Below are 70158 nucleotides of genomic sequence, written 5' to 3' on the forward strand. Positions count from 1 at the left end.
TAGGTGGGTCTGTCGGGTTGGACCGGGTCAAGCTGGACCTGAGTGGGCCGCTGAAGCAGCAGTCAAGGGCGCGGCGAAGTGATTGGAGCTCGATCTCCGCAGCAGGCAGTTGTAACCTGGCTTTCCCAACCTGTCTGGGCTCTTATTGCCCAGCCTCCCCTCCCCCACCCTGGGGCTTTGGCAGGATTCTCCACCAGGTTTTTTGAAAAGTGATGTGGTCCTAAAATAGCATAAAGTCAGGCTCTCTTTCTCTTTCTCTGTCTGTCTGTCTGTCTGTCTCTCTCTGTCTCTCTCTCTGTGTCTCTGTCTCTCTCTCCCCCCACAGAATAAAGATCAGAAAAAGGGAAAGTGGGGAGTAGAGAGGACTCCAGGATTGGGGGGGGAGCTAAGAACAATGATAAAGAAAACAGGAAATAGCTTGTGTCTGCATGTATGTCAACGTGACAAGGTCAATCACCTTGCTGGGTATCTAAGTGGGTAGCTGGGATCATGACACACCAGAGTCTGGCTAGGGGAACGTTGCTTTCCTTCCTGGGTTATGAGCTAAAAGCCACTCATTCCCAGGACCTAGGCCAAGGCCTGACTAACAGATTTTCAATATGTCCTCAAGGATAAAGAAATGATAGCCTATACATGGATTACTAGCATACAAAATGGCAGCGATAAAGCCAATGGCTTCAAATAGCAAAACTGATAACAAGCGCTGTCATAAAGCTGGAAGAGTCTATCAGCCAAAGAGAACCAAATGATGAAAAAGAAGAGAAAATGACTGCTGCCCGGGCCAGGTTAGGAGTGACCTGGAGAAGACAGAGAAACACACAAAGGAGGGGAGCTTCCTGGAGGAGCCAGTCTAGAGCTGGTGTGCTTGCTGGGTCAGAGGCTTCAAGGACAAAGACGTTTAAACGAGGACATAGGTGGAAATCTCAGAGGACCTCCCCAGGGGACACTGCCAGATCTCAGGGACCTGAGGACACAGGGTTGGACACCACCTGACTGGAGGGTGAGGTTGAAGAGGGGTGCATACACACCCATGAGCACACACCAGTGAACCTCCTTTTCTTGCCTCCTTTACGCTGAGCCTGTGTTCCACACTGCTGTCCCAACTCATCCTGAACCAGTGTGGCTTCCAGACACCTGCCACCATCTAAGTCACTCAGTTTCCTTGCCTTTGTAGTTCAAATACTCTCAAGTCCCAGTCTCTATGCTGCTTTTCCTTGGCCCAGATAGCCAGCCCTGGTACCATTAGCTGTGGCCAGAAGTTTGCCCACACAGCTTCTAAATCTAGAAGCACGTCCCCTGGAGAAGCAGGCACTGCTGGAGAGCATGATAGACTCTAGGCCAACAGGTAAGAAAGAAGCTTCGTGTGAGGAGTCTCAGGCTGTGGGAGAATAGGGAGGAGAAACCAGGGCAACAGAGAAACTGTTAGGCTAGGTATTTGCTGAACGATCTTGGGCTGGGGGCTCAGTTCCTCTTCTCTGCTGTGAGCTGAGTGGTGTCACTACTAGGTGGTTGTGAACATGATGCACCCTCCTGGCAGCTTCCTGGGCCAGCGGGTGTCCAGAGATTGTGTAGGGGTCAGTCTAGATGAGTAGTAAGTTCTCATTGTGTAGAGAGGTATTAACTGCCAATTTGGGCACTGTCCCTGGACGAGACACTTGTCTCTACTTAACCTCAGTTTCTCCACCCTAAAATAACAGGATCAAAGCTAGGCATGGTGGCACTAGGGAGGCAGAGACAGACAAGATCCCCAAGTTTGAGGTCAGCCTGGTCAACATAGGGAGTTCCAGGACAGACAGAGAAACTTTGTCTCACCAAAACACTAAACTATAAAATAACAGGATCAGACCCAATGATTTAAAATTCCCTTCTAGATTTAGAACTTCATGATTTTAAGTAACAAAGAAGCCTACATGCTCTGGAGAAGAGAGCCGACAAAGTGTATGACGGTTTCATGAGACATGGGTGTGTGCTAGTGTGCCCAGAGCACTGGGGAAGGGCGACCAGGAAGTGAAGAGGTTGTAGTAGCAACAGTCCCAGAGCGCTGTGAGGTTCTGGCCTGGAATGTCAGGTGGGCCCGCAAGCAAGGGCACCAGGCAGACAGGAAGAAACGGCGAGGTTCACAGCAACAGAATGGCCAGGAGTGCAGTCCTGTTTGGGCACTGGGCATGCTCAGGTAGAAGCATGAGTCATCACGACTGAGGGCACAGGGCCTGTTTACCAAAGAGGCCCTGGAGTGGAACAAGGTCAGGGTGAGAACTAAAGACAGAAAGCCCATCTCTAAAGTCATGTGTCATGTGGTAGCCTCTGGAGCGGAGAGGGAGCAGGAGAGCCTGGAAGGGTATACTCTTCAGCTACCACAGCTAGGCCCTTTGCTGTGGGACCACTTGTGTACAGACTGTAAGCAAGTGTGGTCACTAGGCACTTCTGGTCAGTAGCCGTCCCTCTAGCCGTCTCCATCTCAGCCTCCAGGTACATCACATTCAAGGGCTTTCTGCTATCTCAAGAACCCTGCCTCTGCTCACCTCTCCCTCCACCCCACAGGCCCTCATCCTCCAGTTCCATCTTTTCTGGCTCTAAGGGATGCATCTGTCCCCACCCTAGGCTGATGAACATTTCCAGAAAAAAAACGGTACGTCTGAAAGAGTCCCTGCGACTTTATCTTTCTGCTCTGTGGTTCCCGCTAGACTCCCCCTTGGACGTTCTTCCTAGTTTTCTGAATCTCTAGATAATTCTTACCTACCATTACCACTTTCTTCAAGCACACTTTCTGTCGTAAGCCGTTCATCCTTATGAGCAAATCACCTCAAAATGACTGTACTTGACTGAGAACGTAAGATAAGCCTCACGTACTTACACGTTTTCCCCTTTCTCAACTCCCTTCTCCTGTCTCTGAGACAGTAACATTCTCCTCCAGGCCACAGCTGGCCCCTGTACTTCTGGATTCTGGTTCTGTCTTTTATTCCTTCATCTTCCTGTGTGTCTGAACTCTTCCTGGCTCCTTTACTAGAGGTAATATAGAATTTCTCTGCTTCAATGTAAAACAGCAGAACAAAATAAGATCCCTCCTCTCACTTTGTGTATCTATCAACACCTTTTTCCCCTCTTGTCCAGTCTGGAAGTCATCATTTTTAAATTGGATTATTTAGTTTATTTATATTTATTATAATTGTCCTTAGATTTGGACTTATTTTTACTTATCATATTCTTTCTATTTGCTGAATATTTCTATTTTCCTTTTCATTCACTTGCTCACTTTCTTGGTGTTTTTTTTTAAAATCATATGTCATCTTCTCTTGACCTGGAAGTTATATAATCCATCTTATCTACTAGTGAAGCCGAACTGTGTAAAGTATACAGTGAAGTCAACCAGGACTTAGGTTTTTCATCTGACCCAATTTAAGAAGGCATTTTTCTATGAATATATAGTTCTAAGTTGTTATATTTTTCTCTAAGTCCTATTTGGTATGCCTTTTTCAACTCTGTCCTTTTTATAATACTAACTATAAGAATCTCCTAGAGTTAAGGGTTGATTTCCTCTACAGTTGATTTATTCCTCTTTTTTTCTTGGTACTACCACACATGGCCCTAGGTTACCTGAGTCTAGATAGTGTGTCCTTTCCCAAACTATCCAGGTGGGGTAGATTTTGAGTGAAAATATATCACGGAGCAGGCTTGCATTTATGAAATCTGGAAGATTTTTGTCCTCACTTTCATCCAGTACCAAAGTTCAAGTCAGGCAATTTTTCCAAGGTGCCTGCACTAAGTGTACTACACTCTGTGGGCCAGGGCTTAGTGCAGAGGGTTTCTCATGTGGAGGGACCCAGGCTTGTCTCCTACAAAACCAGGCCTCGAGTTATCGGTGTGCAAGTCCTCTTGAGCTAGAAGGCAGTCACCTGCTTTCCTCTGTGTCTTCTTAGGCGTTTGCTTGTTTTATGCTGTTGGATGTTTCTGTGCTTTTCAGACAAACATATTTCTATTCAGCACACACAGAGATAGCATGACTAACTAAAGGACGGAGTCCAGCCAAGTCTAGCTCGACGAGCTAATGAATTTAACGGGGTTACTTAAAGGAGCACGGGTCCCTCAAAGGCAGCTGCTCACGGAACACTTCCACCCCGCCTCCTGCGAGCATCACTACACAACTTGCAGCAACTTCACCCAAGAATTTCCTCTCACCCAGAAATTGTTTACCATCTATATAACCTCAGGGAGGGGCCTTGTGATTCTCACAAATTTTGCTTCTTGGGTCTTGGGAGGCTCCCTCTTCCCAGGAGAGGATGTTTCAATTCAGCAGAAGCAGCTAGAGATGGACCCCAGGGCATTCTGGACAAGTGCTTTCTCTCACTCAGACACAGCACATCTTGATCTTGGTTTCTGAGTTCAAGACTCTTCACTTCCTTGCTAGTTTATCGACTATTTATAATCATTTTTCATAGCCATGTTCTTTTAAAAAGAAAAATGACACGGGAGTCTCCTTAAACCTCAGCCTTCCACCCCATCCTCCACTGAATTGACTTGGGCAGAAGTCACCCAAGAGACTCCCGTTCTTATATTCCACACTAGACCCTAGCGGCCTGTTAGAAGTCTCTCTTGTGGAGTCCACGATTCTTTCCTCTCCAGATGATTTTGCTGCACAGGACAGTCTCTCTTTCTGCCATGTTGCTGCACTCCTGGCATTCTTGTGTTCCCTTGAGATGTTTGAACTTGCATGCTGTGCGCCTGGTTTCCAAACCCGCCCGCCACAGGCTCCAGGTATGTGATGCCTATCGCAATCAGGATGCCTGATGGGATTTCACTTCTCTCCTCCCATACCTGTCCATCTTTCCTAATCTAGGCACAGTTATACATGTCAAGTCATCCAGGAGTTCTATCAGACTATCATTTACATCCCACATCCACCAACCTTGCTTCCACCTCTCTAAAGTAGTCTCTTGAATCCATTTCACATTTCCCCTTTCAATGCTGCTGCCTAGGATCCGCTCTTCTTCCTGTTTAAGCTGTTGAAACTTTTTCCTCTTTGGTTTCCTTGGGTCAATCTTGCCATGCTCCAATATTCTTCTATATCAAATTTTAGTTGATTTGGATCAGCAAAGTGATATTTTAAAAAAGATGTGTTTTATGTGCATGTATGAATGCTTGCAGGTATGTATGTGTGTGTGTGTGTGTCTAGTACATACAAAAGCCAAGAAAGGGCACCAGATATTCCATGATTGTATTACAAGTTGTTGTGAGAGGCCTGATGTGGGTTCTGGGAACTGAACCCAGGTTCTCTGCAAGAACAACAGGGCTCTTTACCTCTGAGACACCTCCCTAGCCCTGTTCCACAGACCTGTCTATGCGAAGAGCACTGACTACCCAACAATCAGCTGTAGTGTGGCCTCTTTTTGGTCACTCTTCAGCTGTTTCCTGTAGAGCTGGCCGGCTGAAACTTCGGCATGCCCCACTGACTCTGTGGGCATAGCGGCAACAAACCATTGTTGTCTTTCTTTCCTGCTTGTCTGAGTACAGTGACACATTTCATGAAAGCAAGGACCCAATACTGACCAGGCGGACATGCAGTGTCTGGTGTACCTACTGTAGGTCCTCTGTCAGACTGAGCAGGTAGACATGCTGTGTCTGGTGTACCTACTGTAGGTCCTCTGTCAGACTGAGCAGGTGGACATGCTGTGTCTGGTGTACCTACCGTAGGTCCTCTGTCAGACTGAGTAGGTAGACATGCTGTGTCTGGTGTACCTACTGTAGGTCCTCTGTCAGACTGAGCAGGTAGACATGCTGTGTCTGGTGTACCGTAGCTCCTCTGTATGCGCTCACACTACTCGTCCAAGCAATCTGACGTGAATCCTCTTAATGGTGCCTTGATGAATTGTGACCAAGATGGAAACCATCACACTGGGAGATGTAGTCACTGGAGCACAGGGAAGAAGGATTTATTTTCCTAGGAAAGTGACTTCTAGGAATCAGAGGGATTGAATACCAAAGGGACCCAGGAGTGGAGACTATGCAGAGGTCTAGCCTGCAGTCTAAGGCTTCAGCGCAGTGTGGCTACAGGGGTTGTGGAGAGGAGGAGGGAAGACAAGCAGGGGAAAGGTCAATAGACAGAACTAAGTAACAGCTAGATAAGAGAAGTTCTAGTGTACCGCTGCACAAGAAAGCGACTGTAGATAGTGAGGGTTTCCATATTTGAAAAGAGCCAGGGGAAGGTGTTTGACGGCTCCTACCGTACAGTTGTGGTACATGTCTGAGAAGATATGTTTATGATCATGCTACAGCGTATGCCTGCACAGAAATGTCACAGTGCCACAAAGTACAGGTAGTTTGTATAAACCACAAGAAAGCAAGGATACTTTGCTTTCTTCAGGCATGGTGAGAAGCCCCAGAAGGAGGCATCCTTGGGCCTGGTCACAGGAAGAAGCAAAGGATCATGGGTGTGAGCTGGACACTCTGTCACCCTGCAGCCCAGGGTCTTAGAGGAAAAGCTCATACAAGGGTGTGAGAAATAGAATTACCCTTTCTCTCCACCTCAGCAAATCTCATTTTCCGTCTTCAGCTTGGTTCTGAAGGTCAGTCCCATGAAAGCGGAAGATGCCGCGGTTTTGAACAAAGTGCAGAGCAGTGGGCTGCGGCATTAACAACTAATAATGTGCAAGCTCGGACAAGTCGCACCGTCTCCAAGGCTCGATAGCTTCACCTGCACATGGTACACACTCGGACATGCCCCCGACTCTGCAGGATGGTAGCAAAGGTGGTGTTGATATCAGTCGCTACTCTGACATGGTTTCCTGTCTCAGAGTCCACGTTAAGTGTTTTACATATAATGCCCTAACTAATTCTCACAGCATCCCTACAAAATATTGTACAAATGAGCGAACTGAGGTTTAGGGAGGTAAACACTCTTGGCCAAAGTCAAGTGGTTATCAGGCGAGCAAATGATGGGTGTGCTGATCTGGGGACATAGGATTTAGGCCATTGTTCTGCTGTTCTGTGTGCTTAGGCTTAGACCCTACTGTCTAGAAGTGCAGCAACTATAGGCTCCCTCTGTGACCACCAGTCTTGAGGCCACAGTGGTAGTAAGGCATAAGGAAGGATGATCTCAGAGTGGTGTTCCCGAGGATTTAGCATCCCCTTTCCAATTGCAGAAGTACTGATTGTATAGGATCAACTGGTACCCCCCCCCCACACACATCCCAAATGTGTGAATGTGATCTTACCAGGAGGTCAGATCTAGTGCAGCCAAGTTCTGATCACCTGGGCTGCCAGCATGGCAAGGACACCTATCACTCCATACACTTATGGTAGTGAGGTGGGGGGGGGAATCAGGAGTTCCTGTAAAGAGTGAGCTCACAGACAGCCTGGGCATCCAGGGCTGCATAGTAAGACCCTGTCTCAAACAAAGAAACAACAACAAACCCTAGTGGTAATGCTGAGTAGCATCTTTCCTTTTTCTCCTACATATACATATCACCAACATAATTTTAGTATCGTAAAGTTTGGTATTTTGTATTTTCATTTAACATGGAATAACATTTTCTCATGCCATTAGTTTTGTAAACTGATTTAAAACTTTATTTATTTTATGTGCATTGCTGTTTTTGCCAGTATGTATGTCTGTGAGGGTGTCAAATCTTAGAGTTATAGACAGTTGTTAGCACCTGTGGGTGCTGGGAATTGAACCTGGGTCCTCTAGAAGAGCAGCCAAGTGCTCTTAACTGCTAAGCCATTTCTTTAGTCCTGTAGATCCATTTTTAATTACTAGTGTTTCCTCACATGAGTGAGCCGTACACAGTTTATCTAAGCTTCTATTATTACTTCTCTAATTTCCAGCTTTCCCAATGATAAATAAGCAAGGGAACATTTCGAGTAAATATTTAGCCACATTATTTCCTGAAGACAGATAGCGTAAAAGCCGGGCAAATGTGAAACATACTGTGAGACGTTTGATAGGTACTATCACACTATTTATCAAAAGGGTTCTACCTGAGGCAGCACCCTCACCAAGTCTCTCAGCTGTGCCGGTCTGGATAAATTTTGAAAAGACGGCCGCACAGCTTGTTGTGTCCAGAGGGCTGCAAAGGGGAGTCTCACGAGGACGCCGGTTGGCAGACCCGGGAGACAACCCTGAGGGACTCAGTGGGTGGAGGGTGGGCGCCGGGATGGAGGGCGGGCGCCAGCGGGAGGGAGAAGGCCGCCGGACCCCGCCTTCCCGGCTCTCCGCTGGGCTCCGCACCGGCACGCGAGGTTGGCCGAGGCGAGCCTCCGCCCCTTTAACAGGGACACTCCCCTTTAAGGCGGGCGCCCGCGCGCACCCGGCCCCGCCCTTCGGGGGCGCGCGCGGCCGCCGCCGCACCGGCTCCCGGGAGCTCACGTGCCGGCGCGGAGCGAAGGAGCCGGGCGCGCGCGTGCGGCGGGAGGAGGGAGGCGCCGGGGGCGCGCGCGCGCGCTGGGCGCTGCTGGGCTGCGGCGGCGGTTACTATGGCGGAGTCGGCCGGAGCCTCCTCCTTCTTCCCCCTTGTTGTCCTCCTGCTCGCCGGCAGCGGCGGGTCTGGGCCCCGGGGGATCCAGGGTGAGTCCCGGGCCGGGGGGCGGCGCGGGATGCAGAGGGCCAGGCGAGGCCTCGCACCCGCCGTGGGGCTCGGGCGCGCCCCCTCCCCAGCCGCGCAATATGGCCGGGCAGGGGGCGCGGAGGGCCGGGGTGGCGGGGGGTCAGCTTTGGGGAACCGCGCGCTCTTCCAGGCTGAGCCCGACCCGGGCGCTCCGGGGGTCGCGCTTCCAGCACCCTCCGCTCCCTCCGCTCACAGCCCAGGCTTCCCCGAGATGTGGAGGTCCCCGGCTCCTGCCCTTCAGCACGTCCGTGTGAGGGGGGTTATTCCCTGCCAGCAGATGCTCCTGGGGGCGCCTTTTCTCCCGCCAAGATTATGGGGTTCGGCAAGGGGGCCTTGTTTCTCTGAGGTGACCTGATACCTAGAGCCCATTCGTACCCTAGGCTACAAGGGTAGGGGGTCTCTAACCTTCCTTTAGCTTGGGGTGCCTCTACCCTCCCTCCCCTACCACCTTGATGTTCTCGGCACCGGAGTCACATTTCGCCTTCCTTGCTCACTCCCTTGGGTTCTGCAGGGCACCCCCCCCTCGGATATCCATGCCTGTAGAAGCTGTTTGGAGGAAATGGGGCGAGCAGGCCCCTAAACCTTTTTGGAGCTTGGCTTCCACCGCTCCAACCCTGTGAAACCTAGTTTCCCAGCTGTTAATCTGAATCGAGGCGTATTTGTGTTTGCTTTCCTCCTTGCCTCCCCCACCCCGCCCCAGGGGGCCGTTCAGTTAATCACTTTGAGTATGCTTTTCAGGTGAAATCCTGGAACATCTTTCAACTCCCCACCCCCACCCCAATTTAATTTAAAGACCCCACCTTTGCACCATCTCTCTGGACCTTGGTCAGTACTTTCGCTGTGGCACACCGTGCCTCCTCCAGCACCCCACCACACTCACACACCCCTTACCTTCCAACCCTCAGGGCCTTGTGCTGGTCAGGCCCACCCCCACCTTTCCCACTACTGAGGTGTAGACATTTCTGTGGGACACTCCACTGACTGTGTTGTTTATGAGGCATTTGGGGCTGGGAAGAGCACATGAAACCCTAAAATATTTCATTTGATAGTATTCTCAAATGTGTCTTGGCATTGGGGTTGCAGATGAAGGTTATATTTGGCAGTTACATCGACGCGATTATTGACCCACACTGGGTAATGGTGGGGCGGTTAGGATTATACTTATTGATCCCATCGGACTAAGCCTGCTGCTTTGACTTCTCAAAGGCCCCCAACCTTCCAACAATGGGAGATCAAGTGTGTGTGGTGTGTGTCTGGGGCTTACACACACACACACACACACACACACACACACACACGATTCTCAAGTGGGTCTTGCTTTAGTAACAGACCCTCAATAGATGACACCATGCTACTTTGGAGTCTCAAAAACAAGTTCATTATCTCCTGCTTGGATGTGTTGTCTCCCACAGTGGTGAAGCCTGTGCAGCCGGGTCTTTGTTCACCGGCTAATGCTTCTGTTAGGCACTGTGCTGTGTTCTTCGTGTTGCTGCTTTGTCATAGGTAACTGTGTGGTGGAGACTGACAAACAAACTGGAGGTGTGCAAACAGAGCCTTACATTTGCGGGGAGAGAATGGTTTTCATAAGTCAGACTGTTTGCTGGGGCTTATGGGCCATGGTTTTGAACTATGTGACCGTGCTGTATCTCCAGCAGGATAGTAAAATAAGGAGTCTGCGTCTTCAGGTCTGTCATGTTGTGCGTGTCTAAATAGACCTTTAAGTCCCTCCAGTGGGGTTAATATCCTGCCTCTAAACATCTCCAGGATTTTGAAGCAGTCTTTCCCTACTGATTTGGTGTATCTGTCTGTGGGTTTTTCTTGTTATAACATAGTTAAGAATGTTTAACTGGTAATCCAACTGGTTCTGCATGCAGTAGAAGTCAGTGTGCTGTTTTTGTTTTGTACCTTCCCTAAGATGAATGTTTGTTGGGGTGAGGGTGGGTGGGTATAACAGGGAACTGGGATCTTTTTTTGAATTCGGTTATGTGTCCAGCAAACATTCTCTGAGGCCTTTAAACTTCTTGGCCAGACACTGCAGTTTTTTCCGGGACACATCTAGTTGCCAACAGTGCATGCTACAGAGACCACTGTTGCAAAAGGCTTAAAGTAAAACGTCACTTCTGGGAAAGTAGAGGCTGGGATAACAAGAAGTTGATTTTTTTTTTTCCCTCCCCTGCATTTCCTATACAGTGCTCCTCTGTGTGGGCTGGAGAAGTGGCCCAGCAAGGCAGTTCTCATGCCTGGGGTGTGGACACCATGTGAGGGCAGCAGGAGATAGGTGTTCTTCTATTAATTAATGAAAGCTGGGCCTTAGTACAAAGCCTGTGATAAGGGGAATGATGTCACCCTAGAAACAGCATCCATTTGATAGGTGTGTGTATGTTTTCAGCCCTCTCTCAGGAATTTTCACATTAGTATTATAAAATGTAAAATTAAGTTAGGAGCAGAACATGACATTCATTTTTTAAAGACAAAAGCAGTAAGAGAGAGGCATTTGAGGTTCTGACAGGGACATTGTGCATTTCTGTGAGCAGCCCAAAGATGTAATCCCAATCCCAGCATTGTAACTTTGTTCAGAGGGCATGGATTTGAAGTGCGGTGGAGGAGAGCTGCTCTGGAGAGAAGGGAGCTCTGATTAGTTTGTTCCCGCAGCTCCTGGGCAGATGTGATAAAGCATGTTAAATGGCTGCTCCGGCTAAAGGTTAGAGCCAGATGGAGGGAGGAGGCTGGCACTCGGCACCCTGGTCTCCTTATAGGCTGTCCTTGAACAAGTAACTGTTACTGCCTCAGTTTTTTTCTCTGGAAATAAGAAAATACTGTATGTCACTCTTATTGGGACATTTGTGAGCTGACTTACTGATAGCCAGTTGGCAGGGAGGTATTTTTAGACAGTCTCTGACTTCAGTGAAGAAGCAATGTTGGGTTACTTTTTATCTTATGGGGCAGAATAACATACTTTGATTGATAGACACACCACATGTCAGTGTGGCTCATTTCTTATTTTGCTTTTTGGTAGCCAGGTTCATATTTCCTCGAGTTGATTTCTGCCTTTGGCAGGCATTTTCCTCATAGGCCCGGCAGCATACCTGGGCTAATCAAAGACAGGCTGAGGGAGTGACCTGCTTTAGGCTTTATTGGTTGGCAATGTTATGCAACTCTGGGTGTGTTTATGGTACTATGTAAATGTTACATAAGAACATGGAGGCTGAGAGGTGGCCAGGATGGCAACTGTGAACACAGGAAGGTTAGACCGAGGACTCCATCCGGGAAGACCTTGGGAGTCTGCAGGCAGTAGGGGAAGAAGCTGTACTTTATTTTCCTCTAAACCCCTTTTAGATGATTGTGCCTTTCAGGGGGGACTGCTGTGTTATAAATAGGTTTATTCTCCACCGGTGAGCTAATTGTAACCTTGCTACCAAAATATGATTCAGTAAAGAGGATCTGGGAAAGGAGGGACATGCCGCTGCTTTAGGCATGCCCTGTCGGGGCTGCTTGTTGCATTTGGAACATGACTTGAATTGTGTTGCCGTCTGTTCTCATAAGTACCCAGGAGTACAGGGTATTGCGGGGGAATGGAATTCCCAGCTCAGAGCACTTTAGATCCTCTTTATTTTTGAAGGTTAAATTAGAATATTGCTATGGTGGCTGTATGTCGATTTTATTCTCTCTTTCTGAAGTTTGCCTTAGAAAAGTAGTCAACAGTAATTCTGGGATCCTGCCTCTTTGTGCTGAGTTCTTGTGCTGCCCAGTATGGGGGTATTATCTCCTCGTCCCCTCCATAGTTAGAGTCCTGGCCATCCTCCTCACTGAGGTTACAGTGCTGGCTGAGTGGCAGGTGTCCTTACCCCAGTCGTGCCTAGACTGGGATGTCGCTGGCGCTTTGGCTTCTGCAGTCTGACTCGAATTTCTCTGTTTGCTCCGAGAGTGGGCTCGAAGACTGCTCTGTTCTGCTCATCTGAGTGCTCCTACCCCATGCATGGCTTACCCTGCACCTGGACTCCAGCAGCGCCATCTCCACTCTTGCCTACTGTGCCTACTTGTCTACCTGCTGGCTTCCATCCAGGATAAGTGGAACATGGAGCACCAGTGGTCCTGAGAGCAACCTCCTTCCCCTTCTCTAGACCCGCTAGTTTGGTTTAGCCGGGAAAGTTTCCATTTCAGCGGACCTTGCCCTCTCTGGATGGCAGAGGTAGTATCTATTGAGGCCATGTGGTCACCTTTTTTGGGGGGTTGGGGGATGTGGTTTTTGAGACAAGGTTTCTCCATGTAACCTTGGCTGTCCTGGAACTTGCTCTGCAGACCAGGCTGGCCTCAGACTCACAGAGATCTGCTTGCTTCTGTCTTCTTAGTTTGTGGTCGTCTTTTTTTCTCTTCTTGTTTCTATCCAGTCTGAACCCTGCATTTGTCCTACTGAGTACTTTGAATTTACATAATGAAAATACAAATATCACATCGCCCTGTTATTTACATAGTTACATATAGGGGATTTCTGTATTCATTCAGTTGAGTATGTTCTTAGAACAGCTTTTGGCATGAAGAAATAACACAGAATAATGAACAAAAGTTCCCAAATGCCCACTGTTGTGGAACTTAAAATCACTGTGGCTTAAACTAAAAATAAATAAGTAAACACAATTACTGGCTGAGTGCTCTGAGGAAGATGGGCTGGAGCGTGCCCAGTGAGGCCATTCCATCCTCTGCTTCACTGTGCACTCTGCCTGATAGTTAGAGTTGATAAGTGGCCGCCGACACTGCTAATCCGTCAGAGCCACTGCTCCCAGGGAAATGCAGGGTTAGGTTCTTGTAAGCCTTGATCATAGCCTCGTCATCAGGTGAGCCATAGATAATCATGTGTTCTGCATAGACACACTATTTAATGCACATTATTGGTGCATGGAACTTCAGCAAAAACTGTAACTCTTGCTTGAATCAGGCTTACCTAATGCATCATTCTGTCTAAGGCATATCACTGTCGTCTTGTGCTTGAGAACACCAGACACCACTTCAGCACTGTGCTTGGGACTGTTTTACATAAAAAATCATCAACAAAAGTATGGCACTAAGTATACTGCCAAGAGGACATGTGTTTACAGTGTGAGAGCCGAAGGGAAGCAGTGTCGCCTTGTTTGACCTCCACTGGGAACATGTGTGTTGGGCTGCTCAAGTCTTACTGCCCTGTGCGTGTCCTCAAGTGGCCAGGAAGACTGTAAGCACTGTGTTTTGGGATTACAAATAACTTAGCAAGTAGACAAATTCATATGAATGGAATCAGAATAATGATGTTTAATTTCATTAGTTAAACAAATGTTCTAGAGATAAATCACATCATGTAAAATTTTAAGGTCTTTTTGTGTGTATGTATATGATGTATGCATATATGTAAGCAGGTACACTTGTTCATGCATGCATGTATGGAGATCAGAGATTGATGCCATGTTTTTTCCCCATCATTGTCCACCTTTTTTGGAGACAGTTTCTCTCGGATAGATTAGCTGGCCAGCAAGCCCATGGGGGGTCTGGCTGTCTCCCCACCACATGCTTTCTCAGTCCTTGGCGCTTATGTGGGTGCTTCGGTTCTGAACTTAGGTTCTCATGGTCGCTCAGGGAAGAAAGAGTTCAGTCACTGAACCATCACCCTAGTCCCTGAGGACTGATGGTGTCACTGCACCTGAATTCTTTTTGTTGTTAGTGGTTTTTGGCAATGCTGGGGATGGGATCCGGAGTCTCATGAATACTGGTCAAACACTACATTCCCAGCCCCCAGAACTGTAATATACACCTCGAAGTCCTGTAAGTGAATAAGCATATACACATCGAATATATTGTTGGAGCACAGATTTCATTAGCACTTGGTGAGCACCTCCAATGCACTAGGCATTAGCATGGGTTATAGCTGCCTTTCCTCACAATGCCTACCTTCTGCCAGATGAGATGGACAGTGGACAGCTAAGGGGATTGTGCTTCCTATAGCCACCCTCTGTCTCCCACAGAGTCCTGGGACTTGATGTCTGTCCACCTGGACCCAGTCAGTCACCCTGGTGACACCATCACCAATACTGGTGATATTGGTACTACTTGGGGATTTGACAGTCAGTTAATGTTCAAGTGGATGGACTTGGTGTCATTGAACTTGCCCTTTAAAGACTGATTCTCAGTTTATTGCAGAAATGAAATTAGAGATTCTCCATCTGGCTTGGAAGCAAGCAAGTGGCCACGTTATAAGTTTCCCATCCCAACAGGCGCGTGACAGTCGGACAAGGAGCTGAGAGTGGTCCTTTCCTTATAGTAGGAGAAAACTGGGGCTTTGAGTCCTTGCCAGGCAGTGGATCTAGCAATCAACCATTAAACTTGGAAGAGGACCTCATCGTAGAGAAGAATTTTAGCTGACACCATCTTGCTGTGCTTGGACTCTGACCTGTAGAAACTGAAATAGTAAAGAGTTTGGTTTTTTTTTAATTACATGTACATGTGTGTGGTGAGTAAGACAGCAGTGGGGAAAGTGAAACAGTAGGAGAATGTTGAGAAATAACCCAGGATGGGCTTGAGGATATGGCTCAGTAGCTCAGCCTCTCTATGTGAAAGTCCTTGCAGTGATGTGGTGGCATGTCTATACTCTGAGCAGCCAGGAGGCTGAGGCTTAGAATTTATATGGAGAGAAAATGGGGTTTATGTGCTTTCCAGGTTAACTTGGGTTGAACTGATGCGAGGAGTTTCTAAGACTTTGTGGGGGAGCCCCTTTGCCCTCAATCGTCAGGCATTCTCTTTGTATGTGTTTGTGTATGACACTTAACACTCTTAGTCATTGATAAGATTGAATCAGTACAACCCCTGGGCATTTCTGAAAACCTGGGTCTGCCTGGCCTAGAGCTGAATTAAGGGGAATATCCTTGCCCTTTAGCAGTTCATTGGCTTGTTGGAATTCCGGAGAACTGCAGGAGTTAGGAACATCCTCATTCACTGGGGTGATGGCGGCAATAAAACCATCTCTCAGAAGTGCAGCCCCTGGGCACTGAGCTGGCTCCGGGTTGTTCACTCCTGTGCCGCTGGTCTTTGTGCTTGAGAGGTGACCAGTGCCTGGGTGGTGGGACTCAGTCTTCCTCTGCCTTCTCCTGCTGCAGGTTTTACCCGCTCTGTCCCATGGCCCTGCTGCTTCCATGCATTTCGAGGCTCAACTCCTGGCCCTAAGATTGGCATCATCAATCTCGTCTGGCCCTGGTCTTCTTGCTGCCCTTTTCCCTAGCTGGAACCTTAGCACCGCTGTTGGTTGGCATTGTCGTTTCAGCGTGGGCCTAGTGGGCCTTGTATTTTCATGGCCCCAAGCCTTTCCTGTGTCTTCTCTCTTTTTCCAAGCTAAATATAATATTCCTAGGGAATTCCATCCTTCTGTGTTTTCTGGTCAGCACTTTTCCTTATGGTAGTGCCGGGGAGGGGGGGCACATTGTTTGGGGTTCTGCTCCTCTGACCTTCAAACAATGGGTCCTTCAGCTGGACATAGAACTTTGTGGATTTTAAGTACCAAATAAATTTGTTTAATTGAATTTGTTCATTTTCCATTCTCTCAGTAAAATCCTAGGTAAATAATTCCAGTTCTGTCTTGCTATAATTTATTTCCTGATATATTTTTCATCATTTTTTAAATGTCATGGATATTTTGCCTACATGTCTGTATATGTACTTCAGGTGTGCCTTATATCTTTAGAGGCCAAGAGAGGGTACCAGATCCCCTGGAACTAGAGTAACAGATGGTTGTGAGCTGTCGGGTATGTGCCGGTAACCAAATACAGGTCCTCAGCGAGAGCAGCCAGTGCTCTCCTGAGCCATCTCTCTAGCCGGCTCCTTCTATTTTATTTTGTTTTATTTTGTTCTAAATCCCAGCCACTCAGAAATGCTGTGGCTATTTGTGAGTTATTTGGACATAATAATTTCTCTTCTTACCTCACCTCCTTGATATCTGTGTGTGATATTACATATTCGTTTTATTGCAGCCAAATTAACTTAATGTCAGCCTCATTAATTTCTCCTTCTTGGTTGATTTTTGTTTGTTTGTTTGTTTTTTCTTCTGCATTACCCTAGTTGGCAGAAAGTCATCCCTTGCTCTTCTGCCTCACAAGTGTGAGGTTCACTGCTCTCTGCTTAGAGTATAGTAAATGGGTGAGGAAGAGAACACCCGTGATAAATATCCCCCTGCTTTAATGAGCCAGAAGTGTGTCTACACAAGTGTAGCCAAAACAAACAAACAAAAGCCCACTTGCTCTCTGTGTTTGTTATAAACTAAGTTAAGAAGAATAAACCAAGTTACTGAATGTTTAAATACAGCAGCTGAGTCTGTGTGTAGGTCTGGGAGCTTTGCACATGCTGCTCCTAGAGCCGTCTGCTGACTTTGCTCTTCCTGTACCCCGGGCAGCAGGTGGGCCTGTGTGGAGTTCGGGTATTTACCATCGTCGTAAATTAAACTGCAGTGACAGGTCTCCTTAGCATAGACATCAAACATCTCTTCTGAGTGAGAACAAAGCTTTCATTCTCTACACCGGAGGCTTAAAGTTGAACTTGTTTAAACAGCTCTCTAGGGTTGGGTTTGTCTCCTAGCAGAGCTCAGAAAGGGCTGCTCACAGAATGGTGTAGTGTGGGCCTGGCTTTCCAGACACCTTTCTCTTATGCAAACCCCATTCCAAGATCTTTTCCAAGTCTGGAGTTAATGCCAAGTTTATCAAGTGTCTTTATTGTTAAGCAGATGGGGTTTGCCCCCGTTATAAACGCTGCCTTTATTAAGTCAGGTACATTTTTTTCCGTGAGTGGTTTTTTTTTTTTTTCCCCCCGCAGCACAGTTTTCTGGACCCCACCAAGTGCATTGTGTCCTCTGACTGTACAGTATCTCAGCACTCAGAACTTCTGGTCTTTTTGAATTCACTTTTGATGATCATGAAGGATGAAAATGAGACTTTGGGAGGGGGTAGCCAATAGCATGTAATTGCTTTGCTGACGCAAAGTTTTTCTACTTAGTATAGTTAGAACTTTGGGGCTCAGTCTCTGTCCCCAGTTACTGCCCTCTCACCCTTTTCTGCCCTGAGCAAACCAAATATTACCTCTGTCTGTGACAGTTCAGGGTCAGATACCTCTATTCAGGTTTTTTTATGTTGTTGTGGTAGTTTTAATTTATTTGTGGGGAGGGGCACAAGTTCCAAGGCACATGCGTGTGTGTGTGTGCGTGCGTGCGTGCGTGCGTGTAGGTGAGAGAACAACTCTCAACTCTCAGGAGTCTTTTCTCTCCTTCTGCCATAAGGGTCACAGGTCATCAGGCAGGACAGGAAGTGCTTTATTAGCCGAGTCATCCCACTAGCCCCCACTACAAGACTTTAATAACTATTTTGGCAGTTGCTTATATCTGTAGTTATTGTTTTACATATTTTAAGCAGTAGGGGAAAATGACAGTGTAGGGGGCTGGGGGGGGTGCAGCTCATTGGTAGACTCCTTGCCTAATGTGGAGAAAGCCCAGCCCCTTATAAAACTGCAGATGGTGGTACATGATTGAAATCCCAGCACTCAAGGGAGCCAGTCAGAAGATGTTCAAGGCTAGCCTAGGGTGTCTGAGATCCTCTCTCTAAAGTAAAAGAGATTGGGTGGGGTAGCACATGTTCTTAATCCCAGCACCAGGCAGTCAGGTGGATCTGTGAGTTTGAGACAATCCTAATCTAAATAACAAGTTCTGAACCAAGCAGGGCTACACAGTGAGACCCTGTCTCAATATGGACTAGAGAAATGGCTCAGTGTTTAAAAGCACTGGACCTGGGTTCAATTCCCAGTGCCCATGTGATGATTCACAACTATCTGTAACTCCAGTTATAGGGGATCTGATGCTCTCCATGACCTGCAAGCACATATTTGATACACAGACGTGTGTGTGTGTGTGTGTCTGTGTGTCTGTGTGTGTGCCTGTGTGTGTGTGCAGGGAAAACACATAAAATTAATAAATCTAATATAAATAACTTATCAATCTAGAAATACATGTAACTTATTGGGCTGAGATTTATCAGTTACAGTATTGATCTGACTTGGTTTTTACTGAGTTTATCGGATACTGTGTTAGACAGACAAGAGAAGGGTCAGGAAAGGTGACAGAACCTGCAGGTCAGAGATTCTTGGGACATGGTGGAGGCCTAGATAACACTTGGGAAAGTACTTTGCCTCCACATCTTTTTTCTGTGCATAGACTAGGATTTTGTTTTCCTTTTGTACTTTGACATTATATTACACAGTCTGCTTTGGGTGTGTGAATTTATGGTAGTTTTAAATTGTTACAAAATACATATAGCTGAATTGACTTATTTTAACCACTTGAAAGTGTACATTTGGTGGCATTAAAGCCTTTCACAATATCCAGACTACCACCATTGTGGAATTTTAAAGTTTCTCATTACTCCAAAAGAAAACTTTAATAAGAAAACTCATTAATCATTGCCTCCACCCTCAGTAACACCTACAAACCCCAAGTCCATGTTTGGGCGTGTCATCTAGTGGAACCACACGACATGGTTTCTTTTCTCTTTAGTGTTTTCAGGATTCATCCGTATTGTAGTATGTGTAATTGCTTCCTTCCTATGGCTGAGTAATGAGTGATTGCATTGTATGAACACACCACATTTTGCTTATCTGCTCATCATTTGATGGGCATTTGAAATTTTTTGTGACTATTCCTGTACATGTTTTTGTTTTCTGTTTCTTTTTGGTAAATAGCTAGGAGTAGACTTGGCTGGGTTAGGTGGTAATTCTACTGTACTACGTGGTGGCTCTGTTCCTCTTATCAAGGGACAATCAGGTATTTTTCTGCAGTGCTGTATAACATGTTTTTGATTGATTTTGTGTGGGGTGGGAGTGCACATGTGGAAGCCAGAGTGCATCTTTGGGAGTCAGTGTTCTACTGTGAGGGTCCCAGGAACCAAGCTTGGCTGGCTAGGCTTGCTGGCACGCTCCTTTTCTTACTGAGCCATTTTGCTGGCTTGTTTTGGTTTGTTTTTGTTTTTTGTTTTTGTTTGTTGTTGTTGTTGGTGGTGGTTGGTTGATTGGTTTTCTGAGACAGGTTTTTCTCCATGTAACAATCCTGACTGTCCTGGAATTCATTCTGTAGTCCAAGCTGGCCTCAAAATCAGAGCTTGCCTACCTCTTCTTCCCAAGTGCTTCATTTTGTTTTGTGTTTTTAAGATAGATCTTGCTATGTAGCTCACATTGACCTGGGATTTACAACCCTCCTGTCCAGCCTCCTGTGTACTGGTTACAAGTGGAGTTATTTATGTTTTTAACCTCTCTCTCCCCTTGAGTTAATTTGCTGAAAAGACATTTTCGCTTTTGAATGTTCTAGGTACAGTTGTTGAAAGCAGTTGATCATAGATGTGTGGTTTTGTTTCTGAACTCTCAGTTTCTCTGATCTACATGTCTGTCCTCGTGCCAACAGTGAAGTATGGCTTTGTGGGGAGTCCGAAATTGAGAAATGTAGGTCAGTGTAGGTCCTTCAACTCTGTTCTTTTCTTTTTGTTTTGTTTTGAGACAGGGTTTCTCTGTGTAGCTTTGGAGCCTGTCCTGGAACTCCCTCTGTAGACCTGACTAGCCTTGAATTTACAGAGATCCATCTGCCTCTGCCTCCTGCGTGCTGGGATTAAATCTGTGTGCCACCACCGTCCAGCTCAACTTTGTTTTTTTATTTCTGCTTTCTATGATTGTCTTGACTATTCAGGATCCCTTGTAATTTATATAAATTTTATCGTCAACTTTTCTATCACTGGGTCGGGGGACATTGTCGGTTTAATAGTAATTGTACTGTGTCATCTCATACATAGTAAATTTATATAGCAGGGTAACTGGAGTAGTAGTTCAGAAGAATATGTACGCTCTTGTAGAGAACCTGGTCGCACCACTTCTGTAACTCCAACTCCAGGAGATCTGGTGCCCTCTGCCAGCCTCTGAGCACATACCAACACACAGGTACAACTACACATAACTAAAAATAAAATAAATCTTACACACACACATATGATAGCTAGGCATAGATAGGCTCACACCTTTAATCCCAGTACTCAGGAAGCAGAGACAGGTGAGTTTTGAGATTAGCCTGGTCCTTATAGTGAGTTCTAGGACAGCCAAAGCTACATAGTGAGACCCTGTCTTGATAGATAGATAGAGAGAGAGAGAGAGAGAGAGAGAGAGAGAGATAGAGAGATAGATAGGATGATGCATTTAATATATATTGTGTAGAATTTATATCTTGGTGAACAAATTAGGTTCCCAGTTTTTTTATATTATGAATTTATTTTGAAAATTACCCTTATAACTATATTACTACATCAAAGAAACCCTGGAGAAATATACCTCAAATCCTTAGTAACTAGAGAGCCCTAATTGAAGGGCTCTCAGATTCTGCACCCTGTATTCAGTGATGTTTAAATTTATTTTTGTTTCCACTGCTGCTGTTTCTGATGTTATGCCTCCTGCTCTGAAGCCGCCGTCAGCGTTTACCTACACCTTTATAATTTAAAGGAGGAACGGGGATTGTGTCAGGCAGAGAATAAGACAACCCTAGTCAAGAAAAAGTGCACTAGCCTGGCAGTGGTGCTCACCTCTGTGAATTCCAGGCCAGACTGGTCTACAGAGCAAGTTCCAGGACAGCCAGGATAGTTTACACGGAGAAACCCTGTCTTGAAAAACTAAAAAAGGAAAAAAGAAAGAAAGAAAAATAAAAAAAGACCAAAATCTATCATGCAATGTCTGTGATAGCTTTAGAAATTTTCCAGTGACTGGATGTTCTACGAAGTAATTCTGCATTGTTGAGCCCCAGAGTTGGGAGGCTCAGTAGCAAGTGAGGGTTCTCTCTCAGCAACTGGGAGGCACACCTCAGAGTATGCAGATGTCAGACAGCAAACCTGTGGGAAGGTAGGCTGCATCGAGGCACAGCAGGAAGTAGACCCAATAGGGACAGGACATCTGATCTTGTCCTTATATGGAATAACTTGGCTGGGGGCGGGGGTGGGGTATGATGCTGACCTCCTGACCAGTATAATGAGGCTGGACAAGCCACAGAATTAGATCAGACAGGAATGATGGCAGACCTTAATTATCAAAGGAGGAGCCTGTTTGTAGGGACTGGCATGGTGTCTCTTCCACTGAACATGACGAGTTGAGTTTGATCCCCTGAGATCCACACGGGGAAGAAGAAAGCTGACCGACATAGGAGTCCTCTCACTTCCACATGCGGGTTGTGATGTGAACTCTGAAGGTGAGAGCAAACTCGCTCGCTCTCCCCTCCCTGTCCCCTTACCTCTTACATACACAAACATACATGCAGAAAATACACACACACATACACACAGAGAGAGAGAGAGAGAGAGAGAGAGAGAGAGAGAGAGATTTTGAAGAGCCCACTCTTAAATCTTAGCACTATTAAGGAAGTACATTGAGTCCAATTTTGAATTTTCAATAGAATCTAGTAGATACATAGTCTGAGAGAGAGAGAGAGAGAGAGAGAATGCTTCATCTTTGCCAAAGACTGTGCCTGTTGAGCTGGAGGAGGACGGTACTGAGGACACAGTGTTACAGTAGGGCCTGTTACAAAAGAAAATTCTCTGTCACTAATCTAGTTAAAATTTGAACTGACACTGGGCATGGTGGTATCTCATAAGTTGAGATACTGAGGAAGGAATTGAAAGCTGACCTGTGCTACATACCAAAACCCTGTCTTGAAAAGCCAAAAGATAGGGGCTGGGGAGATGGCTCAGTTCTTAAGAGCACTTGCTGCTCTTGCAGAAGACCCAGATTTGGTTCCCAGCACCCACATGGTGACTCATACCCATCTATCTATAACTTCAGCTCCAGAGGGTCTGACACCCTCTGTCTTATACAGGCACCGGGTACATACATGACATATATACATCCACAGAGGCAAACACTCATACACATAAAATAATCAAGTAATAAAGCTTAATAGAAGACCAGTCCCATGTAAAGATGCACACCTTCTTAGCGCTCAGCAGGTGAAGGCAGGAGGATCAGGAATTCAAGACCAGTCTGGGCTGTGTGAGACCCTATCTCAAAGAAAGATGGCGGGGGTGGGGAGAAGCAAAATTGAATTGGTTACAAATCAGACCTTCAGATCTAACTGAGTTACAGAAACTGCAGAGGCGGTACATGCTAAAAGGGCACCACTAGGAGCTAACAGAACCTAGAATGTGGGAAACTCCAGGTTAAACCACCTGGCTTCCTCAGCAAGTGATTTTCCTGGAAATGTTGTCATTGGGGCCTAACAGGTTTAAGAGCTTTTAGCCAAGTTCATTGAAACTATTTTTTTGGTCCAGATTTAAACAAGCCAGCTACTGAAAGTTGTTTTGTTTTTTTTTTTAATTGAGCTCTACATTTTTCTCTGTTCCCTTCCCTTCCTCTCCCCTCCCCTTCAACCCTCTCCCATGGTCGCCATGCTCCCAATTTACTCAGGATATCTTGTCCTTTTCTACTTCCCATGTAGATTAGATCTATGTCTGTCTGTTTTAGGGTCCTCATGTTGTCTAGGTTCTCTGGGATTGTGAACTGTAAGCTGGTTTTCTTTGCTTTATGTCTAAAAACCACTTATGAGTGAGTCCATGTGATAATTGTCTTTCTGGGTCTGGGTTACCTCACTCAATATGATGTTTTCTAGATCCATCCATTTGCCTGCAAATCAGAGAAATGCAAATCAAAACAACTTTGAGATTTCATCTTACACCTGTAAGAATGGCCAAGATGAAAAACACTGATGACAACTTATGCTAGAGAGGTTGTGGGGAAAGGGAACACTCCTGCATTGCTGGTGGGAATGCAAATTGGTGCAGCCCCTTTGGATGTCAGTGTGACGGTTTCTCAGAAAATTAGGAAACAACCTTCTTCAAGACTCAGCAATACCACTTTTGGGCATATCCAGAGGATGCTCAATTATACCACAGGGACATGTGCTCAGCTATGTTCATAGCAGCTTTGTTTGTCATAGCCAGAACCTGGAAACAACCTAAATGCCCCTCGTCCGAAGAATGAGTAAGGAAAATGTGGTACATTTACACAGTGGAGTACTACACAGTTAAAAGTATCTGTTAAGATAATGGATTTAGCTGGGCGGTGGTAGTGCACGCCTTTGATCCCAGCACTTGGGAGGCAGAGGCAGGTGGATCTCTGTGAGTTCGAGGCCAGCCTGGTCTACAGAGTGAGTTCCAGGACAGACTCCAAAGCTACAGAGAAACCCTGTCTCAAAAAACCGAAAAAAAAAAAAAAGGGAAGAAGAAGAAGAAGATGATGGACTTGTGAGCGCTGGTAGGCACTGGAGTGTTAGGAGTGTTGTCAGTGACAAGGCTGAGCAGTTTAAGATGCAACTTGTAGATTCTCAGAGCTTCCCTGGGACCAGCTGCCCTGCAGTTAGGATCTAGGCACAGACGACAGAGTTTTGGGACAGTCTCTCAGAACTTGTAGAGTAACTGAACAAAACTCTTTTTCCTCTGTCTTTAGCATTGTCATGATAAGTGGTCATTTAATTTATTTTGTGCTAGGGAAGGGCATGCCACAGCAAGTGTTTAGATTAGAGGACAACTTTCTGGATTCCTCTCCTCAGATGTGGAGTTTCCAGGGTTCAAACTTGGGTCTTCAGGCTTGGCAACATGTACCCTTACCTGCTGAGCCTTCTCACCAGCCCAGTGGCCATTTTTTGAGCAAATATTTACTGTGAGCTGACTCCTATTCAATCCTGGAGATCCAGAGGTGAATAGAACACAGTTTATTTCTTTAAATGGCACTTCAACCAGAACACTGTTAAGGGACCTGGCCTGCCTACTGTAAGAGATTCCAGAAGGCCCTAGCTGTTCACTAGGTCCAGAGTGAAGTCTCTGTGGAGACCTGGCCACCTCGGAACTCACTCTGCAGACCAAGCTGGTCTTGAACTTAGAGATTCATCTGCCTCTGCCTCCCAAGTGCTGGGATTAAAGGCATGCGCCACCTGATTTGGAGTTTTTTAAGGAGGTAAAAATGTCTATGAATAAAAAGAGCGAGGTGATGGAATATGAATTGTCAAAGACTGACATGTGTCATGTGCCTTCTGTTTCACAACAAAAAGGAACTTTTTTATTGTATATACAGATCTGCCTTTGAAAACTAGGGTGACCAGCTACCATGATGTGCTTGACACAGCCGACTGCTTAGAATGCAGGCGGGTCAGCTGGAGTCAGGCTACAGGAGGACTTGGGAAGGTCCTCTGCTCAGGAAAACAAGTGTCTGACCTGGTAGGCTGAGAGAACATCTGCAGGATGATGAGTTTGCCTGGGTAAGCCAGTGGTTCTGAAAGTTAGGGTCCTGCTCATTGTCAGAGGGGCATTGGAGAATACTGTGGAACTCCTGTTTGTGAAGTCTGGAGACTGGAGATGTGCACTCTTATGTATATACCGTTTGTGAATGCCTTGCCTTCTTCCTCATAAAGCAGAACAGTTAATCTGCCTCAGCTCTGAGCTCTGTGGGGGTCACATAAGAGGATGAGGATGACATAGAATAATGAGTCAGTCTGTGCAGTGTGCCCTTACAGCAACGCTGAGAGCGCCACACCACACTAGAAAGCCACTCTGTCTTGTCTTAACCCTATGAACTTACTTGCATGGCTCAATAGTGAAGCTCTTACCTAGCAAACCTGAGGCCCTGGACTCTACAAGTATCAAGTATCAATCAGCCTGTCAGAAAAGAACACCCACCAGACACAGCCCCTAAGGGATGCATCAACAACACCAACCAAGAGCTGTAGGGAGGTTGGGTGAGGTCCAGGGCAAGAGAGTAGACCCTATAGCCCCAAGCCATTGCTGCTCATACAGTGATGGCTTTAGAAACTCCTTAGTAGAAGCTGCACAGTAATGTGATCACCACAGCTGCACCCACTAGTCCTGAAGACTGTCCAGTAGATGTGGAAGAGGCAGGTTCACTGTGCCTCCCTCCCCGGGACAGTGCTCCATGCTGTGTTGTCCCTAAGGAGTAATGAGTAAATTAAGAGTCATGGTTGCTCTCACTTTGTAGCTGGTTAGGTGTGTTTATGGCCAGTTCCTGGACAGAGCAGGCTGCTGTGCAGTGTGCTCCTGACTCTGAGGTTGTGGGCATCCCCTAATGATGTCTTGTGAGGCTGTGAGTATAAGCTCTTGGTGATTCCTGGGGCTTCCCAACTGAGCACAGCTTTGAGCATCTTTGTCCTCCTGAGGCTTTACAGAACACACAGCAGCCAGAGTCTCCCCAAGCTGCGACTTGGCCTTTCTCAAAACAACCTTTCTTCTGAATTGACTTTGCATTGACATCTTACCACAAGCCACCTTCCCGTCGGACAGAGTTTGAACCATGCTCCAGTCCTGCGCGGCAGCTTTGTCTTTGGTTCAGGTTTGACTAATTAATTAGACACGTTCTGGGGAGAGCTGCCCATGTTCTGACCACTTTCTTTTCTTCCAGTTTTCCTTTCTTTTTCTTTTTTTTTTTCTCTTTGCAGTGTTGGGGACCAAACCTAGGGCCTTGCACATGTAGACAAGTTTCTAGGGCTGAGTAAATTCCAGCCTCTGTTTTGTTTCCACATGGAGTGAGGTGGTGGCTCTGCTGTGATTGCCACTCCTAATATATCCTACCTGGTAGTAGAGTTCGGAGTTGTGGGTGCGGCGTTTACACTCATGGGCAGCGTAAGTTCAGAACATGCTTATAATTTTATTATTGTTTCTTTTGTTTCAGTGAAAAGTGTTAGCAGGCAAGTAGCCAAGAATGTTTCTTTGGAGGCGTTTGGGAAAGGGCCAGGACGCGGGACAGAAAGGTGGGGACGCTGTGGTTTCTGAAGAGTGAACCCAGAGAGCCTGTTGCTGGAAAGGGCTTGAGCAGTCATCTCCTTCAGTTCCCTTTTCCAGCTAATCATGAGGAAAGTGAGGTTGAGAGAGGTTAGGTGACTTCCCCAAAGCCACACAGGCCACACGACTGTTTAGCAGCTTCTTTCTGAGGCTGCAGCTCGCCACTTCCTACTTAGCGTAAGAGGCATTTTCCTTGTCTGTGTTGTGTCTTTTTTATTTCAGTTTTTACATTTCAAGGAGAGTTTATTTATTGAGTACATCCTATTGCAATTTCTTTAGAGTATATGTGATGTTTCTGTCGTCCTGTGAACAGCCATTAAACAGCCCTGCTTTACAGTGTCAGCCCAGACAGTAGAGCGGCGCAGGGGGCTAGCTGAGTTCCAGGTCATGTGGCCAATATTAGAACTGGCATTTAGGCTTGAGGTCTCTGTGACCTGTTACTCCATGGTACCCCTGTGTCTCCTGGTGATGTAATGCAGGTCTTTTCAGTGTGAGCAGTGGGGGTGGTCATCTTCAGAGTGTGTCTGCTTGGACGTGTCCTATGCGCTGCAAAAGGCAAAGATATGCTCAGTGGGTGGAGTGAGCCTTGCTCAGGGGAGCCCCAGCACTTAGCAGGCGCTTGGCTTATTTCCCTCTTGTCTCTGTAAGATAAATGGTGTTTTCTGGTTGAATAGTTGAGGCCCAGATAGGCTCAGGGACTTACCCAGCTCCTTATCACAAACCCACATGGCCCATTTCCTAGCCTATCCTCGGCCCCTTCTAGCATAGATTTCGCCACTTCTGCTCTTTTCTGTCTTACACCAAGATTGTCTAAGTACTTCCCAAAAATAATGAGCCACGTGTGGGTGTGTTCATTCTCCAGAATGAATCACTGTGAACGAGGCCAGCACCAACGAAAGAAGACTAAATATCAGGAATCAGGGACTCCTGACTCCTCTACCCCACTAATTGACGGACTCTAAAGGGACTGCTTTTGAAAAGGTGGCTGTGGGTTTGGCTGTGTGTCTCACCGTGCTCAGAATAGTCATCTCTTGAAGTTGCTAATTTCCCTTTCTTGTTTCCCAAAATAGACCCAATGCTGTTTTCTTTGTTGGACGGCACAACATAGGTGCTGAGGCATGTGCTCCCTGTAGGGAGCCCCGAAGGGACACAGAAGGGGTCGGCAGGACTCCTGGAAGAGGAAAAGGGGGTCCTACCAGGTGTTCTGAGACTTGAATAAATTTTAAGTTCTTAAGAGGAGTAAGGCAAGCCTGACTTGGAGGCCTGTGACCCCAGCACTGTAGAGACAGGAGGGTGGAGGGGACAAGGCCGGCAGGACTACTTAGTGCGGTGTCTCAGACAAACAAACCGAATGAGAGAACTTGCAAGTGCAAGTCTAGGAGGGAAATTTGAGATTTTCTTCATCTTGAGTCTAGAAGGTTAAACCTGAGGTCCAGGGGAAATTTGCTGGAAAAACTCCTTTTCTGATCTGAGTCCTTGTCTTCCCTGCTTCAAATACTCTGCCTGTAAAAAAACAGTGTAACCCAAGCTATGGGCAGGCCGCTGCATGTTTGGGAATTCATCTCAGAAGATAGAGATCGCATCAAATCCTGCAAAACACATGGGGCCCTACATGGAAGGGCTCCATATTTATCTGCTTTCTTCTTGCCCCCACCCCCAAATACCCTGATGGGAACAACAAAGGGTTGTCTTTGGGTTTGCAAAGCTAAGGGTTGATTTTCAGAGCATAGATGACGAGATGAAGATGAGCTCTCTGAAGCCTGGGCTTTCCTTTGGATTGGCCACAAATCTTTCTGCTGTAGTGAGCTTAGGGTGCAGGTCTTCCCACCGAGTGTGCCGTGGTGGTCTTGCACCCTTTCCCCCGTCCCTTGGTGAGTGAGTGCCTTATTCTGTGTGTACCAGCTTCAGTATTGTAGGCAGTGCTGCATTCCTGCCCATCCCAGGAGGTCAGGGCTGGGTTAGGCTTGGGAGACAGTATAGGAGCAGCAACTGTCTGTGCTATTCTTGTTAGTCAGATAAATAAAGGATTGCAGATTCCAGGGCTGTTGAGTAGCTTTCAGAGGCGCCAAGTTCATTTACAGTGATTTCCTGTCGGTGGCATACACTTATGTGTGGTACATACCCAGCAAAGCTCATTAGTGCCAGTGGGGATTGTGTATCCTGCCTAGTTGAGAAAAGGAGAGAGAGAGAGAGAGAGAGAGAGAGAGAGAGATACACACACACATGAGTGTACATATGCGTGCCAAGTGCTGCCTGGGTCCTTTTGGTACGGGGAAAACCTCAAAAGAAGTAGTAATTGAGGCAGAATTTTAAAGGATTTAGGCAGGAAAACAAACAAAATCCCCCAAAGCCAACACTGCAGTGAAAGGACGTATGAGAGCATGCATACCATGTCCTGGAAACTGGGATGCTTGGTACCCAAGAAGAGATGGGATGAGAGTGGGCCCAAGGACTCCTGGGTAGCTTTGTGTGGAATGTGGAGAGCACCAGATCTCCAACGGAAAGGCTCATTTGGAAGGAGTGGGTGGTTCATTTGTCTTCATGGGCATACAGCAGAGCCGTTAGGAACTGTGGGGCCTACAAAGCTTTGTCTGCGAGCTAAGGTTCAAAGGTGCCTTCCGAGGCTGCCTTTCCTGCCCCATTTCTGTAAAAGCTGTTTATTTGGGGGCTATGAACTGTGCCGAGGGGTCCTTCTGAGTCTGGGAAAGGACCTGAAGGAAGATGTTACATTCCTGTTGATACCTGCTCCTCTGTGTCCTGTAGCTCTGCTGTGTGCATGTACTAGCTGCCTACAGACCAACTACACGTGTGAAACAGATGGGGCCTGCATGGTCTCCATCTTCAACCTGGATGGCATGGAGCACCACGTGCGCACCTGCATCCCCAAAGTGGAGCTGGTTCCTGCCGGAAAGCCCTTCTACTGTCTGAGCTCTGAGGACCTGCGCAACACCCACTGCTGCTACAGCGACTTCTGCAACAAGATTGACCTCAGGGTGCCCAGCGGTGAGTGGACACCTTTCACTTGTCTCCCTTGTCCCTCCATTCTGCTCTGCTCTTTCCCAGTCCCTTGGCTCAGTGATAGCTAAAGGTGATTTTTAGATGCTCCCTGAGGTGAAGACAAAGGCAGTCAGGCTTGTTGTTCAGAAGGCTAGAAGAGATTTCCTAGTTAGTCCCAGAGCTCCCAGCTACTTGTGGGGAGGCGAACGTCAGCAGCAGAGCCATGTGAAGGGACACACCTGGGGTTGGGGTGAATCAGTGTGAGGAAGGCTAGAATTAGAAAGGGTGGCGAGTCTCCCTGGGCAGCTCTGCCCTTTAGCAGGTCTTTCTGAGGGGAGACTGACCAGAGCCTGGAGGAGCCTGGGCCAAGCTTGCAATTCTGACACACTTTGAACATCCAGAGTGGGTTTGGTTCCACTGTTGGATGGTGGTTCACTGAGGGAAAGGTGGCATCTGAGAGTATCCAGGCATAGGCTAGCCCAGGAAGACCAGAGGAAACCACAACCGAGGGTCTTTAACATGACGTACAGTTTTGGAGATAAATTGGGCCACAGCATTCTCTTCTTTTGACTTCCTCCTCTCGCTCGTTTTCCCAGGGCACCTCAAGGAGCCTGAGCACCCCTCCATGTGGGGCCCTGTGGAGCTGGTGGGCATTATCGCTGGCCCAGTCTTCCTCCTGTTTCTCATCATCATCATCGTCTTCCTTGTTATCAACTATCACCAGCGTGTCTACCACAACCGCCAGAGACTGGACATGGAGGACCCCTCGTGTGAGATGTGTCTCTCCAAAGACAAGACACTCCAGGATCTTGTCTATGATCTCTCCACGTCAGGGTCTGGCTCAGGTACTAGGTTCTCCAGGCACTGTGTGTGTTGGCCCTTACAGCTGGTTCTCAGCAGGAGAGAGTGTTTATGAGGAAAGCTGGGCCCTGCTGTGTTGAGTCATTTGGTTTCATAATTCTCATCTGGAGTCTGACGTGTAATAAGATATGATAATGGCTATACCGAAAATCTTTCATTTTCCAAAATTCCAGAGGTCAAGTGCAAAACTTTTTCTTCAGAAACTCTGCCTCTCTCTAGCTGTTGTAGCTGTGTGTCTGTGAAAACTACGCTGGTTCCACCTGACCAGAGGCATGCTCAGTTGAAGGACCCCTCAAACAAGAGTGTGTCGGATTCCTGAGGTGCCGACAGCTAATCATTGATCTCTGCACAGCCACAAGGGGAGTTTGAGGACACTGAGCAAAGCTTAGAATGGAGACTTGGTGAATCATTGACTTGTTCCACTGCCCATGGTCTCTCAGTCAGAGTTATCAGAAAGGCAGCTTGGGCTTCCAGCATAGTTTGGCCCCCATTTCCTGTAGTGCCTGTTGTTGTCCAAGGCTTTCTTAGATGAGACATTGAACTCAGCTATGGACCTTGACATGAAACTAGAACTCAGGATGGAAAGACCCGAGGTTGCTCAGGTCTCAGGAAATAGCTCAACTAACAAAGACAGAAAAAGTTAAATATATGGTTGTGATAGAACATAGCTGAAATCATCTGCACCCCAGCACTAGCACTCGAGGCTGAGACAGGAGAATTGCCTCAAGTTCAATGTCAGCGCAGGCTGCCTAACAAGTATCAGGCCAACCAGGACTACATAGTGAGTCTCTCTCTCAAACCCAGTTCAGAGCTAACTATTAGATGTGCGTATAACTGGAAAGACACGTTGTTGCTGCTGCAGTGAAGATAAATGATGTTGTCAGAGCTGTCCTGTTCACCTGAAACATGGAAAAAGCTTTCAGAGGGCAGTGTTGTCATGCGAGCTGGAACCCAAGCCTCGCTGTGACTCTGTTTCCCTGCCATGGGCTGTACTGTGGTTATGCAAGGAAGCTGTGCCATCAGTTATGGCCAGATGCCCTCCAGGAACACAGGAGTCCTGTGAGGGCTGACATCTGAACGTCAGTGGCTCTGCCGTTATGAAGCTCGGCACCAACATGAATATATTTAAAAGCTGCATATTTTTAGAAACCTAGAAATATCTGGCGTGTGCTTTTCCACCAAAGGCAGGGCAGTGGCTGAAAGTGCCTGAGAGAGATAGTTCTGGTGTCCTAGGGTTTTCAGTTCCAAGTCAGCGAGGTCGAGAAGTCCTTTGCACATTTTGTCCAGAATAAGACAGTCCATGGCTGTTTCCCCTTGGGTAGTTCAGTCCATTCTTTGGTACAGAGTGTACAGAGCTTCCAAGGGGTTGGTCTTGTTTTTAATTTTGTTTTTTAAATTATGTGTGTGTTGCAGGGGAGTGAGCAGGTGAGCAGACAGAGGGTCAGACCTGTTGGAGCTGTACTTTGTGAACCACCTGCTGATGTGGTTCTGGGAGCTGGACTTGGATCTTCTGGAAGAATAGTTGACTTTCTTTTTTCTTTTTTTGAGGGGAGGACGGGACAAGCTCTCCCTATGTAACTTTGGCTAGCCTGGAACTTACTATGTAGACTAGGTTAACCCGAAGCTCACTAATAATAGAGATCTACTATTTTTGCCTCCTGAGTGTTTGATTAAAGATGCACACCACCATACCTGGTTCAGTATGTGCTCTTAACCACTGAGCCATCTCTCTAGCCTGGGCATTGAGTCTTTAAAGCACTAAGTTCACATCATCTTTTTAACAAATATGTGCTAAATGCCCTCTGGAAACAAAGGTTGAGAAGAAGCTGGTCTAGGGTTGGGCAGGCTGACAGGATTGTTGAGGGGTCTCACAGAGGTGTGTACATGTGAGGCAGGCAGGCAAGGCAGGCAGGCAGGCAGGCAGGCAGGCAGGCAGGCAGGGAACATTCCAGACCACAGAACAGACTTTGAATGCAAAGAACAAAAAGCCATGAAGGTTCACGGTGTATTTAAAGACTCACAATAAGGAGTTGGCATGGTATGCCTAGCGCAGGCAGAGGCAGGCTGGCCAGGTATCAAGGGCTGTGGGAGCACACTTTGTCTTGCAGGTCAGAGCTTCTGCTGAGAGTTCTTACATGGGCAAATGAATGCTTTCATCCCCCCACTTTGGATGAAACGAAATTTTGGCAGTGGTGCGGAGGATGGATTCATTCACTTGCCAGTCTCCTGTTAGAAAGGGCGGGTGGAGCAGGGCTGCATGTGGGCGTGTAGGGCAATGGCAGGGTGAGATGAGGGAGAAAGACCAGTTGGAAGTCTTTTAGAAGGGGCCAGAGTATGACAGGGCAAAGCGGGAGGGAACGATGGGGCTGACAGAGGACCTTCTGACGGTCCTGTCCAGTGTGAGTAGAGCACCAGGTGTGGAGTCAGTCCTAGAGTTTGGTTCCTGTTTCGTGTTTTGTTTGTGTCAATTTGAACTAGTTATATAATATCCCCTTTTGAGCCTTACTAGTTTTCTTGTCTGTACAATGGTGATAATAGCAATGCCTGCCTTCTGAACATGAAGAAACGAGGTAATTTATGTAAAACCCTTAGCACACAGTAAATCCACCAAACCTAGGGATTACTAACAGCTGTTATTTGGTCCAGGGAGGGAATGGACGAAGATAAAGTCAGTCATGATTGGACAGCTAGAGAGACAGACACTGAATGAGGCAAATGAAGCAGTGGTGAGCCCTACAGGACGGTCAACTGAGTCATGAGTTAGTGTGGGTAGTCGCCAGGCTACACCTGGAGCCTTGCTGGGAGTAGGGCTCTCTCTAGAGAGCTGGGTACCCTATGGGCTTAGACCATAGGTCCTATTGGCCATGCAGCATTGCCCTCTAGTGGCTAGTGAGCAGGGTGGCGAGGAAGGCAGTGCCCACTTTAGGAGCCCCTGCTTTCATTTTTTTCAGTTCCCATCAGAATAAAGCAGGTACCTATGAGTTTGTAAATGTGGTCAAAGATTTGCATGCAAGTTTCTTATTCAACAGACCAGAGGAGAAGTTATTGGCTGAGGGGCAACTAATCGTGTGTTTTCTGTACTGACTTTCACTTAGCCTGCCAGTGGTTACCTAGCATAGCTCAGGTCTTACTGTAGGCCCTCTGTGGCTACTGGGCTAGAAGAACCTGGAGAGACACTTTGTTGAGGGCCTTTCTGGGGACGTATGCTGTGGCAGACTCAGAGTTTAGCAGATTTGCAGTATCATATTTTCTCTTCATTCTTTGGCCCACAGGGTTACCCCTTTTTGTCCAGCGCACAGTGGCCCGAACCATTGTTTTACAAGAGATTATCGGCAAGGGCCGGTTTGGGGAAGTATGGCGTGGCCGCTGGCGAGGTGGTGATGTGGCTGTGAAAATCTTCTCTTCTCGTGAAGAGCGGTCGTGGTTCCGGGAAGCAGAGATCTACCAGACAGTCATGCTGCGTCATGAAAACATCCTTGGGTTTATTGCTGCTGACAATAAAGGTACAGAGTACCCCAAAGTCAGTGGCATTGTGGGGGGACACTAGAGAGACCCAGCTGTCCTGCAACACACAGAGGAAGTCTGGATAAGATCATGGTTTCAAGCCCTTTTGAAAATGTGGAGCCTTTTATGCAAGAGAAGCTCACATGGAACCCAGGTCATTAGGGAAGAAGGAAGGCTCTCTTCCTCACCCCACACCTGCACCGAGTATAGGCCTGTGGGGACTCCCATTTGTTTATTTTGAAAATCCCTATGATAAGGAATTATGGTTTCCCCCTCCCAGGAAAGAATGGTGGCAGAAATGCATACAGTCACCTTCTACAACACAGCCAGCACTGTATACTCTTGTTGTGGCAGCCACCGAAGAACAAAGACCTGCCTGTTCCCAGTTACCTAGTAGTTTTGAGACTGTACCTAAGGCCTGAGCTGCTGCTGCTCTGATTCCCCCTTTTTTTCCCCTCTCCTCCCTCTTCTCCCTCCCCCTCTCCTCCCACTCTCCTCTTTCCTCTCCTCCCCCTCTCTTCTCCCTCTCCTCCTCCTCCTTCCCCTCTCCTCTTCTTTCTTTGGGAGGGTGGGAGTTGAGGCAGAGTGTTGCCATATAGTCCAGCCTGACCTCAGATGTAGCCTTGTGTCTCAGCCTCTCAGATGCTGAGATTTACAGTGTGTGGACCACACCTGGCTGTCGTGCTGCAGTGTTGAGGTTTTTGCTTGTGCCCGTCCCTATTTTGAGGACCTCATTGATGGGTAAACTAACAACTTTTGGTAAGAGGCAAGTACAAACCAGTCTAGGTGAGTGATATTGAAGGCAGGTCCTATATAAGCTTGACAAACATGGCAAAAAAACTGGACAGAAAGGAAGATCCATGTGTACATGTGCAAAAAAACTGGACAGAAAGGAAAATCCATGTGTACATGTGCAAAGTAAGGTGTGTTTGGGTTCTGCAGATAACATGAGAGAAGCAGTGGAGAGGTAGGCAGAGACCAGGGCATGCTGGGCTTGTGTGTGTGTGCGTGTGTTAGCGTTAGCACATGCATATGCATGTGCTTGTGTGGTTCTTGTGTGTGAAGTCAGTGTCTTTGTCTTTCTGTATTGTTCTCTGTAAGTGGCACCTTTTGTCCCAATCACCCAGTCCCAAATAAAAACACAAAAACTTATATTAATTTCAAAATGTTTGGCTGATAGCTCAGACTTATTACTAACTAGTTCTTACAATTTAGTCCATTTCTATTAATCCTTGTAACTGCCCCGAAGCTCATAACCTTCACCTCTATCCCATTGTGTGTATCTGACTCATTCTCTATCTGACTGGCAACTCCTATCACTCCACCCTTCTTCATCCCATCATTCTCAGTTTGGCTTTCCCACCTAACTCTATCCTCCCTTGCTGTAGGCCAATCAGCTTTATTATTAACCAATGAAAGTAATACATATTCATAGTGTAGAGAAGGATTTTTCTACAGCAGTTCTCTGCCCTGTGTTTTGAGATAGTCTCTCACAAAACCCAAAGCTCACCGATTGGCTGGACTGACTGCCAGCAAGTCCCTATGATCTTCCTGTTTCCACCCACCAATCTAATGCTAGTGTTACAGGGACATATGTCATTCCCGATTTTTCTGAGTGGTGGGCATCCAAACTCAGGTTCTTGTGCTTGCACAGCAAACCTGTGAAGGAAGTGCTGAAAGGGTTGTATTTGATACTGAACACAGGTAACCATTCGAATGCTGTTCATTAATTTAATAACATTGATCACTGTGGGCCAGGGCCTCTACCAACCACAGAGCTTATTCCTCACGGTGCTGTGGGGTTGGAGATGGCCCCAGCTGCCCCCAAGCTGAAGAGAGTCTCAGTTCTCTGAGGAAGTGGCTACTCTTGCAAACATCATTGGAAGGGTCAAACCAGTGGGCCCTTAAGAAGCAGTTGCTGGTTAGAGTATGACCCTTGTTAGGGTCAGAGATGCCAAGGTTCTCTATTGATTCTGGCAGCTGATGTGAGCCGGGATCTGGTCCGTGACACTGCATGAGAACCAGGGAGAGGGAAGTCGGGCTTCTTTTTCTTGACTTTGTGCCATGATGTATTCAGTGTGATGCCCTGGAACCAGCACCAGTCCTCTAATCTTCCCAGGGACAGCAGCATGGCCTATTTTGATTCCTGGCCCTTTTTTTTCCTTCCCTTCCTCTCCTGTCGTCTTTCCTGCTACCACCCCATGTGAAAGAGAAGATACGGTGCTTGTCACACACCTTCCATTGCTTCACTGAAGGGCAGGGCATGTTTTCTGGGAATTCTTGGGCCAGTCACACGTGGGAAAGTATTCTTGGTTCTGCAGCCACGATGCGTGAAGAAGTCCTCCTGCTCTTACCATGGCTCCTGGCCTGAGAGTGGCCACAGGCTGGACAGAGATTTTTCAGTGAGACAGGTGCCGGGCTCTGGGTTACCCAGCATTCAGGGGAGGGAGAGGCCTGTGAGGTGTTTCCTCCTTGGCAGTGACAAATGTAGCTTTGTGAATTTCATGTCAGGGTTGTAACAAAATGGAACCCATTGCTTTCCCTAAGCACACTTTGTTCTTTCCTGGCTACCCCACATTGCAAATTTGGCAATAAAATGGCATATTGTTTAGAATTGTCCTCACTCCTTTTCAGTGCTCCCCACTGTCTCAGTCACTTGTTGCCGTGTTAAAACACCACAGCCAAAGCAACATAAAGAAGAGTTACTTTGTGTTCACTGTTCCAGGGTTGAGTCCATGAAGATGAGGCAGAGGCAACAGGCAAGGGGCTGCTGGAACAGCAGCTGGGAGCTCACATCTTCATCTCCAAGCAGAAGGGTGGCTCAGAAAGCCTGCCTCCACCTGTCCCCAGAAACATACTTCCTCTAGCAAGGCCCCACCTCCTCGGCTTCCCAAACAGCCGTCAACTGGGTCAGGCAGTCAGATGCCCAGGACTATTGGGGGACATCGCGTTCAAACTACCGCACTCACTGGAATAGTGGAGCAGGCCTAAAAAAGAAATGCTGTTCCCTGTCCACTCTGGAGGTTGCTATAGGGAAGTGAGGTCCAGCGGAAGCCAGAGGTGTAGACACAGGGTCCTGACCTGGCCTTGTCTGGTTACATTGCACACCTTGTTGTTGTCACAGTCTCCTGCTCAGACCTCCTCTGTTTTCTGCAGATAATGGCACCTGGACCCAGCTGTGGCTTGTCTCTGACTATCACGAGCATGGCTCCCTGTTTGATTATCTGAACCGCTACACAGTGACCATTGAGGGGATGATTAAGCTGGCCCTGTCTGCAGCCAGCGGGTTGGCACACCTGCACATGGAGATCGTGGGCACTCAAGGTGAGCGTGAACTCAGATAAGGAGCAGGAAGCTTGAGACAAAAGACCTATCCATTGTCATCTGGTCCTTGTCACTGAGGTAGCTGGGGCCAAACTTTGGGAATGGTAGTTTCATCTGAGTGCCAAACTGTCTGAGCAAGAACAAAAGCTACACATGTTTCTTTATTGACTCTGTCGTCAGCCCTCTCCTGGGGAAGGTCTGAGGTGAGAACTTGGCTGCTGTTAACACATGGCTCAGTGGTTTGCTAAGGAATAGCATTTTGGGGTGCACTGTGAAAGAGTGGAACTAAGAAGAGGTCAGCATGCCACAAGCAAGAGTGCAGGGATCTCATGCTGAGGTTGTGCCTTGCACGTCTCGTGGTAACAAGACATGGGGCCCACCTGTCTGCAGACTTCCTGGAAGAGAACCAGGCTTCGTGCCAAGTTGTCTTGTTGGCTCCAGATCCTGGGCTTGCCCCAGCAGCAGGTGTGAGCTCTGGGCCTTGATTGGCCCTGGGCAGCGGCTCTTACTATGTGTGGTAGGAAGCCAGCATGACAATCAGGCCCTAGTGCCGCAGGACTAATGTCAGTCCAGTCCTCAGAGTCACCAGTTGTTCACCTGGGCTCTTGAAGGCTGGTGAGTGGTGGTATTATAATGTTGAACAATAGCCATGTCATTCTGAGGCATGTCAGGTACTTCAGGGAATGCTTTGATTCTCCACATTCCCAGGAAGTGCCATTATTCTAACTGTCCAGAAGAGAAGGCTGAACTACTCATGGGAGGCAAAACCAGGACTCGGCTCACAGAGTCTGGCTCAGAATTCATGCATTTTCTGTGTGTTTATCTTCCTTAAATGTAACTGGTTTTGTCTCTGCCAGGGAAGCCTGGAATTGCTCATCGAGACTTAAAGTCAAAGAACATCCTGGTGAAGAAGAACGGCATGTGTGCCATTGCAGACCTGGGCCTAGCCGTCCGTCACGATGCAGTTACTGACACCATTGACATTGCTCCAAATCAGAGGGTGGGAACCAAACGGTAGGAAGGCCCTAGGCTCCAGCCCTCACTCATGAGGAGGAAATGAAATATCTCCTTGTCATTGAATGGCAAATGTTGGTCTTCCCTTCCTCACGTTGGAGCATGCACAGTAGTCCTAACAGGCCCTGGTACCAGGCACAGCTCTGTGGACTGTGTGAGCTGTGGCCCTTGCAAAAGGCCGTGGGGAAAGAGTTTAGAGCAGGAAGCCTGATTTGGTCGCACACGCCTTTAGTCTAGCACTTAGCACGCCAAGCCAGGCAGATCTCCATGAGTTCAAATACACAGTGAGACCCTGGGGTAAGGCATACTGGAGAAATGACTCAGTGATTAAGAGCATATGCTGCTCTTGCAGAGGACCCACATTTGTTCCCAACACCCATAGCAAGTTGGATGGCTCACGGCCACCTATAATTCCAGCTCCAGGAGATCCAAAGTTCTCTTCTGACCTCCTTGGGGTGGGGGTGTGGGCACAGAGAGAGAGAGAGACAGACAGGCAGACAAATAGTGAAGATAGCTATTTTAAAATACAAAAGAAGCTAGGTGGTGATGGCTCATGCTTTTATTCCCAGCACTTGGGAGGCAGAGGCAGGTAGATCTCTTGAGTTCAAGGCCAGCCTGGTCTACAGAGCAAGTTCCAGGACAGCCAGAGCTACACAGAGAAACCCTCTTGTTTGTTTTAGTTTTTGAGTTTGTTTTTGTTTTTTGAGACGGTTTCTCTGTGTAACAGCCAGGCTATCCTGGAACTCCCTCTGTAGAGCAGGCTAGCCTTGAACTCACACAGATCCGCCTGCCTCTGCCTCCCAAGTGTTGGGATCAAAGGTGTGCACCACCACCACTGGACAAGAAACCCTGTCTTTAAAAAACAAACAGACCAAAAAATAAAAGATTCTGAAGCAGGGTTTTGGAGGGTAGGAACTAGTCCTGACTAATGGCAGGGACGAGACAACAGTGCAGTGTAGAAGGTGACTTACAGACCCCTTGAAGGAGGCAGGGAATGTATCATGTTTGAGCTTGCAGGGCAAGGGTGCCAGCCTGGAACAGAACTAATGAAGACTGGGGACTGGCTACCTGAAGGGTTTGGCCTGCTTGCCACTTCATTGAGAAGGAAAGGAACTATAATAGCTGACAACGTAAGATGGAGGGTGGAAGGATCTGTGCTGTTTCTAAGTGGATTGCTTAGGCTGCTCCTTTTTGTCCTTTTGACCTGAGATTGCATCTACTCAGGCTCCAAAGTATAGCTGGGGGCATCTGTACCATATAATTACACACAGTCAGTGTGCAGAGTCACTAAGTGTGATTTTGATCACCTCTAGAATTGTTTTCACCCATCTGAAATCAGGTAAGATAAAGTCAGGATGAAATTTAAGGTCGCTCCATCACTGGTCTCCCTGTAAAGTGACGGCTCCAGTAGCCACCTGCTGTTGCCACCTCTGTGGTCCCACAGCACAGACAGTGCCAAGAAACCCAAACAGGCTCCAATAAAAAACATCTATGCTGAAACTTTCAGCATGAATTCACAGCAGGTTGTGTAGCAGAAGACAAGTGCTCACTCCTGCTTCCCAGAGAGCTGCATTAGAGTAGTGTTCTTACACATCCAGACCTCGTGGGCTGTCCGTCACTGTGTTCCTCTTGCCATTCCAGATACATGGCTCCTGAAGTCCTTGATGAAACCATCAACATGAAGCACTTTGACTCCTTCAAGTGCGCTGATATCTATGCTCTCGGGCTCGTGTACTGGGAGATTGCGCGGAGATGCAATTCTGGAGGTACCTGCATTCTGCTGTCTTTCAGCATATGAGTTACCCAATGGTGCTGCTGCCCACTTCTCTGCAGCCTGTGCAATGTTTGGTTCCCGAGTCCTGGAGGCAGTTGTGTTGAGACTTGGTGTTATATTTATTTGCATGGCTTGGTGTTATATTTATTTGCATGGGCTAAGGATGAACTGAGGGCTTTGTTCATGTTAGACAAGACTCTTAATGTTCTAAGCCTTAGGACCAGCTTGTCAAATAGCGGTGTTCTCTGTGATAATCATTTTGATAGCTCATTAGACACGTGACACACACACACACACACACACACACTCTTTTTCTCTCTCTCCCTCCCTCCTCCTCTCCCCTCACTCACTGTCTTTCTTTGTAACCTGTAGTGGAGGAGAATCCCTAGGCTGCCTATGGACCAGGGTTATGAGTCGGCAGTTTGTTCTGACATCTAGGCCTTCCAGATGCAGTCCTAGCCACGTCTCTGGGGAAGCCTTGTACTTCCTCCTTGCAGTTAGAGTGGAGCTTTCCAGGGTGACAAGTGCTTGTAGGACTTTCTTAAAGTGCCTCTTCTTCTCTCGTCATTAAAGAAACAACCAAGCTGACAGCCACAGTTGCTTGTTCGCGTCAGAACCTGAAGAAAAGGTAGCATCAGGGTTAGCAGGAACGTTTTTATTGTCAACTTCTATGAGTGTCTTATGATGGCCTCCAAATATTCTGCCATGTTCTCAAATTCCAGAGCCTCTAGAGTGCGCCCCTCCAGCAAAACCCTTTTTCTGTTCCTACCCTTTTCTGATCGTGATGTGTGTGGTGGACACAGTAATGGAGGAGTTACTCAGGTAGTCATGATTGGTATGACTAAGTAAAGCTGATCAGGAAAATTCTGGAGCTAGAATGTGATATACATCCATATGTACGTTCATACATACATGCATGCATACATATAAGAATGTAATTTATATACATTCACACATACATACATGTGTATAGATGTGTGTGTATGTATGCATGTGTGTATGTATATGTAGTATAAGCCCCAGCATCCCTCTTTCCACAAAGAAAAGTATCATGGGTCTTTTTAAAAATTGTTGTGTTTCTGTGATATGTATGTGTTCCCATAGGTATGTGCACATGTGTGTACATGTGGAGGCCAGAGGTTCACCTCATGTTTTTGAGACTGGGTGTCTCACTGAACCTGGAGCTCATGGGTTAGCTTGAATGGTTTTGGTGTTCCAGGGATCCTCTTGTCTTTATCTCTCCTCCTGCACTGGGTTCCAGATGTGTGCTGACTTTTATGTGAGTCGGTTGCTCATGCCTGCACATAGGCATGTTAACCACTGAGATGTCTCCTTCGCCATGTCAGACAACACTTAAACTGTGAAGAAGTCCTTCTGCTCTTTCTAGTGGTCCAGCAGCCACAGCACTTGCTCACCACTTGCTGCATGTACTCATTGATACCATCACTGCGAGGTTGTAAAGTTAGAAGTACCACCCTCATTTTGTAGCTGAAGAAAGTGAGTCAGAGAAAGGCTACGCATGCAAGGACACAAAGCTGAAACTCCAGCAGGCCAAGGCATCAGCTCCAGCTCCCAACTGCCCCTTAGACAAGTATTACCAAGTCAAATTCTCTGTTTAAAAATCTTACCTAATAGGGCTGGAGAGATGCTGAGTGGTTAAGAGCACCGGCTGCTCTTCCAGAGGACCCGGTCCCAGCTTTCATGAGGCAGCTTACAACCATCCATAACTTTAGTTCCAGGGAACCTGACTCCTCCCTTCTACCTCTGTCAATACCAGGCATACCCGCAGTGCACACACATAAATCAGGAGACATTCATACACATAAAATAAATAAGTCTTTTTTTTCGTTGATAAAGCTTCTCTGTGCAGCCCTGGCTGTCATGGAACTTGCTCTATAGAACAGACTGGCTGTGAACTCAGAGATCTCCTGCCTCTGATTCCTGAGTGCTGGGATTAAAGACATGCACTGCCACTGCCCTGCACTTACTATGGCTTCTTATGTGTAAATTTAAAGGATAAGAATTTAAAATATGGGAGCTGGAGAGAAGGCTCAGTGGTTAAGAGCACCAGCTGCTCTTCTAGAGGTTCTGAGTTCAATTCCCAACAACTACATGGTGGCTCACAACCGTCTGTAATGGGATCTGATGTCCTCTTCTGGTGTATATGTATATATAACAATCCAGAAATCTTCAACAGCACACACACACACTAAAAAGAAAAAAGAATTTAAAACACTCCAGTTACTTCACTTTTAAAAGTGCATCATGGGATGCAGAAGCAAGAGGACTCCCAAGTTGAATTTAGGCCTATGTGAATTTGGTGAGGCCCTGATAGGAGGTGAAGGGGTGCTGTGGTTGTAGTCCAGTGGTAGAGCACTTGCCTATGGCCTGGTGTGGAGGTGAAGCTCTATAATCCTGGTGCCCAGGAGGCTGAGATCTGAGGCCAGTATAAGCCACATATAGCAAAGCTTTACCTCAGAAACACAAAGGAGTGCTGGGCTAGGACAGGACGGAGTCCAGTGGAGTGATGGAGGAGGGTTATCTGTCTATTGTGTTATTTTCATTGGTTAATAAAGAGACTGCCTTGGCCTCTTGATAGGACAGAAAATTAGGTAGGCGGAGTAAACAGAATAGAATGCTGGGAAGAGGGCTATGAGGCACACGCCATGGAGCCAGCCACCAGGTCAAACATGCTGAATCTTTCCTGGTAAGCCACAACTCGTGGTGCTATACAAATTATTAGAAATGGGTTAATCAAGATGTTAGAGTTAGCCAGTAACTAACTCTCTAGAGATAATGGGCCAGGCAGTATTTAAATGAATACAACTTATGTGTTATTATTTCTGGGGCTAAGCTAGCCGTGCGGGAGCTGGGCAGGATGAAAAGCAGGCCTGCCCGCAGCCCCTCACTACAGTGGAGTGCTTGCCCTGCTGTGTGAGGTCTTGGGTTTGACAGCACGTAAAACTCAGACTGGACTGCACTTAGCGCGGCGCTAAGTCTCTTCGCTCAGAAGGTCACCTGCAGTCCATGTCCTGTAGTCTCACTGACTGCCTCCCATGAGGTCCATGTGGTCTCCTGTTCCTGATATCTCCTATGAATTGCTAGTTTGGTAGATCAGTTGGAATAACATCCAGGTTGGGATTTTTTTGTTTATTCAAAGCAAAAATACATCATGGGCATTAGTATGGGCTTTTGATACAAAGTACAGAATGTCGGCCCTTCCCTTCCTGATGCTGACAGCCAAAGGTTAAAATTCCAACATGCCAGCTTTCATTCAAGGTCTTTACCTCCTGTGAGTCAGCTGTGTTTGTTCTTGTGAAGGAAGGCTGCCAGGGGTTAGGCTGACCTACACCTGTAACCCACCTCAGAGGCTGAGACTGAGGACCATGGGTTCAAAGCCAGCCTGAACCCCATATGAGACACTGTGAACCAAAAAGGGGAAAAATAATAAAGTACAGCCTCACCCACTTTTTGCTTCCCACAGTGTTTGCTTGCAGCAGGAAGTGCAGGAGGATGCGCTCCTTCAGCACCCAGGGTTTTCAGAGGAGCCGCTCTGCTCTCAGCACCCGACAGGACGGAACCTTCTTTTTCTAGCATTAGTGTGAACTGATGGGCTTAAAAAATACCGTTCTCTCTTGGCTGGGTGGTGCACGCTTGAGGCAGGACGATCTTCGAGTTGAAGGCCAGCTGGTCTACTTAGTTCCAGGACAGCCAGGACTATGTAGAGGGACTCTGTCTCAAAGGAATGGAACAGGACCTTGAGAGCTTGTTTGTAGGTTCTAGCAGGGGAGAGCAGCTACATGTGTACCCTGACCAAAGACCGACTGGTCTTCTTCCATTTGGGGAAGGCGTGCAGCTTCAGGAGGGCGGGGCCGCACATGGAATGGGGAGGGGGGAAGGCGATACCCACCTAGCCAGCCATACCCTTACTACTCCTGTCAGACTTCTCGCTTCTAGTCTCTTTAGATGTTATCAACTCGGTCCATTGGGAAATGAATGCTCACGTGACCCTAGTAGTCCAAGCTTTTGTTTTTGCTGTTGTTTCTGTCTGAGGTGGGTTATAAGACTAGTTTGAACTCACAGTACTGCCCCAGCCTCCCACATGCGGGCACTAGGAGCCCAGACTGTGTGTGGCTATGCTCCTGTGTGTGCCTTGCTGCCGTGCCTGGAATTGGCAGCCTTCTCCAGAGGAACTGGGCTCATTTTAGTGGAAAATCATAGCACAGCTCGAAGCACAGCTGCGTTGGGTCTGAGGTGACTTGCCCTTCCTTCTGTTGTTGACTGGGTTATTTTCTTCTAGGAGTCCATGAAGAATATCAGCTGCCGTATTATGACTTAGTGCCCTCCGACCCTTCCATTGAGGAAATGCGAAAGGTCGTCTGTGACCAGAAGTTACGACCCAACATCCCCAACTGGTGGCAGAGTTATGAGGTAGGGAGCTTGCTTGACACTTATGGCTTCCTCCATCTGCCGAATTTCTCTACGCAGGACACAGGAGGGGTCTTATTTCTTAATGGGCCAACTCTCAGGTTTGCCTTCTAAGTGTATCTTTTGTCTGAAAATCCAACATATAAGACTTTGTGATCATTAACAAAGTGCCTGGCCTCGAGCGATGGGCCATAGTTGTGGGCATGCACACTACACGGATTATAAGTCTCTGAGAGTTGAGGTTAGGTAGGAAGTGTGAGTGAGTTTTCTTTTCTGAGGTTGCACTGGTTCCTTCTCTGCATAGAGGTCTATGCAGCTGTTCCCGACTCTGAAGTACCCAAAGTCCTCAGCATTCCTGTCCCAGGCAGCTCAGATAACGGAGTGCTCAGTTTGTGCTGTTACACACACTAAGTCCTTTGCAGCTATGGTCATTTTTCTGGCCATTAGAGAGTATCTCTTTGGAGCTGCAGCCATAAGAGAGATAGTTAAGAAAAGACAGAAACAAAAATAAGTAGAACTGGTGGGCCTATCAAAATTGCCTGTGGGTGTAGCCCAGTGCAAGGCCTGGGGTCCTTCCCTACAGACCTAGTCTGTCACACTAGAAAAGTGACCCAGGAGCCACAGCCATGGAGATTCAGCCATGGCTTTCAGACGGGGTACCTCAGACAGGCAGGCCTGAGACAGTGGTCTTGGTAGAAATTCTGCAGATAAAGGAGGTTGAGAGGGAAGAATGTGGTGAAGTGGTGGAGAGAAAATTAGAATTCTAGTCATAAGGCACTTAAAATGGGGAGGTAGTTGAAATGTGAGGAGGTTTATGTCCTGGAGACTTCAGTGACATGTGGTCTGCCCAGCACAGGGCACAGGCCACTGTTATTCACAGTGTTGCTTTTCTTACTTACGCCGCTTCATTGTAACAAACAAACTTGGACTTGAGGTTCACGGTGCTGACTTCACATCCGGAGTGGGTTGCAGACAGTACTGCAGTCAAACCAGTTAGCACCTTTCACTCGCCCACTCGCCTTTACAGCTGTGCTAATGAGAACCTCTGGGGTCCGCCCCGGGCAGATTTCAGGTGTAGGCACAGCTCTGATTCAGCAGACCATGCGGGGTAAAGGCTCTGAGCAGGGAGCTCGCCTCTACCTCTACAGATCCTAGCCGCTAGGGGGCGTCTCTGCACCTAAAAACACAATTATGGTCTCACAAATTTAAGCCAGTGTTTTTGATTGCCTAAGGGAACAGCATTTCCCAAAATGCACCTTGGGCACTTTGAAGTGGATTTAGCTGAGTGTAAGGCTGAAAGAACCCGCCTTCTGGTGTTGCCTTTCCCTTTCCTTGTACACCTGCCCCTTAGGGATGGAGGAGGCAAGGAAGAGGTTGTGGGTGGTTCTGACCTGACTGACAGGCAGGTGGCAGTGAGCCAGCTCCAATGGCCAAGGCTTTTGTGGGTCACTGTAGGTTTCTCTGTGCAGGCGCTGCGGGTGATGGGGAAGATGATGCGTGAGTGCTGGTACGCCAATGGTGCTGCCCGCCTGACAGCGCTGCGCATCAAGAAGACTCTGTCCCAGTTGAGTGTGCAGGAAGATGTGAAGATCTAAGCTGCTCCGCTGCCTACACAAAGAACCTGGGCAGTGAGGATGACCACAGCCACCGTGCTGAGCGTACTGGAGGCCTACCTCTTGTTTCTGCCCAGCCCTCTGGCCAGAGTCCTGGCCTGCAAGAGGGACAGAGCCCGGGAGACGCGCACACTCCCATTTTGGGTTTGAGACACAGACTTTTTATATTTACCTCCTGATGGCATGGAGACTCGGAGAGCAAATTATGTAGAGAACTCGATGCCGCAAGTTGAACTGCAGTGGGAAGTAGACAGAACCCAGTGCATCTGGCGTGTGGCCAGCAATGGTGGTGGGGTGCTGGGCTCTCCCTGGAGCAGCCCCTATACCTTGTGGTCTGTTAGGCTGGAGGTTTTCCTCCAGGGACCAGTCAACCTGGCAGCAAGGTATTGAGAAGAACTGGAAGTGTAGCCCCTCTCACAGGCAGTCCTGAGCCACGCCATCCCCTTCTCCTCACGGACATCTAGAGGGACTGCCACTAGGGAGGCCACCTGCTGCCTGTCTGTCCAGCCAAGTGTGCATGTGCCGAGGTGTGTCCCACATTGTGCCTGGTCTGTGCCACGCCCTTACACGTGTGTGTGTGTGTGTGTGTGTGTGTGTGTGTGTGTGTGTGTGTCTGTAGGTGCACACTTACCTGCTTGAGCTTTCTGTGCATGTGCAGGCCAAGGTGTGCTGGTGCCTCTGTCACAGTGAGCAGTGTCTGGTTAACGTGGTGCCCTCCTGGAGGTCTCTCCTGTTCCCAGCCTTTGGCAGGGTGGTCCTTTTCTCAGCAGGCTGCTTGCCACCCTGTGTCACAGACCTTCCTCTCCCGTTTCAGACCACAACCAAAGCTGGCCCACTTGTCCATGGGAGAGGCTTTTGGGTCAAAATGAGGGGAGGGGAGCAGGACGAGCAGAGACAGAATGTTGTGCGAGTCTTGGGTGTTGTGTTTCAACATCAGCCGTGGGAAACGAGCCAGCCAAGGGCATCTTCCTCAGCAGCAGTGAGGAAGGGAGGGCCAGGAGATCTGAAGCCAGATCTCGGGTCTCGGATTGGAATGTGACATCTGTTTGTCCCACCCCAGAGTCTGCAAACTGCAGTGTATATTTTTGGTGGTGGTGGTGGGTTTGGGGTGGGAAGGGATGGGCTGCAGGGAGTGGGGAGGGAGTCGGGTGGGAGGGAGGCATCTGCATGAGCCTTCTTGTACTGGATTCTCTGATGAGGCTAGAGGAAGATGAGAGATTCGCATCCACTTCAGGGCCCCTACTGAAGGGAGCAGTCTGAGCTGAATATGGTGTTTAACCGAAGTGTAGTATTTAACGGATTCTGGAAGCTTGGCTGTGGGTGGTGATTTGGTCAGCATATCTTAGGTATATATAACTTTGAAGCCATAACTTTTAACTGGAGTGGTTTATTTTAATTCATTTTATTTTATTTTATTTTATTTTATTGGGAAGATCAGGATTTTAACTTTAATACTGTTAAGTTTTTATAGAAGGAAAACCATCTCTGTGACAATTACCTCTTAGTCTGTTTGTTTTTAAAGAAATCCCTAAAACAAACAAAACACCACAGGAATTCTCTGGAATCAGATGCACATAGTTCAGTCACTGGAGCGTTTGTCTTTGCACCTGAGCCTGCTCCCACTCGGCAGTGAGAGTTTCTCCTCCCTGGGGACTTGGTGTCTTGTATTGCATGCACACCCCATCCTTCGAGCACCCCAGCCTTTTGTGCATTGTCCACCTGGTTGTGCCCTTCCCAGACATTTGCTCAGCAAGTTTGGGGTGAGTGCTTGTGGAGACAGGCTGGGTGCTGCACCGGGAGCATTGAAGGAGGAACTGAATCGTGAGTGAATGAGCCCCGTTTTTGAGACCAGAAGGGTCCATGTCCGCCGGTTCCGAGAGCCTTTGTGAGCCTGGGCTTACTGTTCTTAAGAACCGAGGGAAAGGAGCCTGTATCCCATCGGCAGAGAGCAGTGAGGCCTGGAGTTTAGAAACCCAGGTGAAACCCCAAAGCACTGCCTTGGTTGTGTACCCCTTTCTGCCCCAGGGGAGGCATGAATTTACACAGGGAAACTGCCTCCACCCAGCTTCTCCTGCCTTGGGCTCCCCGTTTTCTTAGCCTTTCTATTTATTTCCTGGTGTATAACTTCTTTCCTTGCATTAAAGGGATCTTCCTTTAATTCTTTGGGCCAATTTACTGGCCATTGAACTATTTCCCTTGAGTCCCAATTATGTCATTGGGGGAACCTCTTAGCCCACCCCTGCTGACGTCCCGCCCCCACCTGCAGCTGCACCTTGTGATTACAGGTGACGATGGAACTGTAGAGTCCTCTGCTGTCTGCCAGCATACGCCCACAGTGACTCCTGTGCCACTAGCCCGCACTGGGGCCCTTCTGCCCCTGCGTGTAGTCCAGCTCACCCACCTCTCAGGAAGACTTGAGCAGGTTTGGGGAAGTGCCACCCCATCCCACTACTCTTTACATTAAGCTGAGAGTTGGGAGAAACTGAAGCTGTGTTTTGGCTCCCTAAGGCTACCCTGATCCACAGGGCTACCTGCACCTCTGGATTCTGGATTCACAGACCAAGTCCAAGCCTGTTCTTAGGTCGCCGTCAAGGCTCCTGAATGGCATTCTCGGTACTTCTGTTTGTTTTTGTACAATTTATTAGAAAGGACTGTAAAATAGCCACTTAGACACTTTACCTCTTCAGTATGCAAATGTAAATATATTGTAATATAGGAAATTTTTGTTTTAATATAAAAACGAGCCTGTCCAGTTTCTGCTGTACATTATTAAAGTTTTATTCACAGAGCTGCTGTGTTGCTGTCTGCCTTCCATATGTAATGACTTCCCAGGGCTTGGCCAGGGTGGGGATGGCGGGGCCCGTGTGTGGTGGTGACCTGCACATCAGGTCTTCTGGAACTTGCCGTGTGACCGAAGCAGCCGGAGGTAGCAGAGACTGCATTGTGTTGTGTTTTAGCATTTTGGTCTGTTTACCAAAAATGACATTGGTCCTAATTGATCACAGACCATTGACTCCAAGGCAAATAAAGAGATTCCCCAGTTTTACTCTGCTTGTAACTGAGTTTGGGGGTACTTAGGAGACTCAGGTGAGTCTTCAATGGTTTTGCTGGAATTTTCAAAGCATGGCTGATACTCATCACTCTAGTTGGTGCTTGAACCTGGGAAAATGGAGCCTAAAAATGAAGCTGACTAAAGTCTCATGCAATAGTCAGCTTTACTCAGAGCATCAGACAGTTGATACTCTGAGGGCGAAGTTCCCGCGAGCTGACGCTGTGTACAACCACAGGGACAAGCCGCGTGTGGCACAAACATGTTTTCCCACAGAAGCATATATACAGGTAGCAATAGCCAGTCCTGATGGGTAATCTGAATTAAGATCACTTCTGTTCCCTACGTCTGGAAGGGTAAACACATTCCAGGAACAAGTCTGAGTTTTTGAAGACACCGGTCACAAGACTCTTGTTTCCTTTGAGTGTTCTCACAAGCACTCAGTTCTCACACGACTCCATTCTTGGACCTTGTTCCAGCAGGCTGGGTGTAAATGTTCCAAAACAATGAACTAGGAGCAGTCTCGGGTTCAGATGGGGTCCCTAGGATTCCTTCCACCAGGCACCCAGTTCTGCTGCAGGGTCGTCGAAGATGCCTGTGCCGCGGCTTGTATCTGTAGACTCTGCTGCATACTAGAAGGGACAAGCAGCTCCTGGGTGTCTTCTGCAGGTTTCCAGTGCCCTTGTTCTCTCTTCTAAGCAAAGGCCCATAAGGCTGTCGTGTTGTTCAGTTAACATTAGCAAAGGTCTATTGAAAACTTACCATGAGCAGGGGAAGGACCCAGTTGGTAAAAGCATTTGCATGGTGAGGTGGGAGACGAACTAGAGAATCGTCCTCTAACCCACCTACAGGCTGTGGCGTGTGCATGCACAGCACCCTGCCCCAACACACAGCACGACTGTCAGAATGGTAAGGCCTGTGACGCTGCGGACATCGAATTACCCGAAGCGTGAGTCACTTGGTGTTTTGTTCCACAGCCATTTTTGACCCCTGGATTTGTGTTTGGATTTTTACGGTCTTGGGAATATGCTTGCTAAACTCAAAGGAAAATTGGGAGTAATTACGGTGCCAGTCACTGCCGAGGGGAACATAAACAGGATGTGACAAGAGCAAGTGGCAGGCTTCGGGTGAAGCCAGTTATGGTAGAACTAAGGTTCTGCAGAAAGCAACCACTGCGATAACGGCGTTTTTAGAGGGGTGTGTAAGAGACAGACAAGCACTTAGTTGTGAGGGGAGACAAATCAAAAATTTGGAAAATGACAAGCAGGGGCTGGAAAAAAGGCTCAGCAGTTAAGAGCACTGACTGCTCTTCCAGAGGACCCGGGTTCAATTCCCAGCACCCACATGGCAGCTCACAACTGTCTGAAAAATCAAGTTCCAGGGGATCTGACACCTTCACACCAATGCACATAAAATAAAGATAAATAAATCAAAAAAAATTAAGAAAGAAAGAAAAATGACCAACAGGGCAGAACTCCGCGGGGAGAATTGGTCCTACAGTCTTGAATCTAAAGGCAGAGTTCTTCCTTGAACACCTCAGTGCAAGGCTTTCAACTGTAGAGAACCCATCCACATCTGTAGAAATGCTGTTGTTTGGATAAGTGTCCCCTAAAAGTTTATATCAAAAGCATGCTCTTCAGTCCCAGTGCCACTGGGATGTGGGGGGGCTTTACGCCCTTGGGAATATGCCCTTGTATTAGTCACGTTTTCTTGGTTACAAAGTTCCGACAGAAGCACCTTTAAGGAAAGGTTGTCTGGGCACTGTCTGAGAGCATAGTCTGCCTGGTGGCAGGAGCCTGAAGATGAGGCTGGTCACAGCGGCGCTCACCCAGGAGCAGCGCTCACTCTCAGCTTAGGGCCTCTTTTATGTAGCATGGGACAGTGCCACCCTCATTTGAGAGACCAAAGGTGGGGGTGTGGCTCTGGAGGTTTCAGGATGGATGAGCTTTTAGCTATTTCCTAGCATCCTTAGGATTTAAAATATAGGCGGGACACAAAAACGTGTAAGCCAGGCCCTGGCTTCAAAGACTGCTTAACCTAGAGAGGCCCCATTCGTACAAATATAAGGCAGATTAGGGCAGGTCCAATGACAGAGCAATGCCCAGACTCTCCAGGGCCTTCCTTGCTGGAGGACAGATGGCTACCGGGGGAGGCAAGACCATGATAAGGACAGACAGGACGCTGAAGAACACAGGAAAGAGGAGGTAAAAGGGACATCTATTTTGAAGTAGTCACTGGCCTGCTGACTGAGCAAGGGAGAGGCTCCAGTCAAAAACGTTACCATTCAAGATCCACGAGTGCATAAGACAAGGTAATGGGGGGGGGATGACCAAAATATATGCATGTATGAAATTGTTAAAGCATAAAAAGTTAAAAACCAAGCAGATACTACTGTGTCTAGGTAGTATAATTCTAGCACTTAGACAATTTTAAGGCTAGCCTGAGCTACATAACACCTATCTCTAAATCAAGGGGGCCCTGAAGGGTGAAGAATTGAAGGCATTCGGCCTTCAATCCCAGCACTTGAGAGGCAGAGGCAAAGGTGGTTCTGTGTCAGGCTGGTCTACATAGTGAGTTGGAGCCAGGGATACAGTGAGACCCTTGCTCATATGATCTGACTCTGATCCCCGAAACCCACGTAAGAGGAGAGAACCAGCTTCCACAGGTTGACCTCCGACCTCCACACTCACACTGCGGCACTGGACACACCCACACAGATATACAATAAATAAACACATGGCTGGAGACGTGGAGTGTTAGTTAAAGGCATGGTTGCTCTCATAAAGAACTGGGGTTCCATCCTCAGTGCCCACATGGCAGCTGGCAGCTGTCACTCCAGCAGCCTCTCCTGGCCTCTGTGGGCAACATGTAAACAAAACACTCATTTTATAAAATAAAGATAGATCTTGACAACAGCACAAATCCAAACATGATTGTTTTGGCCACATCAAGGCAGCCAGGAATATAAGAAGGGAGTTACCTGAAGCTGTTACTGTGTTGAGGGGCAGGCGGCAGAAGTGGCAATGCTCTGACCTCTGCTGAGACAGCTCCCTCTGTGCCAATCAGTAAATTTCCCTCTTGTGTTGGTCTCCAAGTTTTTTAAATTGATTTATTTTTATTTTATATGCATATTTGTCTGTGTAAGGGTGTCAGATCTTGGAGTTATAGACAGTTGTGAACTGCCATGTGGGTGCTGGGATTTGAACCCGGGTCCTCTGGAAGAGTAATCAGAGCCCTTAACTGCTGAACCATCTCTCCAGCCCCCAAACATCTCTTATTAGCTAGCATGCCTACTGTACCATAAGTTAAAGCCTACTGGAGCTGGTGGTGCTTAGCTGTCATTCACATGCATCCTCAGCGATGTGTAAAGCTGGTGTGTGGCGATGGTACGTCTCAGCAGAGAGGCAGGAGAACAGAAGTTCACGGCTGTACACTGATTTCAAGGTCCTGTGATGGAGACCCTTCTGAAAGTCAAAATCACCACTCTTCGTGTAGGGATAATGCCATTGAAGGCTGTCTTAATTTGTTCTGCTGCTAATCGGTCTGGACTGGATAGGGCAAGCCTTTAATCTCAGCATTTTTTTTTAATTTTTTAATATTTATTTATTATGTATACAATATTCTGTCTGTGTGTATGCCTGCAGGCCAGAAGAGGGCACCAGACCCCATTACAGATGGTTGTGAGGCACCGTGTGGTTGCTGGGAATTGAACTCAGGACCTTTGGAAGAGCAGGCAGTGCTCTTAACCTCTCAGCCATCTCTCCAGCCCCTCTCAGCATTTTTTTTGAATCAGAAACAGGCAGATCTCTGAATTCAAGGCCAGCCTGGTTTACAGAGTGAGTTTCGGGTGAGCCAGGTCTATGTTGTATGATGTTTTACTCTTTTGTTTTTTTTTTGAGGGTCCCACCACCCAGCTCCCAAACAAATCACACACAGAGGCTTATATGAATGCCTGGCCTTAGCTTGTTTCTTGTCAGCTTTTCTTTTTCTTTTTTAATTTTCTAATGGTTTATTTAACTTTATTTTATGTGCATTGGTGTGGAGGTGTCAGATCCCCTGGAACTGGATTTTCAGACAGTTGTGAGCTGCCATGTGGGTGCTGGGAATTGAACCCGGGTCCTCGGGAAGAGCAGTCAGTGCTTTTAACCACTGAGCCATCTCTGCAGCCCCTTGCCAACTTTTCTTAAATTATCTTGACTACCCTTTGCCTCTGGGCTTTTATCTTTCATATATATATATATATATATAATATATTATATATGTATATATACATATTTGTATATATATATTATATATATATATATATTTACTTCTTTCTCTGCGGCTTGCTGTATGGCTGGCCCCTGATGTCCTCCTCTCCTTGTTCTCTTGCTCCTTGGTTCTCCTCCTATTTATTCTCTCTGTCTGCCAACCCCGCCTATCCTTGCTCCTGCCTCGCTATTGGGCATTCAGCTCTTTATTAGAACATCAGGTGTTTTAGACAGGCAAAGAGTCACAGTTCCACAGTTAATCAAATGCAGCATAAACAAAAGCACCACACTTGAAAATAACATTTCCTAACAGGGCGACATTGAAACACTTGGAGGCATTTTCTCTTTTGAGTCTCCCTCCTTTCAGATAACTGCAGCCTGTGTCAAACTGACACAAAACCAGCCAGCACCAGTCCCATGTCAGGACAGAGCCCTGCGGACTGCACCACCTTCTAAAGACTCCCCCATCACTCCAAGGGCTGAGCCTGTGGTACACCAGCATGCAAACACAGCCGAGGTTGTGAGCAGGCACAGAAGTGGTGTGGCCCTGTTTGTCCGTAGGGGAAGTCTGTACTGACGTTTGGAGGAACTTGCAGTGGTAGCAGGTGGGAGACGGCGGAGGGGGGGATGGGACGGGACTGGGAGGAGAGACAGAGCCAGTGGGCAGGAGACACATGATTTGTGATCAGACACAAACCATTGCAGAAAGGAGAAATTGGCTTCTGTCTGGAGTCAGTGGCAGAGCCTTGGTCTAAAAGTCTAGCATGTGTTTTGGGTACTGGGAGCCTGATGCACAGCGCTGTCCCCGGAGAGGAAGCCAGGGACTATGCTACGGAACAGGTGTGCTTTTGCCAACAGAGAAGAGCTCTGTGGAGTCCTGGCCCAAAGAGCCGTCACTTTCTGCCTTTCCCATGAGTGTCTGTGCTGCTGAAGGGAGGTAAGATAATATATACTCCACATTTTAGGAGTGAGATGTTGCTGCCCTGAGGAGAACCAGACTGAGTGTCCCTCTGTTGCTCCAGCCTGGCCAGTCAAGGCCCATGGCCTCTGGATGTGACTAGACCATGAGACACCCATATTCAACACAAACTGCCCTGTCTGACTCCTACCTGAAGACCTTCTCAGAGTCACTTCACTGAGCTGTACTGGATCAGGCCTGCTACTAGAACCCTCCCCTAGCCGGGCTCCCGCACCAACACCAACACCAACACCAACACCAACACCAACACCAACACCAACACCAGCCCATGAACATAGTTAGGCAATAGGAGTCATTAAGAAAACAAGCGTTCCCTGCCCAGCCAGCTGCCCGCCGGCTGTTCTACACCTCCTGCAAGCAGTGATGTCATACAAAACTGAAGCCCAAACCCTCATTTCTGGTGGACCAGGGAGCCAGCTGAGCCCCAGGCCCTGCCCTGCTACCACCCACCCCCACCCCCACCCCCAGGGCAGAAGCAGAGGCGGCATCCACAGAGCTGTTCATCCTTGCCAGTTCTGGGTCCTGAAGTAACTGCTTCACTGAGACTCTAGAAGGCCCGAACTTCCACACTCTAGTGTTCCACCTTCCTGAGGGCACCCCAGAGTTAAAGCAGGTCTGTGGGGTCATGGAAGTCACTTCTCCCATTTCCTCACAGGGGTTTGTGGATTGGTGGGAGACTTGGCAAAGGGTTGTCCTAAGGAAGTGAGAAGGGGCTTTATTCATTAGACAGTCCCTACAAATCCCACACAGTCCAGGTCCCTTCTTAGACTGACCCCATCTCAACCAGGGAAGCTGAAGCCAAAGAACTGGGAAATCTGAACTCCCTGGGAACAGGACACCTGCTTCTGCATTAGTTGCAGACAGAGTATAGATTTCTCAGGAGCAGATCCACAGGGGATTTGCTGGGAGGCATGGGAGGTTGGGGGGGGGTTGGCAAGGGACATCTGGAGTGGCAGGAGGCCTGCTGATGGCTGCAGCAGGACTGGAGGACAAGAACAGATGCTAGACAAGGGGCGTGGCTTATGAGGAGATTGGGGAGAGCAGAAGGCTGGGCTCTGGAGCTGTGCTGTGAAGGGAGGTTACTATTCCCAGAAAACCCAGCAACGGCCTCCAGTCTCCAGTGCATTTCCCCTGTATCACCTCCTGGAACTCCTGCATCTGCATTACCCTCTCGGTACAGCCACGCAAGCCGGGCAAGGGCCTGGAGATTGAAAGAACACATGAGACCCGGGTCATTCGAAAGGAGATCAGCTGAATGCCATTTATTCAAATTTAGGGAAAACCTTAAATACCTAGTGGCTGCACAATGGAATACTCCCAGGCAGGTGGGAAATTACCACACCCAAGGTGGAGTGAACAATGCCCTATAGCTGATCACCAGGGGGGCAGAGAGAGCACAGGAACAAACAGGAAACACTGGCTGGCCAGAGACTGTCCTCAAAATGAACCCCGGGAGCAGGGGTAGACCCATGGGCCCTACAGGGTCTTTTATATAAATTATATGACTAGGCCTGTCTTAGGTGTCATTGGACTTGGACATCAGGCAATACCCCTCACCCGTCATGGGAAAGCGTCCAGGTCAAAACAGCGTTTCTGGTCTTAGGTTGGGGCAGCCCCCCAAAAACCTTTCCTGTCATTGGCTCACTAGTCACCCATCACCGAGTTCAGCCAGATTTGTGCTGAAAGATTCTCCAGGGCAATAGCTAAGAGGACTTGCCAAGTGGCAACATTGATCTGAACTTGCCTTTGGTTCTGGCACCATAAAAACATGAAGATGATGCTCCAGCACATATAAGCACTCCTTAAGGAGGCTGTGCCTGCTCAATCCTTAATAAGCCTGCCCAAATTGGAGCCCTTTAAGTAAGGTCTCAGCGCTGGTGGGAGGAACCCTGGTATAGTTAACTAGAATAATCTCAAGAGCCAAGTTGTAAATTGTGCACTCCAGGGTCCATGAATAACAGCAATAAGCCTTTTACTGTATAACCTAGCAGTGGTCTTTAACCAAAACCAATTGCAAAATTAACTGCAATATTCATTTGTAAATTTAGCTCAATTTGAGTGGCCAAGGCATTTGCAACCTGCCCTGAGAAGATATCCATTGTGCTAGCAGAAGCAAATGACTGACTAATGGAAAATCCAGCAGCCGTAGCCACTCTGGCAGCCACAGCAATGGCTGCCATTATCATGGGATGGGTCGATAGAGGAACAATCCCGGCACTCGGACCACCACAGCCAGCTCCTCAGGATCCCACCAACTCTTCAGTTGACAAACTGGTGTCTATTTGATTTCTTGGCTCTGTCCTGTCTTCAGGACAGGAAAATTCACAGCATCTACCAGACGCTCAGGTACCCATATTGGACTGTCAGCATCCTGCAGGAAACACAAACGGCCCCTCTTCCCCACACCAGCACAGGATCTGGATGATACCAGGTGCCATCTGCTAGATTCTTCCATGAGTCATGTCAGAAGAATCTGGCCGCCAATGCCGGTCAGCAGCAGTACGAGATTGAGCATCAGCAGTCAAAAAATTTAAAATAAAAGATAAATGGTCTCTGGGGGTGGAACCATATTCCCCCTTTTTTTGTTTTATGCAAATAGGCTTTGAGCGTACAATGCGCTCGCTCCACTATAAACAGGATTATAGGGTATTCCTGTTTTATGAGAAATAGAGAACTCAGAGCAAAATTTAGCAAAGCCAGTGCTGGTGGAGGCTGGCCCATTGTCAGTGTGTACAGTTTTTGGAGCTCCCATGTAGGAAATAACTAAAAGATGGTATCCAGCAGGAATACCCATGGGCGGAGGCAACCCAGGTTGAGTTGTCCCCATAATTTCCATACAATCATTTACTGCTCTAAGATCTTGCAGCAACCTCCATTTGCCAGACTTTTTCTTAATAACAAGGATAGGAGTATATCGGGGAGAAGTGGACGACACTATGCATCCCGCCTCTTGCTGTTCCTGGAACCCTACAACCTCCCTCCTTATAAGTCCCTCACTGTGAACTCAGTGACCAGCTGAGCCCAGATCCTCCTGACAGGGACAAAGGCTGTGTGTCCAGGTGAGGCAGGCAAGAGCCCACCTTTGAATCTGGAGATTTTCCACCACAAAGCTCATGACCAGCAGAGGGCATCACCATCCCACAGGGAGGCACCCAGGGCTATCCTTCCCCTGCTAGAGAAACCAAGGAGATAGCAGAGGAAGCAGGCGGTCATCAGGTTCTCCCCCAGCTGTCAACTGCAGTCTTGTCAAGAGTCCTGGGTTCCCAAGCCCATCCACGGGAGTCTTTTTCTCTCTGGCTGCTGTTATAGGCGGGAGGGCTTAGACCACACTCATCTTTTCCAGAACGTGAGGCCCCTTCCAGCTCTGAAATCCTAGGATTTGAGGAAACCATGCCAAGGACTTATAGAAATTGCCTTTTCTGGGTTCACACATGCTCTGGGTTTTCTAGCACCTTCCTTCTTAGGTGAGAACTTCAGTTCCCTGTGCTGGCTTCTCCCTGGAGGCCAGAGGCTGCCGGACTTGCACGAACTGGGACTATGGGGAAGAATATTTGCTCTCCTTCAGCCCGAAGGAGGTCTGTGTCTAAGGCTATTAGACACAGATTCGTTAAGTAATCCTCTGGAGTAGGGAGGTGGCTCCCTCATAGAAGAGGTTGTGCAGGGTCCTCTTGGGGAGGGGCCCCTCATGGATAAGCACTAGAATAAATATGAAAGAAACTCTTGGACCGTCTGTCTTTGTAATTCCCCTCCCCCTCCCCCGCTACAGATGTCGTCCATCAGGAGCAGGCGACAGACGGTCCAGGGGTCCATCTGTGTTAATGTTCTCAATAGAGTCCCATGTTTCCCCACCAACACTCCCTTGGCCCCTCGACTGATTGCCACTTGGTGATTAAAGGAAGGAGAAACACTAAGGTAGCTAGACCTCAGTTCTAAGCCATCCCTACTCCCAACCCCACAAGCATCCTGCCATATGGACTTGTGCAATTTCTGAGTGTGGAGGAGCACCCCTCTCACCTCCCTCTTGTATGGGGGCGCAGGGGTCTGGGGGTGGGCAAAACACAGGGAAATAACCAGACTGCTGTACTGAAACAGGTAGAAGAAAGCCTTCCCTGGCCTCTGAGATAGGGCCTTCTGGCCTTTGCTCCCTCCTGCCACCCCCCCCCCCCCCGCACGCTGTGGTATGTGGTATATGTCTTACATAGAGCATGCACAGTATGCTGTCCCCTGCCGGACCAAGCGCCTCTGTTATACCAGGGTCCAGCCAGTTCCTGATACATCACTGAAGTCAGAGAGAGTAGGCTGGAGCCCTAGATCCAGGCCGCCTTGTTCGGGACCTGAGCTTTGCCTCTGAGTGATCCTCCCTCTCCTAGCAAGGTGCTTTCTGCCTGGGTCTGTTTCCTCCTCGTGTCAGGGGTAACAGTGGTACCTACTTCGTAAGGTTGAAGCGCACATGTAGTAGCCTATCTCTGAATGTGGAACCGGCTCTCTCTATGGCGGCTAGACACTGACCACTTTCCTCTCTCACTTCTTATTTGGGAGTTACACAGACATGGGCTGGGTCATCCGCCTCTCCTGCACCCTGGCAGCCATGGTAACAAAGAGCAGGATTAGAGAATGGCTCAGCACCCGCCAAGTCCAGCTCTGAGCACCACTGAGGAAAGGGAGCCTGGACTCCAGCACGGGGAAGGGGCTCTGAACTAAAACTATTTGCAGATTTCCGCAGTCTCCCTTTCTCCCGGCTTTAGCTGGGAAAGGATGCGGGTGGAAGGTGAAACCCTCATCCCCTCACTCCTTCTGCGAGGTCAGTTTATAGATGTCTTCCCGGTTCTTCTTCAGAAACCATACCCCCCCCCCCCGCTCCGCCTGCATGTCTCACCTCCAGGCTTCCCCACCGAGTCTGACCCCCCACCCTCTTTTCCCGGATCTCAAACTTTCCTTCAGTTTATTTACCACTTCTTACTGTGCCCGCATCTCCACGAACCACTAAAGCCATCGTTCATTCCCAAACTTCAAATCTCATCCAACAAGCATTCACAGACTGCTTCCAGGTAGCACGGACACCCCTGTTCGGCCCAGATGTCCTGGGTGCCGTGGGTGACTAGGCTTACCCCACTGAGTGCCCAAGTTCCCCAGAGTTTCCCGAGCCCGGCGGTCCACGGCGCGCTGAGGGCGGGGCTCGCCATAGCGGGTCCCCCACCCCCGGGGCGGTGCCTGCGTGTCGGGGGCGAGGCCATTGGAGGCCGCTCCCCACGCCTCTCGGGAGTCTATAAAGCAAGGCTACACGGGGCCCGTTCGGCTGGACTCCCCCAGCCATCGCCAACACCACAGAGTAGAGTGAGCGCAGCCTCTAAGGGGCGCCGGGCGCCGGAGCCATGACCCTCCGCCGACTCAGGAAGCTGCAGCAGAAGGAGGAGGCGGCGGCCGCGCCGGACCCCGCTGGTCCGGCTCCCGACTCGGAAGCAGCTCCGACCCGCTCGGGCCCCCCAGCCGCCGCCGCTCCGCCTGGAGCCCCGGGGGACGAGCTGTACGCCGCGCTGGAGGACTACCATCCTGCGGAGCTGTACCGCGCGCTCGCAGTGTCCGGGGGCACCCTGCCCCGCCGAAAGGTGCGTTCCCTAACCTACGCCCCCAGACTCAGTACCGCGTGTCAGCGCCGGGGCCGCCCGCCTCGCTCGGCCCTGTCCTCAAAAGGCGCCCACTCCCGGCTCGGAAGGCTGTGGTCCCCGCCACCACGACGCCCCCAGTTGGGTTGGCTCTCCACTCCACTCCCCACGCGCGAACGCCCCATCTCCTCCCACTCTCCTGCTTTGACTCCGCCCCAGCACCCCCTTTCTCCGCCTGGCTCCATCTGGCTTTCTGCCGCCTCCCGCTCAGCCTGTCGGTGTCTAGAAGTCTAGAAACTCTCAGGACCCCCTCGCCCGAGCACCTCCTGAAGTTGGAGCAAGAAGATCTAGGGAAGAACCCCAACACTTGCTTCAGACAAGTTGAGGGTCCTGGAGCCCCGGGTGGGAGAGAAACTAATGGTTCCTTAGAAGTAGTGCTGCGAATTTCCGAGAATACCCCCTCCACTAGGACGCCGGGCTTTCCGGGATCAGGGCCCCACGCTTTGTCCCGCATCTAAGATGCGGGTTGTGAGAGCACCGCCCTCCTGACTTCAGCCAGGACCGGACGCGGTGGGAGAGGTCACAGGGCAGGAAGGATGCGGGCCGCACCCGCTCGCTTTCTGCATCCCCCACCCCGTACCCCCCCCCCCCCGTTAGTGAGACTGTTCCTCTGGCCTGGGAAGACCTGGGTGCCGAGACCTAGGTTAAGGAGAAGGGATGGGTGGCCTTTCCACGCGGCCCCTTCCTTCTCTCCGGGCCCCTGGCTCCCCACTTCATACAATGAACAGCTTGTTGAGAATTTGCATTTTATGAAAATCGAGTTGAAAGACAAAGGGGTCTCTCTGTACTACCCAGTCCTTCCTCCTTGGCCTATTTGGGTACTGTCCCCACCCTGAGGCTAATCTTTGGTTCTGAAAGAGGGTCCCCTTCTCCTAGCTTTGGGGTAGCTTGGGGGTTAGGGAGTGTTACCCAGAGCACAACCCAGGAAGGCCTCAAGCTGTTTTGGCACTTTGGGGAAGGGCTGATCCCGGATGGGACTTCCTCCATCCTCTAAGAACTAAAATCTTAGGAGGGACAGAGTTTGTTTTAGGCTCTCTGGGGCCCTGAAGAGTTGAGGGGGGGTCTTCTTCAAAAATGAAACCCCTGCTTCTCAACTATAGTGTGAGACAGGTTTGACTCTGATTTTTTTTATTTAGTTATATACTTTGCTCAAAAAAAAAAAAAATGCACGGCAATATCCAGAGACTCAGGTCTATCTGGAGGGCATACAGCTGGCTGCATCCACAGCCGGCCCCAGGCAGCCTGTTCTTAGGCGCTTTGGCACCTCTACCACCTTCAGCTCCTGATTCTCTGCTTTCCCAGACTACTGTCTGTCTGAACCATTAAATGGACAGACCAGCTGGCTGGGACCCTGGAGTTAGTTAGGACCTTAAGTCCGGTGGCTTCTTACCCTTCTTTCTCTGCAGCTAGGGGAAAGCTCCTGCCTCAGCTTTTGGGGCCTGGAAGGCCTGGCCCCTCAGACATGATCCCAGCAGTGTCACAATCTTCCCCAAGCTGGTTAGTCGAGGAAAAGAGGTCACCCAACCATCTAGAACCCAGGACAGTTGTGTCCTGGAAGTCCCCGGGTTGGGGTGAACTCTGGGAGGAGGAATAGTAGCTGCACTTGGCAGATAGTTACACCAGCACCAAAGCAGAGAGGGAGTTGGGAGGGAAGATTGGCATCAGGAAGTGGGGTACTACATTCAGAACTGGGGCTCAGGTCAGAGTCCTCCTCGAGAGGGCTTCTCAGCACCTGCTCAAGGGTAGCCCCACTTCTCATTGTCTTTTCTGGCCATTTTCCTACCCAGGGCTCAGGATTCCGGTGGAAGAATTTCAGCCAGAGCCCTGAACAGCAGCGGTGAGTCACCCCCACCCAAAGCCCCTGCTGTGGTCCAGAAAAGTGAGGTGTTGGGGGAGGGGGAGCACCACACAGCCTCTCAACCCACTCCCCCTGGAAGGCATCTCCATCCTTGAGCATGACTTCCCTGCTGGGATTGAGGGGCAGGTGGGGGTGTGGGCTGTATGAAGGGGCGGCAGAATAAGGGGGGGCACTTTTGAGTCATTAGGTGCTCCTTAACCACCCCCAATCTCTGTCAAGTTGCCTCTTCCTGGATTAGTGAGAGGTGGCAGCTAGGAAGTAGGAGACACCGTAGGAGTGTACCAGCTTGTCCTCTGTGGCTTCCCTAAGCCCACCCAGCCCACCACAGTAGACCCAGACACTATATGACCAGATGTTTGAGTGCGACACCCCAAACCTCTAGTCTTGTGTGGGTCCCATCCCGTGGGGATTTGAGATGTGGGCAGGACTGGGTGCTTACCCGAGGACCCGAAGCTTAGGTTCCCTTCTGCCCGTGTCTCATGCCTGATTTGGACATGGCTTCCTTTGAAATGGGCCAGCAACCTGTGGTCTACTGGACAAACTTATTGTAATTTTTTTGGTTTTATTTTTCTTGTTTGTTTGTTTAGTTTTTGGTTTTCTTTCTTTTTCTTTTTCTTTTGAGACAGGGTCTTTCTACAGACCTCTGCTATAGACCAGGTTGGCTTTGAACTCACAGAGATCCTCCTGCCTCCACCTCCCCCGTGCTTAAAGGTGTGTGCCACCATGGCCAGCGTATTTTAATATTTTAAAGGGTTGTAAAACAAACCCTTTTGACAGAAGCCATATGGGCCACAAAACCTATTTACCATCTGACTCTTTGAAGTAAAGCTCACAGACCCTTCCAGGAACCCAGAAAGCACTGGGACAGACACAGGGCATCCAGGCCCCCTGCTCCCTGCCCTGGAAAACACAGGGCTAAAAGCTCCTTTCGAAGAAGGGGGAGCGAGCTGCATTGGGTGGCAGGGGGTGTGACTCAGGCTAGGAGCTGGAGGCCGGCCCTCCAGAGCCTTTCTGAGGCTGCCAGACTTAAAGGGGCCTTAGGATCCACTTTATTCGGCCTCTGGCTGGCGGGAAGGAAGGGGAGGGGGTGGGCAGAGGAAACCCTGGACTCCCCCAGCAGGCTAAAATCTGGAGTGGTTCCAGACCATTGTGTCCAGCAGGCAGCCTTCAGTTCGGGAAGGGGTGGCCCCAGGCTCCCCTCCCCCAGCCTTCACATCTGGTGGGCTGGCCACACCACAGCTGGGAGGAGCGGTTGTGGTCTGCGCCCAGCCTCGTGACTGGCCCCCGGGGGGTGGGGCTGTCTTCTCCCCAAAGCAGCTGAGCTAGGATGCTCTAGCCCTGGGGCCAAATTGGGGGCCTCAGTTACTGAGTTGAGTTTGTGGCCAGACTCACCCAAAGGCTGGGATGCTGCTAGGCATCCACCTTTCTCAGGGACAGCCTTTCCTGATGCCTCCCTCCCCCTGTAGATGGCTAATTTAATTCTGTGCAGCTCCCTGAGGCCAATTTCAGTTGAGTTTAGGAAGGGCATTCCAAAAATCTGTAAAGAATGAGCTGTCAAATGGAGACTCTGGGTCCTCCTGGAATGTTCTAGATCAGACTTCATCCTTGAGAGCTAAGCTGAGGGGCCGCCACACTCTTGTTTTTGTTATTATATTTTGAGACAGAGCCTCACTATGTAGCTCAGACTCAAATAGAACATCCTCCTGCCTCAGTATCTCAAGTGCCAGGATTACAGATTCGGTTCACCATAGCTAGCTAGCTCCTCCATACTTTCCTGGGTTCTCATAATTGTTACCCTGTATCTTCTGCAGGAAGGTGCTGACTTTGGAGAAAACGGACAACCAGACCTTCGGCTTCGAGATCCAGGTGGGGAAAACTGGACATAGAGGGGTGAGGGGTCAGGAGGCCAGGCTGAAGGCTGGGCAGATCTGTTTGCCTCTGTTCTGAGTGTCCTGTTGCTTGTTCACAGACTTATGGCCTTCACCACCGAGAGGAGCAGCGCGTAGAGATGGTGACCTTCGTCTGCCGAGTTCACGAGTCCAGCCCTGCCCAGCTGGCTGGGCTCACACCAGGTAGACCTTGAGCCCAGAATACAGGGCTCTGGGACAGTGGAGAACTTTACTCCTAAGAAAAGGCATTAATGTTTTTTTCTCCTTCATCCTCCAACTTGGAGACAGCCAGAAAAATCAACAGAGTCTGGTTTCAGGCACACTGGCTTTTTAGTGTGGGACAGTGTCGTGAGACAGTTCCCTGAGCCCAGAGCGGAGCCCAGGGAAGTGATGGTACTGCCGCACAGCTGTTCCGCTTCCTGGCAGCTGTGCGGTCCAGCTGGGCAGAGTCTGGTAGAGGAGTGACTACCACGTCTTTCAAAATGGTCCATGAGACCTCTCTAACCCACTCCAGCTGGGCCCCAGGTGTTCATTACCTTCTTTCCCACATACCAGCAACACTTTGCTAGGTAGTTCCTGATTGTCCTTGCTGTAGTCACAGCCAGGATCCAGATTGTTTTTTACAGATGGCAAACAAGCACTTAAAGTCTCCAGCAAGCCCTGCCTAGGGTCAGGGCCTGACCTCCAAAAGCTGAAGCTTCAAATGCTTGGAGCCAGTGCCAGCTCCCAGTTGGGCACTAATCCCATGCCTTCCCTATACTGAATGAGTCTAAGACAGGTCTGGGATAAACAGACATAGCTAACTCCAGGAGGAGCATGGGAACCTGGGAGGCCTCCTGTTGGGAGAGAGGGCTTCCTGAGGGTGTGCCTCACAACTTAGTCTTCTCAGATCCCCAGCGCTGAGCCTAGGTTTCTCTTTCCAACAAGCTGGTGGTCTCTGTGCAGGGAAAAATGCCTATGGTTTTGTATGCTTTTGTTGTATTTTAAGATAGGGCTTCCCTGTGTAACTCTGGCTGTCCTGGAACTTACTCTGTAGACCAGACTGGCCTTGAACTCACAGAGATCTGTCTGCCCCTGTCTTCTGGGTGCTGGGATTAAAGGTGTGCCCCACCACCACCCAGCTAGGTTCTATGTATTTTAATTGGGGTAAAAGAGATGCCCAGGTCTCCCCACCACTGCGGAAGGGAGTTCAGAAATAGTTCTCCAGGTTACCATTCTGCCCTTCCTGGCTGGAATCCTTCCTTCATGCCCTGGGAAACAAGTGCTGACTTCTCTTCCTGGCAGGGGACACCATTGCCAGTGTCAACGGTCTCAATGTGGAAGGCATCCGGCACCGGGAGATTGTTGATATCATCAAGGCATCTGGCAACGTTCTCAGGTATTCATGTCTAGGTGCAGTGCCTAAGGGCTCCTGAGCTCAGCCTTGTGGCGGTCCCTCAGCCTTCAGGCTCGCTCAGCCTTTGTCCCCCTCAATCCCTCAGACTGGAAACTCTGTATGGGACATCCATTCGGAAGGCAGAACTGGAGGCTCGCCTGCAGTACCTTAAGGTGAGGACCAAACCAGGCCAGGTTCTAACCCTACTTTTCCCATGTTCTGGCCTTCAGACCCACTCTGAAGGACTCCATCTTTCTCAACCTCCCTTAGCCCTGAGTCTTCTGTGCCTTGTGTCCCCATATCCTGCTGGTGTCCTGCAGTCCTGACAGTTGGCTGCATGTGTCTTACAGCAAACCCTATATGAGAAGTGGGGAGAATACAGATCGCTAATGGTTCAGGAGCAGCGGCTAGTGCATGGTGAGTATGTCGGACATCCCGACAGACATCCCGATCTTAGATCCCCCCTCTTAGAACTAGCAGGCTGCTGGCTCCACAGTGCAGAGGCAGAGGCACTGTTGCGGACACAGCATCACCCTAAACTGATACACAGTTTTGTACTCACTCTCGCGCTCTGGGCGTTAGGGTTGAGCACTGAGAGAGAGTTGTGATTTGATTTATTTTTAAAAAGAAAACAATTTCCCAGACGGTGGTGGTGCCCACCCTTAATCCCAGCACCCGGGAGGCAGAGAAAAGGGGATCTCTGAGAGTTCGAGACCAGCCTGGTCTACATTAGTAGGTCCCAGGACTGCTAGGGCTATGAGGAGAGGCTGTCTCCAACAAAGAAGTCTGCGTTTGTCATTCCTTTCTGTGGCCTCCCTTTCTATCCCAAAGTGGCACTCTTGAGTTTATTATAACTCCAGCTTTAGAACCAGAAGGCTGAGGCTCAAGGAAGGCCAACAGGAAAGAACTGGACATCCTGCCCATGCCCTCTGACCCTTAGCCTAGGGCACTCAGGATTCAGGAAGCTCCCTGGTCTTCTGTCGCCACAGGCCTGGTGGTGAAGGACCCAAGCATCTATGACACACTGGAGTCCGTGCGCTCCTGCCTCTACGGCGCCGGTCTGCTCCCAGGATCGCTGCCCTTTGGGCCTCTGCTCGCTGCGCCTGGGGGTCCCCGTGGGGGCGCGCGGCGGGCCAAGGGGGACACCGACGACGCCGTATACCACACGTGCTTCTTCGGTGGCGCCGAACCGCAGGCGCTGCCACCCCCGCCGCCCCCCGTGCGCACGCCAGGCCCAGGCTCCGCCGAGGGCCCAGCGGCCGTGCTGTGTCCCGCTCCCCGCACCACGCTCAGCCGCAGCGCCAGTGTGCGGTGCGCGGGCCCGGGCGGGGGTGGCGGCGGGGGCGCGCCGGGCGCGCTCTGGACTGAGGCCCGCGAGCAGGCCCTGTGCGGCGCCGGCCTACGCAAGACCAAGTACCGCAGCTTCCGCCGGCGGCTGCTCAAGTTCATCCCCGGACTCAACCGCTCCCTGGAGGAGGAGGAGAGCCAGCTGTAGGGGCGCGGGTAGGCAGGCGGGAGGTATTTATTTATTTATTCATTGTAACAGCCAGTGCAAAAAGTGGGGACAGTAGTGCCGGTCCAAGGACCTCAAGAGCCCAAAGCTGCGGGAGAGGGTCCTTGCTAGCTCTGGCAGGTCTGGTCGGTTCGCGGCTTGTCTCTGCTGAGGAAAAGGGGAGCCTAGTTGCTTCCTTTCCTCCCCTACATCATAACAGGATCTCTGCAGGGGGAGAAGAGACACCGGGAGTTGGGAGAGGTCTGAGGGACCAAAGAGGGCTGTGCAGCCTACAGTCTGGGTCAGTTGTGCCTTGTGGGGGCCTGTCCCAAAAGCCCTCTCCTCAGCTTTACCTGCTCCCCAACCCTTATCCTTGGGGAGAGGAGATCCATGATGGATCATTCCCACCCTGAACACACACACACACACACACACACCCAAGGGGGCAAGGTGCTGGGTCCCTCTCTTGAGTCTTGACCCCAAAGGGCTTAACCCCTCTCCAGGGGTCTGTACTAAGTGGGTCTTGCCAGGCAGGGGTCCTGGATTCTGCGCTCCTTGGGGAACAGGAAAGAGTACATTCAGGTGGGCTGGGGCAGTCTGGACTGTACCAGCGGGTTTGTATGTATGTGTGTGTGTGTGTGTGTGTGTGTGTGTGTGTGTGTGTCTGTGTGTGTGTGCGTGTTTGCATATGTTACTTCTAAACCACAAACTGTATAAAATTGCTGGTATTTTGCATGTGTGTCAGCGTGGTAACTGCCTGTGGGGGAGGACTGTGCTCAGGCAAGCTCTGACTCCACCATGCAGCCCCCTCCAAACACAGGCTGCATTTTACATCTTTCTTTTAGCCCGAAGCCAGGGAAATTGTCTAAGGGATTTTAATGAACATGTACTGGCCTGAATTGAGTCCCCCCCCCCATGCCCCCCCTCCCGCAACTCGAGCCTCCTGTTGGCAACCCCAGATCCCCACAACAGACATAGGGGTCTCTTGTCTAAAGTCCCTTACTGTCCCTGTGGGAAAGCCTGGCTCATTGGGGGGAGCACCCGAGTCCACAGACAGCCACTGTCCACCCACCCTGTGACAGGTTCAGTCTCCTGTCCCCAGTCGGCCCATGCTTCATTCCTGCGGGCCCCTTACTTCTCTGGATGCTGGCTACAGACCTTCCCGGTCTCCTACCTCTCCAAGGCCTGCCCATCAGTCAGATGTGGCCACACCCTCTGTATCCTCACCACCTGGCCCGGTCTTGACTTTGTGGGTTTAGCGGCCTGCCCTCCCCACTCACAAGGTCGCATGCTTCTGGCAACAGAGCCCAGGGATTCTCTGCTTTATGCCCAATCTTGCTACACCAGACCCTCAATAATACAGTGTGTTCCAGGTTAGCCCCAGAATGTCACCACGTGCCTTGAAACAACCTGCTGAGTAACAGACTTGGTAGTCACACGGCAAGCTAGCAGCAGCCTGGCACTATACCATGTCAAAATGGAAAAGACCCCTATTCCATGTCAGTGGCCAGCATTCAGTTGTAGCTTTGAGAGACGTGCCCTTCCCTGGGCGCACCCCACTCCACATAAGGTGTTTCCCTTCTGTGTGTGGATATCATTTCTGCCCCCATTCTTAGGGTCACCCTTCACACAGCAGTCAGGTGACCCTTCCAAAAGCAAGCCCAGAGATGGCACCTGAGCACTTGGGAGGTGGAGGCAGAAGGAGCAAAGATGCCAAGTCTAGCTTCAGACAGCAAGTTAGGCTAGCCTGGGCTACATGAGTAGCCCTCGTTTCAAAACGGAAGTAATGCCTCAGCAGACAAAAGCACATGTTGTTATATAAACCTGATGACCTGAGTTTGATGCTCAGAACCGCAAAGAAAGAAAAGAACCAACTCCTAGAAGTTGTTCTGTGGCACCATGTGACCACTGTAGCACATGTACAACTATTCTTAACACATAAATCTCTCTCTCTCTCTCTCTCTCTCTCTCTCTCTCTCTCTCTCTCTCTCACACACACACACACACACACACACACACACACTAAAAATACACAGTTAATTTTAAAAAGTTAGTTTGGGGCTGGAGAGATGGCTCTGAGGGTAAGAGCACTGGCTACTCTTCCAGAGGTCCCGAGTTCAATTCCTAGCAACCACATGGTGGCTCATAACCATCTGTAATGAGACCTGGTGCCTTCCTTGCCAGCAGTACATTGTATGCTTAATAAATAAATAAATATTTTTTAAAAAGTTAGTTTTGAAACTTTTGGAACAAGGCCTTTTTACATAACCCTGGCTGTCCTGGAACTTACTATGTAGACCAGGATCACTCACAGTGATCCTCCTGCCTCTGCCTTGAGTGCTGAGATTACAGGCATGTGCCACCACGCTTGACACATGAATTTTTTTCTTTTTTGGAGGGGGCAGGTTTTGAGACAGGGTTTCTCTGTAACTTTGGAGCCTGTCCTGGAACTTGCTCTGCAAACCAGACTGGCCTTGAACTCACAGATCCACTTGTCTCTGCCTCCCGAGTGCTGGGACTAAAGACGGGCACCAACCACTGCCTGGAAAATTATCTTTCTTTCTTTCTTTCTCTCTTTCTTTCTTTCTTTTTTTTTTTAAAATCAAATCTCAACTCTCTGTCTGCTTCAAAGCCATCATGGCCTCCCCTTGGGAGAAAGATATGAAGTTAGAACTTTTACCATGGCCGGCCCATCACCTCGCTCTAAGCAATCTCTCAGCCATTGGAAGCCTTGTGTAGGACACAAACCCAACCACACTTTACTGGGATGGTTTGCATTAGACCTACGGAATCTTCTCTTCGCTTCTCTCTGCAACCTCAGATTCTTTCTCCTTTCATGTCACTGGTATTCAGACCAAACTAGTTGCTCCTATCCCCAACACTGGCAGCCTGTCTCTGGCCTCTACCTATGCTGTTCCTCTGTCTATATTTTTCTGGATTGATTCCTTGTCCTGAGGTCCCAACTTAACAATACCCCCTCAAAGATTTTTCTGGGTCCCCTGGTGTCAATCTCTGTCCCCATTATTCTTCATCTTAACTCATTTGTTTTCTTTGTGGTATTTCCTTCAGCTTGGTAGACATGCTGACTTCTTGTATTGATATTCCAGTGTCTGTCTTGCCATTGTTGGGGCAGGTTGTATCTCAGGGCTGGGGTGTGGCTCAGTGCCAGAGACTTCATGTGTGAGGTCCTGTGTTCAGTCCCCATCATGGCAGTAAATAATAAAGATGAAAACCAACTTGTGAGTCAGTTATTAAAGCTGCCCCCCAAGGGCCTCATCCAAGGCCCACCCACGGCAGATGCTTCATAAAAGCTCAAGAGGGTCACGTGCCTTCTGGGACCACAGCTGGGTAAAGGGAAACTCTGCCTCTCCACCTGTCAGCCCCAGGGTGGGGAGAGACGGCCCCTCCTCTGCTTCACCTGGAGCTGGCATCTGTGGGCTCCTCTAACAATGTCCCTTTGGGGGTGGGCGGTGGCTGCCGTGGTGGCACCTGCACCTTGACATTGTGGTTTTCCCGGTTTGGGAAGGAGGACGTTTGATGAGGAAAACAGCTTTTCCACCCTCTTGTGTTTGAGCAGCTGCTTTGCTTTGAGGTTGAGCATCCCTAGCTCTCGGATCTAGAGGAGGAGCCCTCTCA

The 70158-nt window shown here is 48.9% G+C and overlaps 2 protein-coding genes across 3 annotated transcripts in view; both read left to right on the forward strand.

Annotated features, from left to right (window-relative positions):
* The first annotated feature begins 8406 nt into the window (after nt 1-8406).
* Acvr1b (activin A receptor type 1B) lies at nt 8407-48755 on the forward strand. Its single transcript, XM_085678629.2, has 9 exons — nt 8407-8560; nt 29216-29455; nt 30046-30294; nt 33583-33813; nt 36971-37138; nt 37996-38152; nt 39794-39918; nt 44227-44357; nt 45824-48755. Exons 1-9 carry the CDS (start codon nt 8470-8472, stop codon nt 45947-45949), a joined length of 1518 nt encoding a protein of 505 aa, XP_085534755.1. The 5' UTR covers nt 8407-8469; the 3' UTR covers nt 45950-48755.
* A 10760-nt stretch (nt 48756-59515) lies between these two features.
* The window catches only part of Tamalin (trafficking regulator and scaffold protein tamalin), a 12408-nt gene continuing 1765 nt past the window's right edge, over nt 59516-70158 (forward strand). Inside the window, exons 1-8 of one of the 2 annotated variants that reach the window (XM_085678630.2) lie at nt 59517-59851; nt 61696-61745; nt 63578-63632; nt 63736-63838; nt 64940-65033; nt 65137-65203; nt 65381-65447; nt 66020-69758. In XM_085678630.2, coding sequence (XP_085534756.1) covers nt 59618-59851; nt 61696-61745; nt 63578-63632; nt 63736-63838; nt 64940-65033; nt 65137-65203; nt 65381-65447; nt 66020-66525 — 1176 coding nt within the window. In that variant the 5' untranslated portion in view covers nt 59517-59617 and the 3' untranslated portion in view covers nt 66526-69758. Of the gene's footprint in view, nt 59852-61695; nt 61746-63577; nt 63633-63735; nt 63839-64939; nt 65034-65136; nt 65204-65380; nt 65448-66019; nt 69759-70158 lie in introns of those variants that run through there. The other variant, XM_085678631.2, reaches the window with a different exon arrangement.

Source organism: Myodes glareolus, chromosome 19 (assembly GCF_982192425.1).
Source record: "Myodes glareolus chromosome 19, mMyoGla1.1, whole genome shotgun sequence".
Lineage (NCBI taxonomy): Eukaryota > Metazoa > Chordata > Mammalia > Rodentia > Cricetidae > Myodes > Myodes glareolus.

Bases quoted from the DNA above. Each gene is read 5' to 3' on its own strand.
- Acvr1b (XM_085678629.2), top strand. From the start codon at position 8,470: ATGGCGGAGTCGGCCGGAGCCTCCTCCTTCTTCCCCCTTGTTGTCCTC. The intron at 37,139-37,995 runs GTGAGCGTGAAC...TGTCTCTGCCAG, and splicing joins GGAGATCGTGGGCACTCAAG to GGAAGCCTGGAATTGCTCAT. The intron at 39,919-44,226 runs GTACCTGCATTC...ATTTTCTTCTAG, and splicing joins GCGGAGATGCAATTCTGGAG to GAGTCCATGAAGAATATCAG.